The sequence below is a fragment of the Dreissena polymorpha genome, chromosome 5 (genome assembly GCF_020536995.1).
Source record: "Dreissena polymorpha isolate Duluth1 chromosome 5, UMN_Dpol_1.0, whole genome shotgun sequence".
In the NCBI taxonomy this organism is placed as follows: Eukaryota; Metazoa; Mollusca; class Bivalvia; order Myida; family Dreissenidae; genus Dreissena; species Dreissena polymorpha.
The window spans coordinates 89,272,560-89,344,648 of NC_068359.1; the positions used below are offsets into that span (position 1 = coordinate 89,272,560).

Consider the following 72,089-nt stretch of genomic DNA (forward strand, 5'->3'; position numbering starts at 1 on the left):
CAAAACAAATTCTATTTACTTTAGAATAAGCGCATCAGGATTATAGAAAAATAAAGTAATATGTCAATTTTTTTTAACTTATATGTACATGTACTTTTACGCAAGTTGATTTTCTTTATATAAGCCAAATATTCCTTAGCCATTGTTGGATAATTTAGAACAGTAAAACACCTTATTATAGGAGTCACAAGATAACATACATAAGACTGAATGTCTCAAAGCAGCGACGGAATCAGTTCAAAATTATGCATTATGCAGAAAATCGTGTTCGAGTATTTCATCAATACCATTAACTCGATTTAATTACATTCTAAAGGATGACGTTTTCCGCAATAGAGGACGCGAAAGCGTTATCGTCGTGGTACCTACACCTGGGTCAAACGGATCCTTACAACTGAAGAGGAATTTCTCTGAAAAGTAGAATGAAAAATTGTTTTAAACATCATTTTGTCAAAGTTTCTATTAAATCGCAGGTCAGTTTACAATTACGTTCTTTTACATGTTAGAACGTATTTTTTCAAATGCTTTTACAGTAGGTTGGTAGATTGTGTGCTCATTGTATTAACTATGCACGTGACAACGATAGGCTAATGCACCGTAAATGTTTTTACTTTATGGATAGATTAGGTTTGGGGTTAATTGAGTAGCATATGTGTAGCTATGTTCATATTCTTTTCTCGCTTGTGCGTCTTTTATCGCACAATAACAAAAGGCGCACCTTACAAAACAAGGGGATGTTAATAGCATTAATGTATTTTACTTACTTTTAAACGAGTTGCCCCTCTTTCAGATGAACAAGGGTATTTTAACAGAACAATCTTTATCTGACAACATTTGTACTTTGTATTGAGACGAGCAATCGATTTATTCCGATACAGCAAGAGTTTTACAATAATTTATTACTATTTTATAGGGATGGCAAACCAAAGCAAATCCGTCACCGGTTAACCTGTTTTGATATTGGAGCGGTTAACCGGTAAACGGACTGTCTTTGTACCACATAAATAAAAAAAAACATCCGAAAAAAAGTTTACGTTTACAAAGACCTATACAATATGTATTGTATAGGTCGTTGACATTTATAAACAACTACATGTATATGAAAATATACTCTGTCTTGTTGATTGTCTTGCAGCCTAATTACTAGTGCGTTGTGAGAAATCCAGGCATGTTCGCACAGTGTCGTCCATGATTAGCCTGTGCAGTCCGCAAAGGCTAATCAGGGACGAAATTTCAACACACACTGGCTTTTTGTTAAGCAGATACGTTTCTTTGATTTTCGTTTATTAATTGTGTCTTTGTTATTATACCGTAGCTCTGTAACCGATGTTCAAATCTAGCTATTAAAGGCTTTTAATGACACACCAGATAATGTGAACATCTGCGAACATGTCCCTTTTAAATTACACCATAGTATGATATTGGTCACAGGGGTATGATGCAATTGTGGTTATAATAATACTTAACTGCAGTGACATGCTGCTGATGTTGGTACTGCTGCTAATGATGATAATATTGATAATCATGACACTGCTGATATTGATGATAATTAGGAAAAAGAAAAGGAGAACAATCATGATGATATATAAATGCAACTTATTTTTATTATAATAGTTGACTTTCGAAGTTGCGATAACACCAAAGTGCAGTGCTATACTTAACTATGGCATTGGCTATATTCGAGTACACAAACGTACTGAGTATTATTTGATCCGCGTCATGCGAAAATGGGTCTTATTCGACATATGTAGCTCAAGACCAATTAACGCATTCGTTTGGTCTTGCCAGAAACTACACTGTACGCCAATGAGACCACGAGACCTTGCGTGACTGCACAGGCTGCTCTGAAGCAACGCTGGCCGCATATAGCATAGGGCCCATTTTCATTTGACGACGTTTAATTAGGATTGTTAGGGGAACGAATACTTTTGAATGCACGTATTGCCTTACATGAAAAGAGAATGAGTCACGTTATGACAAGTCACATTACATTAAATATACGCAATATTTATTATAAAATCACTGGCCCGAACATTTAAGTTTTCCCAACATGGTTTCGTGTTTTCGAAACGCGTAAACATTCTTAAAAGCGTGATATTTGGAATTCAGCGTTAGTCCGTTTGCTAATGGCATAGTACATGAAACGTGACTTTGATCAAGGGATAATAAATAATGAAGCGTGTTTATCTTAATGGGATAATATATTATGCTAGTTAAAAACATCTTATTTTATTCTTTTCGCTCTCTCACAATTTTTGTGCGTGTAATAATAAATGAAGCGGTTTTACGCTTCGGGAATAATAAAACAAAGCGTGGTAATGTTAATGGGATACTAAGTGAATTTGTTTACTTGCGCGAGTTATTGAAATGGCTCTGCTTGACTGAGTTTTAAATATGTGGGTTATGATTTAGACTCCACCGAGCGCATTGAAGGATGTCATTATTTTGTTGTACGGGGGTTTGGTTAGCTGCGTCAAGTTAATTTTCTTAGCAACGCCGTGTTTAATATATTATCCGTACTACATATACAAAAGTATATAACCAGACATAACAAAACGTTTAAATAGTTTCTGATGAACTTCAATAGTTTCTATCAAGAGTTCCAGTGCTCACATTTACATAAACAAACGGTGGGACGAACATATCCGCCAATAACTATTCAAGATTACTATCACCTTTAGGTCAATCACTACATTAATTCTGTTGTAGTCTATCTTTGTTTCTCATACACATGAAAACAATCACTGGTGTGTGCTGATTAAAAAGGAAAAGGTGCTAACGATTTGAGCATTTATTGCGTTCAACAAAAGAATGCGTTTTCTGCAAGAGTAACCGAATATTATTTTGTAATCGGTTAACCTCCTTAAGAAACGGATAACCGGTTAACTAGCCATCTATATAACATATATGAATGCTCTTCATTCCTACACTTGATGTATAAACAGTAAACCATAAATTAGCCCCAAAGTCTAAATAGTATATTAATGATATCGGTATTTCATTTAATGTTGCATTATGCGTAGTAATATTATTTAAAACAGATTAACTCAATAGTGAAGCCTTTAGTTATGTTTGAATCTTACATTTGTGATTTTGAATGGCCCAAACGATGAACGCGTTATAAAAACATGTAAGTGTCAATATCGCTGTTTATGAATGTCATGTAGGGTGCTAAGTAAGTTAGGGATAGATACTTGTTCATTTACTATATAAAGAATATAATGCAACAATAAATTTAGATAATGGTGGGTTGCACCATAGATCTTTACATGAACTGATACTCTAATACAGTATTACTCATTTTCCTTTACTTATATGCATTAAATACAATCATATTTTTTCATGTTTTCCAATATTGCTCTCTGTTCTCCTACTGCTGTGTTACCATATAGTGTATATATTCGTTTTTCGTGTTTACTATGTATACATCCAGTCAGTGTAGAAAATACAGCCTTTGAGTATCGAATATATATACAGCTCATTCCCTTTAACGTAAAATGCTGGTCCTGACATGTTTATCATTTGTGCATGTTTTATTTCAAAATTTGTTCAAGCCTAGCCTTTAGGTCTGTTTTAACCTCGATGCGCTGCACTAACCGCACCAACTGGTTTATCCAAACATTAGATATGTTGATGTCTTATGCTGTAAAATACGCATAATTGATTGTAATAATATTGTATCCACAGACACCTTTTTTAAGTTTCCTTCCTATATGAATTAACCCAAATTTGCACAGTATTTGACGTTTTATTCTTTCAAACAACAAATGTATCTTGTAATAAAGTGGACTTTATTAAAATTATTATTCAACCAAACTTGTATTGTATAATATCTTCAAAAAATCCGAAATATAGACTTTTTTTACATGCGATTGTATATTTGGTTTGGACGGTTCATTCTGTTGTTCAGCCAGAGTAACATCAATAGTACAACAACAAATGCATAAGACATATAATAATGACTTGCTTACTTGTTACAGATGCTCCTCATGATACTGTTCCTAAGCATCTTCCTTAATACCTTTGAAAGATTTGATTCTACCTAACCTGGTTAAAGTTGAACCTATTTGTAATCATGTATGCATGTTGTTTTGTATGCTATAGGTATTTCCCACGTTTTTGTTAAGATAAATTATCATCATGTTTATCTGCAGATTTCAACTTTTTGTATACAAATATATTGTTAGTTCTCATTTGAATTTAGCTTTTGAGATTTATAAAAAAAAATACAACATAATGTTAGGGTGCGAGCTTAACGGCAATATGTACAAAGTCCGCGTCAGTTTCATGGATGCCAATGGCTGCACGTTAATGCTCTATCATTCCAAATCAACGGAACAAAAACACGTTTCAAACGAATTTAAACATTCAAATTCGTTACAAAATGCGTAACACAATATTGTGTTTTCAGACGGTGCCCCGCATGCACGTTACTAAGCCTCTGAAAAATATCCAAAGCAAGTGACACCTTGAAATAAATATGCAATGCTTCAAATTAAGGACAAGATATAACCATAAATTACCTTAATTATTAAAAGAAGCGTAGACGATGTTAATAATATTGGCATTTACGACATGATATTATCATAAGATTTCCACTTTATACCTGGGCTAATTGCTGTTTATGACTGGCACTAATAAGAATCTAGCTTGTGACGCTTTTGCCCTGTTCATAGCGGAAATGTCTAAAATAAATAATAATACACGTTCATTCACACCTATCTGCGTCAATGACGAGTTTAATATTTGTTTTAAATCTCATCTAAAATAAAATTAGAGTTAATATGTATTTAGGTAATCAAAGATGTACAATTTTCTTAATAAATTATTGTTAGTCGCGTTTATTGTATTAAGCAGTTAACAATCGTGAATAAAGCTGAAGTCGCTTCAGAAATTTCATGAAATGACTGACGTCATATTTCAGTCAAATTATTGCACAGATTTACAGTAACAAATATATATTGAAAGGTACAACCTATTTTCATATTACACATATACCTACAATTTCTATTGCTTCTCGAGTAACACTCGTAAAGTGACATGTTCATTGTGTTCAACTATTTACCACATGTAAATAGACTTGGTGTTGCACCCATTCGTATTTAAACTAGACGTTATGAAAGGCTTATAGAAGAAAATAGAACATACCCATTTTGTTCATGTGAAAATGTAGAAAATGAACTTCATGTTATACTTGAATGTCAAATATTTAATGACTTAAGAGATAGTTTACTTTCGATGGATATTGTATGCAATTCTGAGTTTCCAAACTTATCATGAATAGATCAATTTGTTATGCTGTTCTCAAATAGAGACTTGATTAGACAATGTGCCAAAACCTGTCATGCAATTTTAAAAAGACGACAATTTTTACTTGTAGATAATGTCATTATGTTTTAGTGTAATATAAAATGTTATTTTATGTTAATGTAGAAATTAAGTGCTAATCAATTCAACACTGATCTGATCAGGAACGATATTTGATATTTTTATGTATTTTATTTGCGCGCTAGTGCTACAATTTACTGCAATCAGTGTCTTAACCTTGATTATTTTATGGCAGTTTTTTAAAGAAAGAAAGGCACTTATTTTCTATCTCTTAGTATTGTAAATAGTGATAATAGAATGATTTTATATATAATTATATACAAACGTTTGCAATATCTCATAGAGCTCAACACCATGAGCGGTTATATACATAGTGTTTGAATGTGAATATTTATCACTGTTATAAATATGTAATGCATGTATATAAATGAGAATAAAGAATGAAACTGTATTTTTGTCACATTTTTGTAAGTTCGAAGAGATTCATTGGTTGTGAAGAAGACTTTCCGGTTGTGTTCTCGAAATTTGCGTTTTTCATCTTAACACATTACAATGATCGCTGTGATTAATATCATATAAGCATATGCACCCACGTTAATCGCGTGCGACAGAAGCAAAACGAATTTGGACTGAAACTGTTATAATAAAATAGTTAAGTTCAGGTTACATTTACCAACAGTTACTAAGATATTTTGATATAAACGTGTGTAAAATTTCACACGTGTTATCTTTCCTTCAAAGGTTAACGCAGACTAGGTGATAATTTTAATCCGTTTAGAACTTGACCTGCACAAAAATATGTAGTTTCCACATAACCGATTTAGTTTTTACCCTATCAAGACCAATGACTTAATCAAGAGTTTATGCCAATGATTTTCACAAAATATTACGAGGTATAAACTACGAAAACAAAATATATGAGAGAAACAGAAATGTCTGGTTTTATTGCTCGCACAAATGCTTGCAATATAATGTTTCGTATTTTTTGTTTTCAAATGTGTATTTACTGAAAATGTGTACGAAGTTCTTCTGTATTGTAGTATCTTATGGTTTGCATTATTATTTTGAACGTCTGGTCTGAATATATACAATAAACTGTTATTAAATGTCAAATGCATGCAATGATTGACGCTTATGTTATTATTATGTGTATATTTATTTTTTCAGTCGACGATATAAAATATTCATAATGAAATCAATTTTTGTAAATCTCATTATAATGTCGTTTGACAAATTGGTAATGGCGGAAGAGAGTTCGTTGTTCACCATAAATATAGATAAAAATGCATTTAAAACAGGTTATAATATAGATGCTAGTTGGTACATATACCTAGGTAATTCGAATATAATTGTGAATATTGCAGAAAGTATTTTGATTATTTTTTATTAGGATGTACAATTATGCTTTGTGCACCACCGCCAACTGATGGTGAAGTTTATCGTGAAATAAAAACATGGTAATGGGTATATGTTCCCATTCCTTTAAACTTCGAGATTCGTTTATGAATGCATCATAAAAAATGTTGCGCTTGTATACGATACAATATGCGTTACAAGGCTTCTAAAATACTCATAATAGCACATGTAATGAGATAATTTTTCAATTTTCCAAGATGTCAACAAAAGGTTGACTTTTCATTATTGAAATATGTTAAAGATTTAAATTTATATACTTATATATATGTGTTTATAAAATGATTATTTTTATGTTTTAAATATATAAAACAATGTTTATGTAAAGAATTAATACGTTAATTATTATACATATCCTGTTGTTGTTTTATATAAATCATCACATCTCAATCGATATAAACTAGGTTCATCTGAATGTAATGCTATGCACACAGCTGCTCGCTGAAAGAACTGATAGTTGATAGGAATACGTATGAGTTATAAGTATGAGATACAAACCAGGCATATCTACGGTCCATTATCATTAATAAATGCCACATATCCGCACTATTAATCAGGTGCACAGATCGCTGTGAATGAATACAGAAAATATAGTTCAACATTAAACTATATTTTGGCATGCGTGTCAATGCCCTGTACCCTCGAGATGACTGATTAACATTATTACAAAAACGCAAGTTTGGAGTAATAAGGGCCTATATAATTGTAACCCTTTGAGTATGACGTATGACTTCAGAATGTGCAATGTCGATATGATACGTAAAATATATGACTGTTATAACCTTTTTTAAATTCTTATATTGGTAAGTTTAACTTAATTTTAATAGCTATAATGCAAATAATGTCATCGTAAACAACGTCGTAAACGCAATAAAATTTAAGTGAACATTAACAATAAAAGTCAAGGGTCGAAACAGTCAATTTATTTCTTAAGTGTTCTTTGTTTATATATATATATATATATATATATATATATATATATATATATATATATATATATATATATAGAGAGAGAGAGAGAGAGAGAGAGAGATATATAAGCGAAGCAAGATATAGAAAAAAACTCTTTCCCGACGAATATAGCAAACGATAATTCGATATTTACCAATTATTTCGATTTCTGGTATGTTCAAATATAACGATTAAGCAATAAATCAATGTACGGTACTGATTTATACTGATTCGCCGCTAAAAGTGTATTTGGAAAGGTACATAGAAAGAATGATGTTCACATATACATTTGTAAAACAAACTGCTGATTAAAAAATATTCATCATGGTAAAGCAGTCCTAGGGTATACGAATATGAATATGACCACTAATTTACCAACGTTTTACCAACAATTTTGTATTTGGACCCTTTAAACAATATGTATATTCCTATATTAAGTAAGTATTAAATCGCTAAGTCGTTCGACCAGGATTACCAAAGTAGCTGCATCTTTGGAACCAATGTCTTTCATACTCTTTAGAAATTTGTGTAGGTACATATCTTCTAGGCTTATTCAATCATAGATTCCGTCATACCTAATCATAAAATGGCAATATTTTCCTCCTCAGTATATATAACGTAAACAACAACCTCTTGGAGTTAAAGTCAACGCCATGACTGTAGTTAGTTCATGTTTTATCAATAATTGACATGCTGAGAACGTGAATTGGTCATTGCAAATATATGTCGGTAAGTACTAAATTACAATTAACCAATATAACATTTAACCGTTAATATATAAGAATAAATTCGAAACAGGACATATTTTCTTAACAAAAAAAAAAACAACAACAACAACTTATAGTATTAAATATTTTGTATACAGATTGCAGTTGAGGTACATTTTATGACTGTGTCAATTCATCTTACGGATAATCTGGTAGATGAAACAAATAATTCCAAAGTAATCAAATATTACCTATTGTTAGGGTTGAAATGTTTAATTTTTTTTGCATTGTATCGAGAAATGATTTTTGCACATTTTTGCTAAATATACCTAGTTATGCAATAATTACTACTTCGGTTTGTTATTACAATGGGTGTTCCTAGTGAATCTGTTGAATACAAATCATCATGTCGCTCGTTATAAATAAATATACCGTGTATATGTAAAATGCCATTTACCATGATTGATGCATGTTATGCTTGTATTATGCGTGTGTCAATCAGAGCCAGCTGTGTATGTTAGAATTGCAATAAATGCGTTTGTCAATATGTTTTGTAATGTTAAGTCAAGTTTCAGTTTCCCCATTTAGAGTCGACTCTTTATTGTCCAGTGAATCACTAGGGAATAGTACATGCCTGAAGTGTTCGCCAACATTACGGTGCCCATTGGTTGTTATTTGAACAGCTATACTAATAAAACCTGAAACTCCTTATCCCGAGAAGAGTGCAGAACACTGAAGCTATTTGTTTTTTCTTTGTAGTGCGTCCGCCGACAGCATTCTCAATAATGAACTGAAAACATGTTAAATTTAGCAAAACACAATTATAATACAGGTTATATGATTCTTGCAAGTTCTATATCATCCTGCCCTATTTCGTGTTGTAGGTCAACATATCTTTATTCAATAAGTCGTATAACTTACTGTTCATTGACTATAGACCGTTCCATAATTTAGTAATTACCCAATTATCTCCCCTGAATACTCTCCGCGTCCGCCATTACACTACTGCCAAACAACCGGTAACATATATAAGAGAGCACCGATTATTCAACGGGTGAATTTCTTTCTTTTTGTAAAACTTGTTTGTTTGTCATGCAAATTGTATGAAATAAAGTTTTTCTGCTAGAGGAGATGTTAAGTTAGTGTTATAACAGAAAAATGTTTGAAAAACGTGCATTTTTTAGGTATTTGTCTAGGAAAATAAACACGTTAACACATTAAAAAAACATTTAATTAAATTAAATGCAATATTTATCATTTGATTATATGCATCAATCTTAAAATCGCGTAATCCTTTGCATTCCAGTGTTGAATTGCCCGTTTGTTCTGCATAATCCGATTATCTCGTTTTGATCAGATATTATCCAGACTTAACTAACAACATGGCGTCATCCCGGGGTGTCATAAACCACACTGGGTGGCAGATGACAGTCTGGTCATTTAACACAATTGATGATGCCACCATGTCTTCTCTTTCTGGTAGTATTAAGCAGTCATTTGGTTTAATATTTTACCTCCGACATACTTAACAGTTGCGTTCATTAGATATGTTACATATTGTACAAATTAAAAGTTATGTCCAATATAGAATATCAGAAATTGTACACCGTAAAGATACTAGCCCGTTTAATCCCTGGTTTAATTTATGAAAAAAAGTATTTGATAATTATAAAATTTACCTAAAAACATAACATTTAACGTATTTAGCGGGTATCGGTTAATTAAAACTACGTCATTTCGTATGAAGATTTAATGTTACGGCAATGCACGAACGACATCATAAAACAAGAAATTACATTTGACACGAACGGGGGTAAATATTGTTTACAAAAAATATTAATATAGATATATGTGTGTTAAAATGTTAGATATTTGCCACTCATACTCACTAGTAACGAGTTTTCAATATACATGAATACACAGTTCAAATTGCGTCATGTAAAGTTGTGTTTTTCAGTTGTATGTTTATATTCCTCAATAGCGTCATTCTCTGTACAAAACCCATCAAATTAAAATTACATGTTAATACTGTCATGCACTTCGCTTTTAATAGGGCTTTGTAGTACGTTTATTTTCAATGCACCCCTTATACTTTCTATTACTCCTGTGTTTATCACACTAACGTACTCATGTCATTCATAATTATATTTTTATAATTTGATGTATTACTATTGTAATTTATTGAAGCTTTTCTGCAAAAAATATTACGGCTTATGCATAGAACTCTTTGTTGTGTCAAATTGTCGGCCTTTCAGTCTTCAGATAATCTTTAATTTGATGCTTATGCCGCGTTTTTAAAGTTGCAAATAAATGTATTAATAAATTCGTTTGGCGCTTAATAATATATTTTTGAAATATTATTTAGGTGTTTTTTTCGGAGTTTTTTTGTGTGGATTAATTGGCTAAACGTTTGTGGTCGTTATCCATATGTTTTGCGTTACTTCAAAGACCTATAAAATACTTTTTTTTGTATTTTTTAGCTTTATAGCTGTTAAATGATTCACAGATAAAAATATAGATATATCACATAGATCACATTCTCTTCATCTTCCGAATAATCACATAAAAGATCGTCAAGATCAATATCACTCTCTCATAATAAAAAGCTCGTTTTTTAACGTGACAAAATTCCATAATTAAATATAAATCCAAACCACATTTTTTTATCTTTGATATCAGTTAGAACAAGAAAAATAAAGGAAGGCGTATCAAAAATATCATACTTAATATAATATGTTATGATTTTGGAATGTAGATTTTTACCACATGAGACCAATTACAAACAATTAGCGGTAATTAATTGCGCGAGAATCTTTAATAAGTATTAATTAAAATATAAATTGCTTGATGTTGCGGCTATTAAAATAAACACAACAATACATGCGTGAATTGTTTGTGAAACGTTAAAAGTAACAAGTCTAATCAAAGACATAGTATGAGCGACTGAACCGGCAAATTTTCGCCGATGATTACCACTTGATTACAGATATAAAAAAAACAAATACACGAAAGCATTTTAAACATTTTATTTGTAACAATCAATCTCAACTTCAAACAATCATTTAAACAACAAAAATGTGATAATCGCCTCACATTAAATCATTAAGTAATTTATTTATCTGACAACGGTTAAGCGGGTATTCTCTACGTTTTTGGCTTTTGGAATCGCAGTCTCGCACCAGTTAGCAGCAGTGTAATGGCGGACAGTCACGTGACTGACAATATGGCGGCGGTCAATTTATCGATTATGGAACGGTCTATATGTAACCAAACAGACTCATTATGTACACAACTTTGAGAATATTCGTAAAAAAAACACGTTCTAAAAATCTGCAAGAGTGATTGCATTTTATTAACCATCCCGCATTTGAGTTATTTGTACAATATGGCACAAAATGTATCTCGTTTATATGACATATACTGATTAGTTATGTAAGACTGCTCTCGGGCTTGATAACAAAAATCCTACTTATATTAATGTTTCACTTGAGGCACAAATAGGCATCGGAGACATGTGAGCGTTTCCTATAAATACTGTCGAAACAGTCAAATATTACTGCTTTTAACACATACTGATAGAAGTGATAGTAGTGACAGAGGTAAGTGGTAATGTTACTTGTGTAAATTACATATACTATTAGCATACCAATACATGTATTGAAGTGGCTGTTAGTTTAAATTATAACCCAGGTTATAAAAACAAACAACATTTACATCTTATCCGTTTCTAAAGGACAATATACATTTTTTACCGTTACATAAATGTTATAATATAATTAATAATGAACTATATTGAAATGTACAAAACTTATTGCGAAAACACTTGCTATTTAGTTGTATTGTTTATAGCATTAATGAATTTATCCATGCATACGTTTGCCAATAGTTTCATAATATAATATAATCTTTTAATACTCTCGGAAGTGAGCTACCAGTTTCTATGTGTTATTGCAGTTAGTTTTTTTATTTAAGGATAAGACATCCACTTTTCATCATGAAAGCAACACTCTTATGGATCGTGATTGTTTCTGCCGTCGTTTCTCTGACGATAGCTGAAAAGAGTAAGTGTGACATTATGTAGAATCTTCCTTAATAACGCATGAATATCACATGAGCATCACTCGATTTATAATGAATAACTGAGCCATTTAAATACATAGTATGACATGTTTCAAGCTGCTATATCGCAGCCTTACATTTTCCTATTCCGTGATTGTTACTTGTACTGTTGTTTTACAAGTTCAGATACAGTTAAGGGATAAAGCAATAAAACACTATACCGTTATTATTATTAATATTACGTTATTCCACCAAAGTTGAGACCGGCTTAGCTAATTATCTATTTAATTTTGCATATTAATTTAAAAACAAATTAAACGTATTATAAAACATCTTCCAAATGCCTTGTTTGTTCCAATCAATTATACGATTTGATGAATAGATTGAAATGTGCACAATAAAATCAAATATATTAATATATCAACAAGAGGAAATGTAAAAAAATATTGTTACTTCATACACTTGATTATAATGATATTGCGTCTGTATATCACAGTTGATAATGTGCAGGGCTTAGTATGAACAACTGGCAAATATACACTAAAAATGCGTCGTACAGTTAAGCCGACATTAACAGGTGCACCTGTAGCTATGCTTTGATTAGTTGCACGTTAATGGGTGGATGTGAGGGAGTTCAGTTGATAAGAAATTAAAAAGATTTAAAAGATACGTTGTTCAAAGGCGATTTGTAAGATTATACATTTGACATACAAATACATATACAAATGACGACATTTGTAAAAAAAAGAATGATAGTCATTTTCAAATAAATCATATGTTTGGAAAAAAGGTACGTTGAAACGCTTTGAATCGAAACAGTAGTGTTGTAGAAAGAATCAGGCAATTCATAAATGAACGCGGTTCGAAAGCAAAAGTTAACGGGAACGTCCAGATTTAAGCATCATGTCAAGAAAATTGTTTATTTATCAACTATAATAAATTCACGTATACTAGTGATGAACAATTGTCAACATTTTATTTCTTAGTGTATATTTAAGAACGTTAACAATGTATATATGACACACAAGAACAGAAGCAATACAACCCATCAGCCAAAGATAACCTGCATACTGACAACAAGATTGTTTCGCAATTGCAAGTTTTCATGTGTGTAAGCTAAACATATAAGTAGCAACTTAAGTTCCACTATCACCGTTATTTATTTTTTCCAACATTTTTACAATCTATACCGTAATTCATCATGTCAATTACTTAAAAAGAGTAATACTGAATTTTTGTTGAAGAGGAACCGAGCCTAGACGTTTGTATTTGTTTGGTTAGATTGACACGTGTATGCAATTAACTACCTTTTTTAACACAGGTTCTGAGCATAATCGGTGCAGGTTATCACTGCAAATATACGATTTCGTTATTGATGACAAGTATGCAGCTACGAAATAAGTATCCTAATTGTTTCATGGACATGAGTTTTTGTGAAAACAAATTAACTACGAATACAGAATTGTGGAACTTAAACTAAAAGAACATACTTAAATAAGTAAATTGTTTTTAGTATTGTCCGTTTTCATTTCTTGTTTAAGTCGGATACTTTTCCTGTACAATTCGTTTTAGTTCAGCTCCTTGGTATATGGAGACTTCATTCAATGGAATCATTTTATCAATCGCATATAACGATAATCAATTATAACTAATCTTTAGTTTCTACATAATAATGTTGGTTTGTAGTTATTGTATTTAAGCCAGAGTATATACAAGAAGCTTGTCATTATCTGTTCGAAGTCGCTGAGTTTTGATGCGCGAATGTTCTTAGTTTTTAAACTATCACTAGTATGAAGCGACTAAAATGATGCGAAAGAAAATCATTATCATGGAGACGCACTTGAGTTAAATTATTCGCATGTTGGTAATAATGGTTGCCACTCTTTTACTCCTATTCATATTTTGTGTTTTACGTACAAATTTGTACTGTATAGTTCATTTGGTCACTAATTTGCGATATACGACCTTAGATTTTTATACTCTTCGCTTTCAACGTTATGGTTCAGGAATTGCTTTCTTTTCAATTTTGAATTAAAAGTTTGTATTCTTCGCATGTTTTGCGTTTTGAATTGTGCAATGAGCGTCATAAGTAATTGTTCTTAAAAAAAGGAGTTGTGGATTGGTTCATTCGTTCGATGTCTCTGGTTTACATGATACATGCAGCTTTATGCATAAGTAATTTAGACGTGTATGCATTTAATAGAATTGGAGGTGATGTCATATGATTGTATTAAAACAACTAGCTAATTTGAAACATTACAAATATGAATATGGACACTTTTCAGTTTATAACATTTGTTAAGAAATAAATGTTTCTGCCCGTCGAAGTTTATGTTAAGGCAAGTAACACAAATCAGTATAAACATAAACACTTCGAGTATTCGTATGCCTGAATGTCATTGAGGGATTAAAACTTATTAAACGCAATTCAAACTATTTAACCAAACCCAGAATTAACGAATGTCTGCATGTTTTCAGAATGCGAGGCCAATGGCAAGTTATACGCCCCCGGCGAAGTTTTCATAGATTGGTTAGATGACGTCTGCCAGGAATGTGCATGCGACCGATTCGGCCTAGCATCGCCTTGCATCAAAGTGCCAGAAAGCGTCATACGGTCATACTGCCCATCACTCTAAACTGATCGTTGAGTGTATTACAGTAAAATATACCGTCTTTAATAAACAAAAGAAGCAAGATACAGTTTTTTAGTGTACTTGATAACTGAAATGCGTGACGACGTATAGTTGTTTACTATAATGACATTCATGGCGAATATAACATCGAATTTAATTTAAAAACTCGAGTTAAGTGGTTAATTTAAAATGCATTGGACTAAAACAATATAGTAAAAATAACTTCAAAATATTATTATAATGGAAAATAACCTTTACTGAGAGTGAACAATATAGATAACATACAATCAGTATGTGAAAATTACTCAAATAATGCGTGAGGTTGGAAGGTTATAGATAAAGTAAACATTATCAGAGTCGAAAACGCTGTACTTAACTTTAATTTCTCTAGATAAAGTACCCTTCCAGAATAAAATGATTCTGAAAACGACTGACCAGTGACTGAAATTTTTGTTTTAATTTTACATTTTTGTCAAATTTGTTTAAGGGTTTACTTAACATACAACAAACGTACGTTTATGATCGCATATATAAAAACAACTCGGTGTACTAAAAACGGAACAATATGAGCATTACGCTTGGTAATTGTTTCAAGAGTGACTATCAGCCGAGTTCCTCCTGTTTGGTCGTATCCCTTGAAAGGTGGTGTGGACAAATGCAATGCTCATATCATCTTTTAACTTATTAAAGCAAATATCCTCCGTATACTTAAATTTGAACACTCTTACTTACTCTTACTTTGCTTTGTCCCAAACTAATGATCAAACGGGAAAGAGAAATGGAAACATTTTGCTTCGCATTGAATCCGAATAAAAATAACACAAATATAACAATGTAAGCGCTTCTTAAATAACAGATTAATATCACTAAAACGGGAGCATGTCGTCAATTTTTTAATACAATATTAACACAAAATTAGCATGCATTATAGTGTTAACATATATAAACAAGAAAGTCGATATGAACAAAGATTGTTTACCAGTATAATGTTGGGAGAATAGCGTTCGAAGTTGATTTGCGTACAAACACATCATTAACCGTGTGCCTCGATAAAATATTTTAACCGAAATGGTACGACTTTTACAAAATGTATAAACCAAAGCAAGAGCTTTGGAACTTAGAGAATCACAGAAAAAATATTAACAAATATATATTCCCCTCCCAGATGCGTAATATAAACTAATTATGAAGAGTACCGATAATAAATTTGATACTTTTAAGTACCGCAGAAAGGTTTACAGTTTATCCGGTTATTAAAGAGAATATCAAAGATTTAACACATATGGTGTTGTCCAATCTGTTTTAAGGGTGATCGTTTGAATAAGAATATTGCTTGATACATTTGATTACAAATAATATATGTAGGTTATCAGATTTACAGTTAATTGAAGATATAAAACAATCACATTACAGGGAAAGGGTAACCACGAGGTGGGGGCGATTGTCAACCTAGGTTCATGCATTGAAACAACATAGTAAACGACCAATATATGATATTATATAATTATATAATCATCTGGGTCTTGCGAACCGAGAAAAAAAAATTCAGTCATGTTGCTACTTTTTCATATAAACAATATGCAAACAATGATATTTCTCAGTTATACACTTGAGGCATGCTTTGAAGCAATTTGGTACAGGTAAACTACACGATCCAGAGAAGCAAATACATACGCTCTCTACATTGTAAATTGGGCAAAAGAGAGGTATTATTCATTTTCAACACTAACACACAAAAACGTACCGCCAGGGCGGGGACAATATTACGGACATTATTTGAACAAGCCTAAAAGTTGATCATTTTACGGTGTTGAAAACCAAATACCTAACATCAGTGCCTTGGAATGTCAACAAATACAATTTTTTAACCAACCAAACAACAATTTGGGCGAATTAACCAGCGTTGAACCCAGATACATAATTTGGGAATACTCTGTTAAGGAAAAACTACATTATGATTTATTCCAACATATAAATCTCTCAATATTTTGTGGAACATACTACTTTGTTGTAGAGTCCACTATATATAAATAATGGAAACATGGTACCCTTATAGCGGAGCAAATTTTATCACTAGGACATTTTTTGAACCAACATATTACAGGGCCACATTTCGATTTTACACATTAAAAACCTAACATCTAACAATGCAGTTTAAATTATGATTTATTTATTTGTTAGGCTAATGAAGTATTTCAAAACCATACAACTGCTATGTCGATTTCGTCTTTTTTGTAACTGTGTCGTAATTTGGGAATCACATCTAGGCTCTCAGAATTGAAGCGTTTTGTTTATTGCCACAAACAATGGAAAAAAGATACATCAAATCGATGCCAATTTTGAACCAATGGCATTTCTTGACCACACTGGTTCAGGTCCACTATTTGATGTAGCATACAAAATTAGAAAGCTTTCGGTTTATAAAACGATGATGTTTAAAAGTTATTTTTTATGAAAGTGCGTATTAATCACGTGTCAAAATAATACAATCAGTTCTGATTGAGGGAACATGTATTAAAACAAAGTTATAAAGGGCCACAATTCGATAAACCACACCAAATATTAAACATCTGTTGTATGGTATCATAGAATAATATTTATGAAAATCTCTTATATCTATTTTAGCTCCGACGACATACACAAACATCGTAACGAAATAACAGGAACAGCTTAAAATAAGTTCATTTAAGGTTCTTTCATGTAATGTTTAATAACATTTTATCAACAGTTTAGGAGATGTCATTTAAAAGTTCACCAGAACGCATATTGCACGACTCACGACGCAAGACGATTGAAAAGCGATTCGAAAAGCTCATGTGCGATGTGCATGCAAGACCTCAATAATTGCAATTATTGCCATCTTATGGATTTAAATATGTAACCATGTATTTAAACATGTTGTTTTAATCTTACATATAGTCTATGTACGTTACCCAAGACCACATATTGTTAAATCACCTGAGCAAAATTATAATATTGTGCAGTTTCAACCAATAGCGGATTCGTAAAATGAAATTGCGCCGTTAATGGGTAAATTTTAAGCACGCCAGAATACAATTTGCTTCGCGGTAACGGAGCGTTAGGTTACATTGGTTAAATATTGCATTAAACAAAATCGGCAATTCGTTTTTTCATTTTAATCGGGATAACATTATAAGGCGCTTTAAACCACCAAGCCATTTTACTATCAAGAACATTTGTTTTAGCTGCTCATATATAAGCAATACCTTCATACAAAATTGTTAAAGGTATTCCCAATCCAAGTCTTTGTTTAACCAGTTCCTACCATCGCCGGACCAGTTGTGATTCTAGAGGCATATTTTGAACAAAATGTTATAGAGAAACACAAATCGATGCTTCACGAGAACCATGGGACTTGCGGTTTTATGCAAGAATGCGTTTAAAGGTTAACCAATGTGGGGGGGGGGGGGAGGGCATAATTCTAACAATCTTGGTTGATGACCACTCGTCGATGTTACGAACATATACCAAACCTATTGGTTGTGAGGATTCAGTGGCGGGACGAATTTTTATCCCCAGCGGCATGATTCCATCATACTAGTTTCACAACGGCATGTTACATAATCTTTGAGCCTTGCTGTTGCAGAGAACGACAGTTTAACTATGTGCATATAAATGAAACAAATACCTCTAAGTCGGGGCTAGATATTAGCCCAATTGACATTATTTCAAGACATGCAGTGGACAAGGCTAGATACAAAATAGGAAATCTCTACGCATTAACGTTTCAGAGTAGACGATTTTAAAAATGTGTACTGTAGACACATAAGACCAAAAAGAAATATCCTGGCCGGGTCCACTTTTGACACCATAGGTCATGCATTTAACAATATTGGTAGGTGACTATTATGGGGTTTTAAATGCCAAATGTTTAACCTTTGGAGAATATGTCTTATGTGCTATTTAACTTTAACGATCAGACCAGAAGCCGAGGACAAATGTCCGTACAGTGAAGGTGAAGGAGGCAGTGCAAAGTATGAAAGCAGGAAAAATTGCCGGATTGGACAACGTTCCTTAGGAAATAATTTCTCAATGATGAAAGGCAATTACTGCAATAATGACGGCACTATGCAATAAGAACTGGGAGGAGAAGCGGTCGCCCCGTCTCTGCTCACCCTCTACCGAAACAAGGAAGCTTTGCGAGAATTACCGCGCCATCAGTCTTACCTTTTCCTTGAAATGATAATGCAAGACCCACCCTCAGACCACCCCACCTTGATATCTATCGGTAGAAGACTCATCTCTGCCTTGAGATTCGCTGATGACATAGACTTCAAGGGTGACTTCATAAGTGAACTCCAAGACCTCACTAAAATACTCAATGCACGGCCGTTAATCATGGGCGCCACCTCTATTTTGCGATGCATTAATAAATGAACCAATGCTACTTCCAAGAAGGCGCTAAGGACTAAGATCAGAACTGTTTGACATTTAACGGACAGTTCTTCAGTGGGAATAAGTTTTATATCGTTTTACAACTTATTTCGTATTGTTTAAAAAAATTAATTCATCCACATATGTACATACACATACAATCACAAACCAATTGGGAACATGAGGACATTTATGAGTTGTGGCATGGTGGAGTTTTATAAAGCAAATCGACATCTGTTGCCTGTGTGACGAGTACATTTCCACCCGATTAATTCGCGTTAGACATCAACGATTGCGATTCACATATACAAATTGCAAAATTTTATGGGGGCTAACTTTCGTTAAGTTGCAATTTGTAACAAATCTTTTGAAAACGGCTATAAAACTTTTTCTGAAAATTTAAATGTTTATGAACTAGAACGTTATCTACACGTTTACATATGTTAAATATCTGTGAACAATTTATATTTTTGTGTTGCGGTGTTAATTATTTTTTCTGGGTAACAGCTCACCACAATCTTGTTAGATAGAACAAATAACCCAGTTACGCTTTAACTCAATAAATAAAGACAATATTATTGCGTTTAAATCTCATATTACATATCTATACTGTAAAAAGTAATACATTTGATTTGAGGGCGGGTCGTTTTCGTATCTGACGGGTAATTATGAATGCATCGGTGTTACGGTCGATTGTTCATACCTGGAGAGTATAGGATCATAAGACTTCACTTGAACAAATAGGCGAACACTTTCAGTCTAAATCTACGGTAATGTTTTAAAATACAGCCACACATAACACAATAATTGATAATAAATATAATTTAATGTAAACCTCCATTTAAATAATATGATACATTATTACTATTTACTATTTGCATTCCTTGTATGTGTTTTTGAATTTACATTTATCGTGCAAGGACTTGTTTATAATATAAAGGGCTTGACCCGAATGACTCAAACACTGAAATAACATATTCTTTTCACCTGAGCACATTATGTTGAAGGTGAACAATTATATCATATCGAATTAACAAACCGATCCCAGGCATAAAGTCAGTATTTGGAAACCGATATACTTTGATTTTGCGTTCAGTCGGAACAGAAAAAGGAATTATGTTATTATTACGTTTAAACCTATTTATTTAAGTTCGATGTTATAGAAAGCCTAAGGCTTATTTGAAACGCTTTCAAATCCGTTTCTTCGGACTAGAACAAGTATTTGGTATCTATGGGAAAGGTCTTAAAAGCGCTCCCACAATGGGGATCGAACCCGTGACCTCCCGGTCGTACCATATCCATTATGCCACGACGAACCTTATGCAAGCACGACTCTGGTCATAGATGTTGTCTTTTTAAGAACGTATCCCAACATACGAGCGGGATTAATTGTTGTTAATTAACGTAATGTATGTACTGCTTTATTATTGTTTATACGGAATATACATTATTTAAATGTACCGTTTCAAACAAAAACATTTGGTCTTTAACAGTATAAGGTTAGTTGTTTGCTCTTTTGTCCGTGTAACCAAATACATAACGTAAATTAAGTGATACGTCAACGATGCATGGAATGAAATATTGTAAATATAACGGTATTATTTTGACGTCATGACATTTTTATTTTTGTCAACGTTTAGTCATTGTTTTACGTCTAGTTTTTACACAGACAGACAGACAGACAGACAGACAGACAGACAGACAGACAGACAGACAGACAGACAGACAGACAGACAGACAGACAGACAGACAGACAGACAGACAGACAGACAGACAGACAGACAGACAGACAGACAGACAGACAGACAGACAGACAGACAGACAGACAGACAGACAGACAGACAGACAGACAGACAGACAGACAGACAGACAGACAGACAGACAGACATACAGACAGACAGACAGACAGACAGGCAGGCAGGCAGGCAGGCAGGCAGGCAGGCAGACAGACAGACAGACAGACAGACAGACAGACAGACAGACAGACAAACGGACAGACGGACGGACGGACGGGCGGGCGGGCGGTTGGGAAGGCAGACAGACAGACAGACAGACAGACAGACAGACAGACAGACAGACAGACAGACAGACAGACAGACAGACAGACAGACAGACAGACAGACAGGCAGACAAGCCTTGTTGCTACCCCTATCTGATGTTTTCCTCTTTATACACATTTCAATATTTACACAATTTATAATGATTTATACCGTCAAATAAATAAATTAATAGTTAATTTCCTTATCACCTTCCCCAAATTAAGACTTCATTGATTTTTATTCAAATTGTTGTTGTGTGAACTATTTTTGTTAACTATATTGCCATAATATATGTTTCAGGTTTCATGTTTCATGTGACATTTGCACCAAAATAACGATATGTTCTGTTCTGTTCATCACATAATGCAGTTATATTAAAAAATACAAATACAAATAAGCACAATATGTGGCAAGAACACGGTTGCTCTATTGAGGGATGATGAATTCTATTAAACAGTATTATCTAGGATCGTTTTTGTTATAACAAAAGCTTCTTAAATATATCTACATACGTTTAAAATTGTTTTATATATCACATGAAAAAAACAACCTGTGGACTTTATGCACATATGGATTAATATAAAATATACGGCTAATATAATTTTTCTTAAATCAATGTAACAGCGGCGTGTGCATATAATATGGTATTCGTCTTCTAAAACAACGGAATTACAACATAAACAATAGCGCTTATTTCGTGGACTTTGGTACTGAGTATATATATGCCAGTTTGGATTCTCAACTGGTGTCTGCAGAGACTCTTAATCAACAAAACTAGACGCAAACGTCTTGGAGGTAAATCTGAATATTTTGTGTATCAAAAAGAGAATTTATCAACTGTATACATGTCTTATAAAGTACTGTTATTGATATTCCCATAACACTCTTGTCTAAAATTGTCAAAATGGCTACATTTGAACCCTCAAACAAAACTATTTACGTGCACATCGTTTAAATTATCAAATACGTGCTTTACCAACCACATGTTGTTGGTTAAATTAAAACTTCCAGAATAATTCAACACCGTGGCTAAACACTTTATGTTATCAACAACGAAGATAGTATTACCATTGTATGACAAATTCTCGTTATATTTTAATTTTCATCTTTTTCGAAAAATCACTATTTCAGTGTTTGCAGTTTTAACATTCAACCCCAAGCATTGCAGTATATATATTATTTATTAATATGTGATTGGAATCCGGCATGTTACTTGTTTAAAATAGCCATTTTATCAGTGAATAGTTTATATATTTTGACACGTCACAATCCATTTCAACGCAAATCCATACACCATGATTGAAATACTTGTAATTTGGGGACAGATCATTTTTTATTTGCTAAATAGTCGGTAATTGTTGAGTCATGTTGCAACGGCTACTGCACCACCTACATTAAGATCGGCTCAATTAGCATACAGTTTTAAGAACGAGTGAAGGAGAACAAATTTCTCTTGTATATACATATGTCTAAATTCTCAAAAAGGTTTTAATTGTGCGTCTACCATGGAATGTTATATGATTTGCATACACATTTATAGTTTTGTTTTGTTTTGTTTTGCGCTCGTTGGTTTGCTTGTTGAATATAAACATCATTTCCGTCAAGTATATCATCACTATATATACCAAGTTAAAACAATATGGGCGTTCTCATTTGTGAAGTTAAGACATTGCGATGCTCTTATTATTGAGTTTGGTCTAAGCAGCAGATTCATTGACATTCCTTGTAAATTAATAATTTGATCTCAATTTTCAGAAAACATCCCATACCATTTAATTTATCATGCAGACCGTGTGAGCTACGTCGATTGTTAATGATCGATACAATTTATTTGCATTGTTTACTTCAAAAAATGCAAGTCTGATTTAATTAAACGCCGCAAAAAAGAACGAAATTGTTATTTGCTTTCTCGTTCAACATACTAGCAATAACAAAAGATTATAGTAGTTCAGTGTATTTGCATATCTCGTTAAAGTCATTACTTTCTTTGTATTATTAATACTCCATTTTGCAAATAGAGCTTTCGTTCTTCGTTTTTTTGCCTTGTTTCCGTGTCAATATTGCATGGGCTATTAATAAACGTTAACCTTACCATCGAGTATAAGTAATTAAGTGATGTAGTATACTTAATTTAAGTGATTTATTTAACGGATTCTGTGCACGTGTATTTGATTATTTTTCGGAAATAGGTTTCACCGTTTTTGTTCATAGTGCTTTTATCATGACCTCTGAAAGAAATACGTGACCGAAACAAGAAGCAAATGCTGAGGACAAGCGACGTTTATTCACAGCAAATGTATGCCGACTAAGACATGGTAAATATACATAAATGAGTGTTTTTAGCATCACTACGATGCCATAATTTATCTGGTTAATTCAAAGATTAATGTTTGCATTTGAAGAAGACAAAGTGTGGAATTGATTTAATTTTAAACAATTTATCCGGGTTTCCTCTTTACCTTTTTTCTCATATTATACAAATTTAATATTTTATATGACCTCGTTTCGAATGTCGTCTTTTCAACACGCAAACAATGAAAAATGTACTGTGTTGGCGTTTTTTCCCCCGCTGAACCATTGAAACATCTATATAAACAACACTTTTGTAAAAGAATGTACTTGAAACATAAGTATTTCGCACTTTAATCGAAACATGATAGTAGTTTAATACTATTGTCTATTGTTCGGTGTATAATGAAACTGAGCATGGTTTCGGTTGAAATAATGGCTTTAAAGTTAAAATGGGAAACTGAAGGAGCGTGTGTCTATCGACTGACTTATTTTCGCTTAATGATTCATTATGCTTGACAATATCATATTAATCATAACTGACAAACTGCTAACCAGATACTTCAAAGTAAATGGCGAACATGTTTTCGATGATGTGATTGCCACCCTCGTAACCATCATTATCATCATCATCATCATCATCATCATCATCATCATCATCATCATCATCATCATCATCATCATCATCATCATCACCATCATCATCATCATCATCATCATCATCATATTATTGTTATTATTATTATTATTCATCTTCTTCTTCTTCATCATCATAATCATCATCATTTTCATCATCAAAAAAATAATCATCATCGACAACATCACCATCTTCAGTTTTACCCGTATAAGCAGCCTAGTCATCAACACCGTAATTGCCATCACTATAATTATATAATTCTTAAAATCATCGTCGGCATCACCATTACCATCGTTAGCATCATCGCCAATATCATAACCAACGGCTATTTGTGTAGTTTTATATGCCTCTGTATAAAGTAAGAATATATCCTTTAAACTAGTAATTTCACGAAATTGCTGAACGATTCAGGTTTGTCGTGAAATAACTGTTTTAGTAAGAACTTCATGAAATGCCTTTTTTCAGGTTCTTCGTGAAATTACTGAACATTGGAACACAAGTTAATAGAGTTTGACTAGAGGCCTTAAATATGATTCAAGAATTGTGTGAAATGTCCTTGTTGTATTGTAACGAATACATATTTATATTGCTTTCTGTTCAAAAGTGAATTCAGTTGTAAACGTGATAATCACATGATGTAAACACACATTGATTATTTTTTGTTGTTTCGTTTTTTTGAAATGTGTATATGATCTTATAGTAGGGTAGAAGTTCAAATAAATCGCCTCCCAATGTTTGATGTTTATTTATTTCCAAGAGTATAAATTCTTGTATATATGTAAATAGATATAACAGAATACAGAAACCTAAAAACACACACAAAATAACACAATTAACATATGCCACAACCTTCTAAACATAAATACATGTACAATATTTCAAAGTTGTTCAATTCATGTTCATTGCAGAAAATATATAATTGCAAAATACAAACAATAAAAAACACACCAGGTTGGAAGAAAAAAACGCAGTCATATTAGATTGAAACAAGTATGTCTTTCGACAGCCTAGAAGCAAAGGAAAGCATGGCCAGTAAGTTTGCACTGAATTGTACTAGGTTTTTGGAACTGACTAATAAAAATCTTGTATTACATAACAGTACATGGCTGGACGCACGCAGGCCAAGGGGCTGAATAACTCAAGAGATGTAAATGGACACATACAAGACAAGGGACGTACGCATTTTACATGAAAAATAAACACATATAGTAACACTTACCTATTCTACATAAATATTGACATAACAGCCTCGTCATGAGAAAATGGGCTGTATGTCAAATGCGGCAGCGTAGCTCCTGACCAGGCTGCGGGGATGTGCAGGTCTGTATGGAGTTAATCTGCTCGCATATGGCATAAGACCCATTTTCGCATGACGCGGGTCATATTGTTTTGTCTGTATGTGTGACTTTATAACAATAAAGATTGATGTCTTGGGCTACAAAAATGCATTACGTGTGATCAAGAAAGACATTTTTTAAACAATTTAGAAAGTTTATATTATTTGTAGATTTTACTTTCGTTCACTTACAAAGCTGCTTGCAATACGATTTCATAACTAGTATATGATGGTAATCTTTCAGACTCATTATGGTGTGATAAACAACATGACTAATATTAATTACATTTTTTCCGCAAACCGTAATTGTGGCAAACGACATACATGTTCTTTTTTCTGAACTAAATAATCTGTGGAATTTATAAAGGTATTTAACAAACATTTATTATACAAGGTAACGGTATATAAAGGATACTTTACATGAGGCCTTTTAAGAAATTATTAGTTTTATTGCTTTTTTTCGAAATTTACTATCAAGTAAAACTATATTAAGAACATTCAAAACCATACTCTATTTCAATCTATACTTAGAATAATAAGGCAAATATATTTTAGTGATTATTTATGCAGAGATTTTTGGAATGCGTATATCTGAATATCATGGCCTATCAAAGTTTGATTTCTTTTTGAACATTTGGAATGCGTATATCTAAATATCATGGCCTATGAAAGTATTATTTCTTCTTGAACATTTAACTCAACAAAACCTTAACACAACACAACATCAAACAATATAACATAACCTAAAACAATGAGTTAATAAATGGAGCAATAGTTCCCTTCACAATCAACTGAAACTCAGTAACTACTTGCTATAAAGACAGTAAATCTTTTACCAATTCTAGGAATTAAAACTACCGAACAAAAACAAAACATGCCAAAGAGATTCATATCGAGAATGCATAATTGGTTTCGGGAGGTAAACATTTTTTTCGGTGATGTTAAGAAATTGACAATATGTCGGGGTTTAACGAGACCAACTTTTGTGTTCCGAACCGAATAAACGTTCTCCTTCCCGAAACCTACCGTGTATTATACATGTATGTATCTAGCATAAACTAAATAAATTTGTAAAGCCCTTTAGCAATATGTATGGTCAACATATATGTGTTTCTGCACGTTTTTAACCTAAATTTGCTAGCATGTATGGGTTCTTCCCGACTATAATAGTCATCTTATTTTCATCACTTCTAGCCATTTGCATCTAACAGCTATACAAAAACGATGAAGATTATTCTATTTCATTGTATCCTAGATAATTAAATTCTTGTTCTGCAGTATCGACTTTTAGAATTGGACATAGCATCAAGCCAACGTTAGAAAATTGAGTTGTTTACAAACTAGAATGCAAGTGTGTTTGTAATTAAAATTCCAAACCGGTCAGAATACAGCATACATTGACACGGCAGATCACTTTTTATTATTAATAAATCGTTGAATCTACGATATCTTCTTCAAATTGAATTACAAGCGCAACATTGTTTATTATATTCCATAAGGACGTACGTGTATTTTGTATTTAATCCCGTGGCATAATGTTATCCGGCGTGCATGCATACAATTCTAACATAATATACATTGCCACTAGCTGATGACTGGAATTCTTAAAAGTATCCGGTCAACAATATAGTTCAATTCTTCATACACAAACTAGAAATGGACGAAAGACACATACATATCACAGGCTCATAGAAAACGCAAATCAATATAATATCATTTACCGCAACAATAAAACACCTCTAATAAGAAATAACACGAATTTAAGCCTGTAAATACATAACATATCCGCATGTAATGCATATTCATTTGTACCATGCTATAATAGTACTTCATCTACGTAAGAGAAATTAAAGTGGAGTCATATATGCATTCAATTTTGTATTATCCCACTAATCGCCATTCATTGTTCTTTGACCAAGATTTACTTGACATGGTGTGCATAACGCTAGGTCGTCTACTGTATTACAAAATATCACAGTGTTCTGATTTGCAGGTGTTTTTTTTTAGTTCAGTCGCTCTCTTTCCGCGCCGGTACCTTCAAGGCACAAACATAAAGTGCATTAACCGACAACTATATAATGAACGTTTTACTAATGTGCGTGATTGTAGTTGCAGCATTTAGCAAAAACAGTCAGTGCATGTTTTCATTTGTAGGCAAAACATATGCATGACTTGTGCGTTAACCCTAAATATATCGACAAGATTTGTCCATTAAATTTTTGTAAACGTGCATATTACGGAGCTGGAGCGCTTTATACAGTGCCGAGGCTAAAATTTACGAAAACCATAATTGATAAATATAAAAATAATTCATCTGAACGTGAAATGCTTAAAAATGGAAAGTTTAATTGTACCCGTTAATGTGATAGGAAATCGTCATAGTAATGTAATTAGTGATTATAAATAAATAGATTCGCAAATCTCATGGTTTACACTACAAATTTGATATCTACCTGCTTGTGTCTGTCTGCAGAACATATTTCTACACGTAATGCCAATTTGTATCACCCTTTCTACGATCAATGTTATCACAAAAACGCCCAATGTGCCGATAAAAAATCTTAAAACGCCCGATATATCGCTGGTGAATCTGTGCATGGATGGTTTAACACTCATTTCTGAAATGGTCAACATCATGCAACACATTAACGGTCATGATACGGAATAAAGCTTCAAAAATATTACAAGACGGCACACGCGGAACATTTAAAACTTATTTAGAATTTTGATAAGTTATTATATGTGCATTTAAGCCCTATGTTAAACGAGTTTTAAAATAGCTAATCAAGTATTGATATTTTAAATGATCAAATCCATACGACAATCCCTATTGCCGACTAAAGCTGTAGCAAAGGAATAACGCTAAAACTAAAACCTTGCCGAAATATATAATTATTAAGAAAATACCTTTCTCAGTTTGGTTCTTTGGTCTTTGAAGAGGAATGGTAATAGTGTCACAATTGCTGAGATTGTGTGTTTCACAACATCTATATCTCCCAGAAGTGTCTTCGTTGAGGTCTACTACCAGCAAGTGTCCTTTGTTTCCGCCATATGTGATTGCGTACTGGTTTTCATGGGTATCGTCTTCTAGGTAACATGCCTTCTGTGTAATGTCACAAGTGGCAATACTGATTAAATCATGTGTTCCAGATGCCATGAATTGGAATGTTGTGATTGTTCTTGAGAAGCATTCAAGTAGCGCAAAACCTCCATTTGTCGTAGCGTTTAGCCTATTGAAAACGATCTGTTTCGAATTTGATTGATCTGAAAGAAAATTAGATCAAATAATAATACCGAAAAATACAAATGCACTCTAAAAAAAGCATGATTTATCTTTCCATTAGATTTGTGTTAATGTACGTGTAAATGTATGTTACGGGGACATGAATATGTGCAGAGTTATATTCGCATGCAGTGACTCGCTTGCCAACATGTATTGTTGATAACATATGACTTTTATTTGAACAATTATAATCTTATTAATTAGTTGCATGCATTTTTGCCTAAGACCCTAAGCTAAATGTCTACTTCATATCTAACAAACGGAATGTATGGACAGTTTCTCTCACAAATCTTAATTTCGCTCTCGTAATATTTCAGTGAGTTGGTCTCGGCGGGTAGAAAGAGCTAACGAAAGGCGAACTCGTTATCATCGTTCGTTACTAGCTTGCAACCGATACCATGTTTTTACAATAAAAGTTTAGGATTTAATATTTCGGCAAAAACATACACTGATTTCATCAGGATTTTGCTAGCACGGTAGACTATCGCCAATACATAATCAAAGTACTGACAGTACTGGTGTGACGATGAAAAGGATGGATATAAAAGCATCAGTTTAAGTTTATCTACATCGCCACAATTGTGTATGTGGGTACGAAAATTTTGGTACGAAAATTAAATTGGGTACGAAAATGTTGGGTACAAAAACATTATGCCATAAAAAAAAATTGGGTACGAAAAAACAATTGGGTACGAAAAAAATTGGGTACGAAACATTTTTTGGGTACGAACAAAATTGTGGGTGCGAACAATTTTTTTTTTCAAACACATGTTATTTCATGTCTGGTAACACGTACATACATAAACATATATGCGATACATCTTAAGTCGTAAGTTATCTACATAAATATAGATAGTGACATACAAAGCTATTATCATAATACAAAGGATAAAATCTCTATTGTATGTTTACCTTACAAGAAAAAAAATACTCCAATATAATATACAAATTGAAATATTTTATAAAACATAAGCATTTCCTCTTAATAGATCTATTATTCTCTTAAGAGTGTAAATAAAACTATGTAAATAACAAGATCACAGGCAGTATTTCTTTGTTGGAGATTACATATCCAATTTTACAAAACATATGCATTTCCTCTAAATATTATGCTCTGACGACATTTAAAGTTTACAAACTTAGAGCAAACTGAGGAGAGGCTGTAAAAAAAGACAGCTTCATGTAATTTTGTGTTGGAAAAACACTAAAAAAAGTTTTTATAATATAATATGTGACCAAAGCTGGGAAAATCAGTCTTGCGTTCAAAAAATCACATTTTGACTTTTTGGCAATTTTGGATTCTCTGAACATTGTAGTTCACAAAAATGATATAGATTTTTTATTTATCACATTCAAAACTAATTTTATGACCTTCCAAAGTGACCAACCCTACATTTTACCGCCACTAAAAGTTATCATTTAATACAAAAAAAACAACGAAAACATTCAAACAACAAGCACATTGTTTTATTAAAACAATCTTTCCTTTAGTCAAATACATAATTATAGTGCAATAAACTGAAAACAGCATTATGAACATTTAAAATGTACCATTTGTGTTGCTATGGTAACCGATCAACATGTTAATAATCACCAGAGCACACAATCACGCCTTTTATAAATCTATGAATTGTATTTTCAATCAAGTGTTTGTTTAAAGGCAAACACAGCATTCATTTCACTGTTTTGTAATTAGTTAAAAAATAACAATCAATATTTTGTGTGTTCCATGAACAATTTCCTTTTTTTATTCAGTTACATGTGTATTTAAATATAATGTAACCTCAAACACAACAGAATGGAAAAACACAGCATTGAAAAGTGTTGGTTGAAAGTACACCTGGATACTAAATGTTTCAGTAAATGAAATAATCGTTATTTATCATTATTTCTGATAGAGAAAAAGAGACAAAATAAACAATAGCTTCAACATTAAAATTGTTTGTTTTTGTTACTATGGAAACAATGTAGCAAACAAACAAAAATATAGGATTTTCATTGTTAAACATAAATAAATACAATATTCACACTGATTTTTTTCCAGTTTTTCGGAAAGGCAGTCTGTGTCCATAAGGTGAAAACATTTGCATGGTTACATGGAAAAAATGATTTTTGTTTTGTAAATATGAGATATAAAAAACTTGAAAACAAGCTTGTGCAATTAGAACATTAAACGTTTGCATTGAACATTTCAAAACCTGTATCAACTGACACATTTAGCAATCGTATACATGTTTTAGCTTTCCTAGGAATAGCGGATTTTTTGCATTGTTTGGGGGAAAATATATCACCCAATACCTTGGCTAAAATAAACACTGATACATGATGTATGTTATTGTTGTGGCACTATCAGAGAAGATCAGATGCGCATCTTAATGCATCTTCTTTTTGGGGAGGGGGCACATTCTGTTTTTTGTTGCTCACCAGTAGCGCGTTTCGGACATGTCAAGTTTTTGGTTCATCTATGCGACAGAATTCACGAATGTTTTCAAATAATTACCACTGATGGTCCAGATCAAGCCCTGTCGCAAACATTTTTATGGCAGGTTGTCACAGCTCACATTAACATTCACTTTCGAGACCTTCCTGAGAGTGATTCTGACTACTGGTGAGTCACTAAATTCCCTGCATTCCACAACACCGGGATGCTCCGCTGACACATGGAAATTGATGAAATTTGGTGACATTCTTTATGTGGTGAAACAATGTCGTAAGATAATCCTTCCTGTCTTAGATAACAACAGGATTGGAAGAGTCCCCCACAAGCTGGGGGATGTTGTGGCTCGTCCTTGACGATAACCCCACAGACGCAGCGACATCAGACAACATTTCTGCATTGAAGTTTCTGTATCAAGATTACCATTTAATTAAGAAACAATTGCAAAATATAGTTTTCCTATAATAAAATTATTATTATGATGTTGTTGTTGTAATAGAAAACTACATGGTTTGAAGGATGATTTTGCATGGGATTTTGTTTGCCATATCAAGAATTTCATACCAATAAAACAGCTGAAACTATTAAAATGAATATTTATTTTCCTGTTACAAGACATAAAGTACCTACACACTATTTATAATTCAGGCTTTTTCCGCTTCATTTTGGGAAAACGCCACACTGGAATTTTGGGAATTTCGCGTCGTGAAAACCCCCATTTTGGGAAAAACAAATCACAAAATTGGCTTAATTGGGAAAAATTATTGCATATAAATAGTGTTTCTTATATTTCAAAGAAGCCGTTAACTGGTAAATAACGACTATTTGGATAACTTATTATTAAAATTTTACAAAATATTATGAACATGTGTGATAAGTGCAGGTTTTTTAATCTTAATTTGGTGAAAAGGCTTGGCCTTTTATGAGGTGAAAAAAATTGCGCGAAGCGCCGGATTTTGAGGAAAATAAGGAAAGTCTTAAATAATCAATTTATTTATTTTTTTTGATTTGGGAATTTTTTTTTCAATTGGGAAAAAAACAACCAGATTTGCATTGGAAATGGGGCCGAATATCGGACCCGTGGCATAGGGCGGAAAAATTCTGTAATTGATTTATGTTTTATTATTTTTCTATTTTATTACATGGCAGAACTATACAACTGGAAAGACCTATGGAAATGCAAACAAGGTTTATCAAGAAGGATCATGCAGGTCACATACACCATACTGTGATAAGGAATTTACCTCCACTTTGACTTCCAGATGCCAATGTGCCAATCTGGTGTAAACTTTGTATGTCTTATCAACATAAAGCTTAGTGTGATGATTCTGCGTAAACATGAAATGTTAAAAAATGATTATTAAAAAAGGTCAGGCTACAATTTAGAATATGTATTTTGTAGTAATTGACTGACTTAAAAATGTTGACTCATTTTAATATATTATTTTAAGAGAATTTTCCTTTAGGGATTGATACCAGAGTAATTTTTTTTAACATATTTACTACATATCAACATGCTTTACCATTTTGCAATTGCATTACTGCAAACTAATATTATTAACAACAGGTTTAGCTAAATTAATTTCTCAACATTAAAAAAGCTATCAGAAACACAATAACTAAGGGCTTGTTATAACCTACAAGAACTCTCCACAGAAGGTACCAGATGACTATGCCGTTTTTATTTTGGCTGCAACAGTTGTCACACTGAAAGTGAGCATGCTGTTCGCCAAGACCGTATGTGTTGAGGTAGAGGTGAACCTGGCCGACCACAGCATTTGCACCTTTACCATGTGACTGGCCTTCGTCTGCGAGGTAAAATACCTGCATTCCTGTGAAACAGAAGACTAATAAATAAACCGTAATAACTTACTAGAGATACCCAAATAGTTTGTTTTTTTCCAATTAATTAATAGGTGGTTTGAAACATTTAGATAATGCATGGTTATTGTCTTATCATAAAAGATTGATATTAGACGAGAATGATATCCTCCAGACCACACAGGCACACGCACACACAACAATAAAAAGTAAATAATCAATTGGTAGTTGATTACATTTAGACTGATTCAGTTTGTGGATAGCAATGATATTAAATTAATTCAAATACCAGATCCGTCACAGCTGATTCCATACACCTCACACTTCCTCGGGGTCTTGAAAAATAACTTCCCAACCTGTAGAATATCAAATAATTGGTTATTTATCTACATAACACTTTTTTTATAATAATAATCACTAATTAAATTTGTGCTTAAACATTTTAAAAAGTCAACATTAAATTTGTTTTGTTTATCAGCTTCTGCCACATGAAGTTCAGACTTTTCGATAAACACAGTATCTGATTTTTTTTTACAGCTTCTACATCAATATCCATATCAGACTCCTCATGGTTTGACTCAAGGTCACTTCCATAATCATCTACCACATCAAACAAATCTTGAGTAGCGGGGTGAGAAGTTTCAAAATAAAGTTCATTTACATTCGACAAATCATTTAAATTTAAAAACGAAGTGTCCTGATCTTGTGAAATTTCACATGGAATAGTGTTGGTGTTAATAAATTGAGACATGATATTTTAAAGTCAAATTTAATTCTTCCACCATTTCATGTAAACAATTCAGTTGCTATCGTACAGTTTACTTCCGGGTCAAACTTGCGAGTCGCGAAAATTAATCACAAAGCAAAAATACACATATATTTTTCACTTACCTATTTTAAGCATGTGGAAATATCATTTCCGAACCTTCATCGATTGAAGACATCCATTATTACACGATGTCATTTTGATTCACAGCGTTTAATAGCCATTGAAAATGAACACTACGAGACAGGTTGCGCTACCTGTGAACTGCTCAAACGAAACAGTGTCTTTCAAGGGGAATAATTTGAATTAAATAAGCGGATTAAAAACCACCAATTGTGCCAGTGTTTAAAGGACAAGTTCATGCTATATTGTGGAAATTTTCAAAGCATGTCATAAATTATGAGCCGAGAAATTGTATGAAAAAGACGAAATATCGAGCGCATTTTCGTACAAGATTTTTATCTCGCGATTTCCCGACATAAACGTCAGCGTACACAAGACTGATTTTCGCTGACGACGTCACAGTTATAAAGAAGTGAAACTCCAGCTGCTGGAGTAGTATTGAATTATTATTATAAACAATTACTAAGTCCTTTATTTAAGGCAAGTGACCGATTGCCCAAACAGTACAAAACAGCACAATACAGCACAATACAAAACAACATAAACACAAATAAGAATAAAGCTGGGGTCACCGCCTTGGAACGGTCAATGCAAAGCATTGGGGGTTGAAACCGGTTTTGGAGCGCTCAACCTTACACTTGGCCCAGCAATATTCATTATACATTTAAGTGTAAATAAAATTTGACCTCATAGCATTGTAACTCAAATTAACAATAATAAAAGGGAATTAAACCGCATTCAATTTAATTACCATTTAATTACTCAATAGTATTGAAGATACCAGAGCAACAGAGTTTCAACTTTTTGAGGAACGATGGAATGAAACTATGAACAAGTGTCAACTACATTCCTTCTTTATAGAAGAAGATTAAAAAATATAGTATCATAAAGTTTATATTTCAGATCATCATCGTACAAATACAGGAAGAAGCAGCAATAATGGGTGTAAAAGTTCCATATCACATTGCTTAGTTGTTTATGTACTGCTAAGAAATAAATCAAACAAGAAACGCCTGTCACAGAGAAAATGAAAATAAAATTATAAACCCTATGACCTATGCTTGTAGATTACAACTGGGAAAGTTGGTCGTATGACGTCACAAAAATCGATGTACCCAGGAACAGAGAAAGAGTTATGACGTAATTGACAAGCGAAGACACAATGACGTGAACAAAATCCAGGAGCAGTACTGTAAAGTAAAAATAAAAATATTAATGGGGCGGTAATGCAAAATTTAACTACTAACAAGTTTAGGTGATTAAATATTAAGAATCAAATGTATAAAAATGGTAATTCCATTAAAGCGACATTATTGGAATCAAACAGTATATAGGTGTTTTGACAACTTACGACAGAAATGATTTGATGTAAGATGTGAGTCTAAATGTAGTTTTCATGCAGAATTGTGCAAACGACACAAAGACACAATTATGCTCAAATGTGAAAAATGCCCATAATATAATTAATGATTCCAAATTTTAAAAGAAGAAAGATATAGTGAATCAAACACCATCAAACACGTGTTTTTATGTACATCAGCATCATCTCCTTTTGATAAAAACGAGTTAATTAAATTGAAAAGTTTAATATGAAGATTTTCTTTAACATATTTTAATTTGCGGACACGCTTCAAAATATCTCCATAAAATGATGGATGGGAAATTCCATTATTAAAATGCCATTTTAAAGAAACATTATATTTTGAAATTAAATCACCATACTTTGAGTGGAATCTAGCGAATTTACTTCTTAGGTTATGATACAAAAAGCCTTGTTTTAGCAATTTCTTTGTTAATATAAGATTACGATCATTAAAATCTTTAATACATGAACATGCTCTGGCATAACGTACCATCTGCGAAATGTAAATACCATAAGCAGGACCTTTAGGGATGTTGCCATCTAGGAACGGAAAATTCACAATTTCAAAGTTAAAGTCGTCCCGTTTGTCGTATGAACTAGTTTTAATCATATTATTATTAATAGTTAGATGTAAGTCTTAATACTCAGCGTCTGTATTGGATTGAGACGATCTATTTAAGACTAGTTCGTTAGGGTAGATTTTGTGAATTTATTGTTCAAATAATGGATTATCTAAATTAAGTATGTCATCAATGTACCTACTTGTAAGGTTAAAACATTGAATCAAATCTACTTGTTTAGTTTAAGATAATTCTAACATAAATTCGCTTTCATAACAATATAAAAAAAGATCAGCTATAAGTTGCGCACAATTAGTTCCCATAGGAACGCCAATAATTTGTTTAAATATTTTACCATTAAATTAAACAAACAAGTTATCCAGAAGAAAAGTAAGTGCTGCACAAAAGTCAAGACCAGTCCAAATGATGTCATTATCTAATATCTGATTAGTAAAAAAAAAAGCTGTTTTAGTGTTTAAAGCTAGATATGAACATTCTCTCTAGCAAATGTTTTTTCAATCAAAGAAACAAGTTTGGATTTTATTAAAACGTGAGGAAGCGTTGTATATAGTGTAGAAAAATCATAAGTGCTTACTTGTGACACCTTATATTTTTTCTTTTCAATTTTATCAATAACTTATAAGGAGTTTGTTATTGACCAAAATAGGTTAATATTACTATTTTCATAAACGTTATTACAATATTAAGCTATATGATATCTAATAGCACTCAATGCAGATGTAAGATACACTGATAATTGCTTGGTGGTTCAAGACAATGAATTAGCGATAAAACGACTTTTATACGGCGTTTTATGTAATTTAGGTATCCAGTAAAGTGATGGCAATTTTTTGTCAGTAATATTGACTATTACATTTAATTTTTTGCATTCGGCAATATGGTCGGAATAATTTCATTAGGTTGCTTATTGTAATCACAATATGATGTAGTTTGTGAAAGTTCTTGTGAAATAGTTTGAACATAAAACACTCGTCATATTATTATAACATTATTAGCAGCCTTATCAGCAGGAACTATGACGAATTTAGATTTTAAGTCTTCAAGCAATTTACAGAGATTTTGTTTATTAAATTTAGGTGAATGTGGTAAAGCCATAGGATTTGTATCATAAAAATATATTTTATTCATGGCCATACCAAATATTTTTGTTTTCCAATCATTGAGTGCAGTAATTTCAGCATTTTCCTTCCTGCACCATTTAGTGCAATAATCCTGTAAGGATGTTACGATTTTCTTAATGCAGTCAGCAAAATCAACAGGAATAGAAATCTATACTAAGGGCCTCTGCGTAGTAAATTTCTAAGGTTTTTATTTTGAATGAAATTAAGGTCCCCAGTAAAAACATGTCCAACTGGACCATATATATATTTGGAACTAGAACAGTCACATGATGTAGGACAATTTCTTAAAATCCCCCATAACAGGTAAGTGACGAAACATTTTTGAAAATTGTGAGCAACATATTAAAAATGATTATTATACGTCGCTCAATATTGGCGTGAAAATAATTTACCTTGTGTTTCCAGTTGAAAGAATTCTGGTGGTACAGTGCTACTGCTAATGTCGATTGTTTTGAACTTTTTGGGGTTGTATGTTTCAAAACATTTGTAAACACCGAAAGTTTCTCTTGTAAAATTTCTAACTACAAGCAATCCTCCTGTACTTGTGTTAGCGATAATGTAATTCGATTCATATGACTGATTTCTCAAGAAGCACGATTTCTCATTTGGATGGCATTCGGCAATGATCCATGTCTCGTTGTCGATGTCTCTAGTAACCTGGAACGTAAGTTCTTGTGAGGATTGGCATTCGATAGTTTCTGCCCCACGCATCATGATGAAGCAGCAGTCCGCATAGATCACTGGTGAGATAAGTAACAAACAAGAGTTCAGTATTCGGAGACATATGCCCCCAAACAGGGCTATGAACAAGTGACCCCAATTTCAATCGGGGGCATCTACTTCCAAGCCCAATGCACATGTGAAGTGTCCAACCGATCGTTCAATTCGGTAATGAGTTATTGATCAGAAACGATTTTCCCACTTATTGTGACGGTGACCATGACATTTGACCTAGTGACCCTAATTTCAACAGGGGTTATCTACTGTCTAATGCCAATGCACATGGGATGTATCAAGCCAATTGGTCGATTTGTTGACGAGTAATTGGTAAGAAACGATTTTCACATTTATTGTTACAGTGACCTTGACCGTTGACCTAGTGACCCCAAATTTTTTAGGAGTCATCAACTGTCCAAGGCTAATGCACATATGACATATGTAGTCAATCTGTCAAATCGATGATGAGTTATTGATCGGAAACGATATTCACAATTATTGTGACAGTGACCTTGACCTTTTACCAAGTGACCCCAATTTCAAAAGGGGTCATTTACTGTCAAAGGACAATGCACATGTGATGTATCAAGCCATTCGGTCAATTCCTTGATGAGTTATTGATCGGCAACGATTTTCACACGTATTGTGACAGTGACCTTGACCTTTGACCTTGTGATCCCAATTTCAATATGAGTCATCTACTGTCCAAAGCAAATGCACATGTGAAGCATCAAGTAAATCGGTCAATTTGTTAATGAGTTATTGATCGGAAAAGATTTTCATACTTATTGTGACAGTGACTTTGTTCTTTGACCTAGTGACCCCAATTTCAATAGGGTTCATTTACTGTCCAAGGCTAATTTAAATGTGAAGTATCAAGCCAATCGGTCAATTCGTTGACGAGTTATTGATCGGATACGAAGTGGTCTATCGACAGACCGACAGACCGACATCAAGCCAAACAATATACCATCTCTTCTTCGAAGGGGGCATAATAAATTGTGGATATGTTAACAGTGCAACATGAAACAGTATTTTAGGACCGGGTCAGTCGGTCGTGCGGCGTCAACCTGAGAATGAATGCATACAGTTAAATGAAATTTTGTACATAGGTATCCCACGTAAAGTCGTAGTTTTGCATTGCAGGCGCTAAAGTTTTTTGAACGCAAAGGTAAGTCCAAGTGGTGTGTATTAAATAACGCCCCAAAACACAAAACATATTTTAAGTTTCAAAATTATACATACTTAATAAAACGCATCCTTTTAAATTGCAAAAGTCATGTTTTGGTAAAATAAGACGATTATGTTGATTGTGAAAACAAAACAACATCTGCAGACTTGTTGAAGACCAAATATGTTTTCTTTTTTCATCAAAGAATTTGCAGATAATCAGGCGGAGTATGCGATTTTTCTCCAAAGATAGCATCAATTGCTCATGAACAAATTGGTGGTGGTATTAAAATCAAGGACTCTTTGTCTTAAAAAAAGTAATGGTTTTATCTCTTTATAACGAATGCTGATTGCCAACAAGTGGCAAGGTGTAATTAAGAGACAACGGCCGTTTAATGTAATTTTGACCGTCTATGTCAGTATTGATACATAAGTCAGGGTAAAATTTATAATATTGTGGAGACAAGTTTCGATAGTTTCTAACTCTCGCATTCTGATTAAGCAGCAGTCCGCAAAGATCACTGGTAAAGCATAAGCAGATAAAATGTTTCAACAACATGACCTTCAAGGATAGCAAAAGTTTTACGCTGTGTACTACTTCTACTACTACAACTTCTAGTATTACAACAACTACCACTACTACAACTTCTACTATTACAACAACTACCACTACTACTTCTTCTACTACTACCACTACCACCACCACTACCACTACCACTACCACTACCATCACAACCACCACGACCCAACCACCACCACCACCAACCACCACCACCACCACCACCACCACCACCACCACCACCACCACCACCACCACCACCACCACCACCACCACCACCACCACCACCACCACCACCACCACCACCACCACCACCACCACCACCACCACCACCACCACCACCACCACCACCACCACCACCACCACCACCACCACCACCACCACCACCACCACCACCACCACCACCACCACCACCACCACCACCACCACCACCACCACCACCACCACCACCACCACCACCACCACCACCTGCATCTACTAGTGACACTACTACGCCTACTCTAACTCCTACTGCTTTTGCTACTACTCCTGCTGACTACTGATAATCATGTTAATAGTTGTTAAACTACATAAGGCAAACTTACCTAAGGCAAATAATAGTATTGTCCGAAGGTAATCGGCCATGACTGTGTCTTTGTTCTTATTTGTAGACCTTTGTATCGATCTGAAATCATAGATTATTCATAACCATACACAATGTGAATATACGTTTTAGTTATGTGTGTCTATTTTGTCTTTGCAACAGCGCAACGCTGTTATACTATTCCCACAAGTGTATCAGTTAGCTTAAACTTGTTAATATGTTACTATCCAATAATACAGATTATTTATTAAACGTTCAAAGTCGTCTCAACAACAATTATAAACAAACACAGAAGACAAAATACATACATCATACCTTACGGTATCGTAAGCGAAATAGAAAGTAGCTCAAAACAAACTATGTAAAATTGTGAGTTGCCAAAAAAATGAATATGTTGCCATTCAATAATACACTTTATATATTGAAATGTGTATATACAGTATTTGTATGATTCACAGACAAGTCGTTTATATTAAACATATTTTACACTACCATTATAAATAAATATAGAAGAAAAAAAACTGTGCACTTACACTGTTTGTCTTTATCTAAATCGAAAGTTGCTCCAATTAAACGATATCACATTTCCCATGGAGGTTACAGTATACCTATTTAATGATACAGCTACATAATAAGCTATTGACAGTATACCTTAAAATGGAGAAAAGGCAAAACAAAGTTGTCCTCAAAGCGGTGAACTGTTTATTATTAAACTCAATATGGTTTGAATGCTCTTTAATAAACGGTATGGTCGTGGGAACCTCTACGCCAAATTGTTGCGGTTATCTTTTTTGAAGTAATTGCATTTATATTGAATTTGTTAGGGTAATCATTTAGTATATTGTTACCTAAACGTACGTTGAGCTGAAATAAAAAAAATCTGCAAGTGCAAAATATGAGTTGGAAAGCTTTGTTTTCATTGTATACCAAAATGTTAAAAAAGAAGTGTATAAAATGCATGAATTGCGATTGTTTCATCTAACCACCAAAAATTCGGACAGTAGAGCGAGCACGGAACTGATCTGGTCTGAATATTTGGTAAAGAACATAAAAATACACTTCAAATAAATAAAAACATGTTTTGTATTAATTGTCTATTTTTTGGTTATTTTTTCCTTGTTCAGGTACAGAAACGCATGACGCTGTCAAGCGGACCACTTGATAGAAGCAGCTGATGTTAAAACAGGTAATACTATCAGACTATTGTACGGTATATTGGCAATTAAATACATGTGTGATGCTGAATTGTGAAAGACTTTCATAATCAGGCTTAAGATACTCAAGCACTTTTCGCAAAGTAATTCAACACACAATAAACACGCAATGCGAAATACGTTTTGCATTTGTTCGATGATTTAACAAATATTTTACTGTTAAAAAACAAAACGTCCAACATGTTCTTAAAATCCAGATAGTTTAACTCAAACTAGTGTGTTTCGTCAGAGGAATTACGTCATACAACATACCTCATAAATTGCGCTAAGACTTTCATGAAAAAAGTACGGTAAGCCGGTTTTGAGAAAAAAAAGCGATTTCAAAATCAGTTCAGACGCCATTTTGTTTTAACGTTCCGGTTGCGAAATAACCGGAAGTTTGAAAATAACCGATTTTGGCACAGTGTGCCAATAATCGGTTATTTGCACAGTTGCTCAATACCGAGATTTTCACGAGTTATTCGCGAAAAAACGGCCAATTGTGTTACTAAATATAGTAACATATGCAATAACACGAAATACTTTGCTTGTCTTTTTGTTTCAGCACAGACATAACTTTACATGGCACAATGTGTACCGCAGTAACAAATTAATCAGACGAAACGACAATGTTTAACTGCTTTTATGCCTCTGGTATTTGAAGTAAACTCATGCTATATCTTAAAATGGTTGGCCTATACCTGCATCTTGTACATTAATATTTTTATTCAAGCTTAAGCCTCACTTAATTAAAGCGCCTCCGTCGCCTCTATATTTATCAGTTAATTGCCTCGATTTGTTTTTCAGAGGTTTATAGAATGGAATAGGGCGGGTACATGAACCTAATTGCTAGTGAGTAAGTCATGATGGAAATTTGATCGAGCAGGACCCCGTAACAGGACTACATAGCGAATCCTGTTCTCTAGCGGACACAATGGCTTGGATGGAATTTTGGAGCCGACAATACACCGTCAAGTAAGATCGTTGTGATTGTAAGCTGACCGGCCATCAAAGGACAACATCTAACCTTACATATTTGTGTTTGAAATGTGAACTAATTTCATAATTGTGTTTGTTTCGCCTTTACCGGACTTGTCCGTTATCATGCAAAAGCAAAATATAGCAACGTAAAATGTTTCCCATTTTGACCAGATTGCCACCTTAACTTAAGTCTAAACTACTTATTATCAATCATGTTCACTCACACATCAACATGTGAACAGGTGACGCAAATTGGTTGCCTGTTTTTAAATGGGCTACGTCAAAAAAGTGTTAACGAGTTCATGATTCATTGGTATGAAACCAGTAAAGACGGGTAACTGATTAATTTCAAAACCTTTTTTATTTATCTCCAAATTTTCGATACGTTTGCGTGTGTATGCGAGTGCGTGCGTGTGTGTGTGTGTGCGTGTGTGCCTGCGCGTGTGTGTGGATAGAACACGATTTGTTAGCTGTTACATTGACTCTTTGGAACTATTAAAATAATATACACACACATTATCAAAATTACTTAAGTCACATTATCTAACAAAATAATCATGTATTCATCACACGTTAATATATAAACAAGCCAAATTTACTATTATTGTTACAATATTTCAGGGGATATTCTTTTAATCCAGGGGTCAGTGGTTCGAGCCCAGTTGAGGGTAACTTTTTCGTTTCTTTAATTTTATTCTTGTTTTTTTTCATGGAGCTTTTAAGAATGTTAACATTTATCGATATTAAATATTTAATGACAAACTGTGTAAAGGTCCCTTTTAGATGCTTACTGAAAAATGCCAGGAGGTAAACATTTAGAACTCATTGGTTGTTTATTTGATTTACAATTGATATTGTTTATTCGCCTTGTCAGCGAGATTACTTTCAAGTTATTATCACTTTTATCTTTTTTTCAAATCATTAATAAAAAAGATAATTTAAGCTTCATTTTGGGAAAACATTGCTTAATGCATATGCATTAATTGTCATCCAAGTTCCAGAGACTCTCTTCACACGAAAAACACCATAAAATCAGAAAGTGTCGTCCTTGATTAGCTTGTTCCCATTGCACATGCTAATCAGAGTGCACAGGCTAATCTTATTTGACATGCATTAAGCCCCTTTTTCCCTAAAACAGGGTTGGCATATTAACCGGTCAATTGAGTATTGACTGGGCCGGCGGTCAATACCCGGTTAAAACCGGTCAATACTGGTCATTACTGGTCAATAGTGGTTAATTGAAAATTATAGCATTTAAACATCACAAAGGAAGACTTTAAGCTATTCTATATTGAATCAATCATTATTCTGTAATTGATAAACTTTTGTTGAGTTATTTATTGTTAAAAAATCTTTAAAGCTGAAAAAAATAAATTTATTATTTATGGAAACGGCCTCAAATACATAAGGACTAAGACAATATCTTTATCTCCGTGTATCACATCTGTTACTTGTATTACTATTACTATTAAAGTTACCATAGCATTTCACTGATCTATTGATATATCTATTTGATAAGCAGATGGACAAACAGAACTCTTGTGTTTTCTAGGGTTATAAATCTAGCCCCTAAGCCTTAATTGGTAATAAAATGCATGCCGTGTTATGTCTCTGATATTGACAATGAAGAAACATCTGCCCTAAAGGCTATTTCATATCACTCAAACAAAAGGAGATAACTTGCTTTTAATTTAATAATTACTTCTAACTTGTCACCTTTCTTTTTTTGCCTTTCATATTTTAAAGTTCAATTGATTCAATTGGTCTTCAAATGAATAAGCAATTACAGTTCTTGATTTGCCAACAAATAATGTTTTCTAATTGTAGGTCTACTCTAGACTCTTCTTTTCAAATATTTGTTTCTTTTAATATTTTTTTCTGAGTAGGTTGTTTATTTTTATATTAATAGAAAATTAAATATTTTTTCACTTAAATAAAAGAATTTAAAGAAATCTAGGCAAGAATACATGACAAATAAGGGTCGTGTCAAAAAGGTGCCATTTAAGGCCCTATAATCCGTTTTTGGTGCCCCAACCTGTATAGGGGAGAAGACTGCAAGAAGACTGTGGTGACAGTGGGGCATGGGGAACAACTAATTGTTAATCTTGTTGAATCAAGCCCAGAATTATCTGAACATTCATTAGAATTGAAAAAATAGTTCAATCGACCAAAAAATTCCAATTGACCAACTTTGACTAATTTGCAAAATTTTGAGAAATTGGTCTACACATTGCATGGACAGGTATAAAATAGTGGGTATTAATAGCTTAAGACATTATTGGCAACATGTCTGTTTACTTTATATCTTCAATATTCTTTAATTAAGCATGGAATAGTAATCAAAATTGGGGAAGTTCAATAGAACAGTATTGACCAGTAATTACCACGTTGGGAGTATTGACCGGGGCGGTTTTAACCGGTAAATACCGCCGGTTAAAACGGGGGCGTTCGAAAGCAGCCAATATGTACAGATTTCAATGATAAACAGGCCAATGTCGTCGCACAAGCTGTTAAACACTAGACTGGCCAATGTCGTCGTACAAGCTGTTTAACATTTTTGATTACATACACGCTGTCTGCAGTGTCCCAGTGGTGAAGTATAAATAGGTAGATGCGGTGGTTATCGTTCCTAGCGTAGTAAAGAGCAGAATGACTTGCAATATTCCCTCTACATTAGTTGCCCGCTAGCGCGAACAACTAAAAATCAGTGTCATTCAAAACAAGTTTTGTTGCCATCTAACAATTTTTTTTCAATGTATTTTCCATATTAGAGACATGATACATATGTGATAAAGTCCTGCAAACCATGAGTGTATTTTACAAATAATTGTAGACAGTGATTTCTTATTTAGCTGAGAATTCCAATGCTGAACCTTATGATTATAGTTCGAATACTGGATAACAATGATGTTTTGCCTATAACAATACAATGTTTTGTGATTGTTTTATCATATTATCAATGGACAATGCCTTAGTCACCACAATTGTATATTGCCTTGGTATACTAACAATCTTCTTTAGAAAAAGCAATTATACGCTGTAAGAGAAGCGTGAATTGTTAAATTATAAGGAGTCAAGTTATATCCTTTGTATAAGTGACAGCGATAAAACTCTGTTTTGTATACATGAGTATGTGTTTCAGAATCAGATTCCAAATATAGACTACAACAGTCGACTAACTTTAGAAGGAAATGTTAATTGTTCTACCGCGGTATATGTGAACGTATTTGTTTCTTTCTCAAGTGCGGTAACGGGCATTTAAATCTATAATTTGATTTGCGGTTGAATATGCTTTATTAATTTAGTGTTTTTATATTGCATTATTTAATTAAAATTGCTATACTAGGAGTTTTGATTTTTTGTTGACACGTATGTGTTTAAAGATCCTAATATTTTGTATCTGTGTTGCCCTTTTCTTTTAAATTATTCTGAACACCATGTTGATTGGAAGTAAACCTAAAATGAACAAAGCACATTAAAAATACTCTTCTACACGTCGTCCTTATCGTTCTTATATAATTACGCATTCATACGACATTCTAATTACAACGCATCGTACTTCGCTATCGTTGGTAAATGTACCATTGTATAGGGCAAACATATTTAATATATCGGATACGTATTCTGCGATAACGGGTTGTAATATTTAACCATCGTGCTATCAAGTCGTATAAAAAATAATGTGAAACTGCAGTGCAAAGTCAGTAGCAGATTTAAACTCGTTTTATCAATACGTCAGTCACAGTGCTCTTGATCCATTTAGATATGTTTTTACGATTGTCAATGCAAGGTCAAGTATCAATTCTATTACAACACTCCTAACTACCATTGTCAATGTAAAATAAAATTCCTTATATTTGTTTTTTACACGGGATTGCCGTTCGTATCTGATTTGAATAATTAAGAAGATTGAAACGGATTTTATTTCTCAATTCAGCCGGTTGATATTTATTCGGAATGCTAAACAAATATATCAATTACATATTGCATAGATCAAAGGTGTTTAAGACATGTAAATAAGTAATTATAAATACATTTGTTTGAATGGTTAACTACGCGGATATATATGAAAAATAAATAAGCAATACCAACTGAAGAAATAAACCCTAAACTGACATGAATCTCTTTACCGAATGGGTGTCATTAGTTCTAATCTCAAACTGCTGTAAGTATTGTTCAGTTCATGTTAATATTTCAATTTAACATATTAAAATATATTCGATACAATAACACACTTGTGTTCATGTGCATGCAGTAATATTTTGAAATATAACTATGTGCACATGTGTATACTTTTGTTATCTGCTCATTGCGTTTATGTTTTAACAAATGAGTATAACTATGTTAAAAACGAGATATAACGAACAACTTGAACAAACATCTTTTTGCCCTGACTTTTTCCAAAAGTGTGAGTTTTTTAGTCGTGTTATGCATGGCCCAATACACATTTGCAGGTCTGTATGGCATACGAATTCATGTTCAAATGCTGAGTCTGACGACGATAGAAGCCTCGTGTCAAGGTTCGATGACGTCTGCTATATTCTATAGAAAAACGGCAACTGGTAACACTTTCGAAAACATCGTGAAAGTGGTCAATGACGACACTGAATGTGAAACTAAGACTGTATTATCAAAGACAGCAGTGCAATGTTTGTGTAAGGACAGAAACCAAGTTCGTTGCGTAATATCAGAAATTACGTTCCATTACTCCGATGAATGGTATTGTGCCATATTTACAAACGGAAGTCTTGTTAACAGCGATAGTGTGTCCATGTCAAAACAGGGTAAAGCATCTTTTGCATTATCATTTTCCTTTTAATATATTATTCGCCAGAAATATTGAAAAAGTGTCAATATTTGAGTCGAAATATTGTGTATTTCACTGCCTTTAGCTGTTGCAATCTGACTTAAAAATACATTAACTGAATACGTAGACTCAAACAAATACTAAAGTAAATGCTGTACAATAATGTAATTGGACAAAACAACAATTGACGTTTTTAAGCACACTGTGATATAATCTGCGAGGCTATACTTGATACGGATTTCACGAGTGTGTGTGTGTGTGTGGTTTTATTTTTAAGATATAATACTTGATGTACAAGAAGTTAGTAGTTCAACTGATGCAACAACAACAGTCGAGGTATCCCCGACCATCACAGATGAGATGACAAAGTTCAACAGTATAGCCGCACAAACAGCAGGTAGTCAATATAGAGAATACTAGGTTAGTGTTGATTATGGATCAGGTTTGTCATGCGAGGCTTAGAAAACAAACAAAAAACGAGCCTATGCAGAGTGCTTTTTCGTTTTCGTGCCGAGCTTGATAAACCTGTTCTATAATCAACACTAATTTTTTATTCTATTTATCCCACTTTTTATTCAGTAAACCTTTTTATTTAGACAACTTTAGTTTAACTGGATAATTTCGCTGGATTTATGACGTCATCTTGTCGAAAAAATGACGTTAATTTGTGCCGTGGTTTATAGCAGAAATAGCAGAAATTTAATCAACGGGGCTTTTATCAACCGAATTCGCTGTAAAAGTGGGATAAATTTCATTTACGAATACATTCATCCAAATCGAAGCAATAGCAAAATAATTAAATGAAAGATGCTCGCCGAGTATGTTATTTACAGGTACACATTAACGGTTGTCAAAAACGAAAATTCTGCGTGAAAGTCCGCGTCATAAAGCAAAATTTGTAACACAACAATGGAATACATTGCATTGTTACACTACGTGTAAAATCTCATTTGTCCGAGTTCCGTTAATAAGGTTAATTCGCACAAAGTATTTCACTGGGACAAGTAATTAGTATATTGCCCGCTTGCTCCGGTCATTATTTTCTGTTAGTGCCCCTTAAGCTGTATTGGTTTGTAATCTCGGTAGCAAATGCTTTAACGAAAATACATGCTAAGTCATAGCAATGGCGTCTAGTCGCTTCGCTAGTCTTTACAAACACAAAATATATATGTTTCTTACTTAAAACTGGTTGTAATTTGTTTATGTTGAAAATTATTTTATCATGAAATGCACGTGTTTAAACGTGCTGTATAAAATAGAAATTACACACTTAATAACACAGATTTATTCGCTGAAATTCTATAAAATCCGTAATATGTATCGGCATTTGTTGTTTGAAACAAACATTATCATTTAATCAATCATACACTCAATATATATATATATATATATATATATATATATATATATATATATATATATATATATATATATATATATATATATATATATATATATATATATATAGTTTAATACCATATATGTTTTCAGCTGTTACGTTTTATACCAAATTTATGAATTATGAGTATGAAACAAGTAGTTTATTACTGAACGACTCTACAACGATTTCAGGTACGGTCGAAAATGTGACGGAAACTCCAAAGTGTAAGTAGCACAAAATAAGTTTTATATGTAAATGGACGCTTTGCTTTTTGAGAGATTGTAGGATTCCCATGCAGAACATATTACTATTTCAAGATAATGCTATACCTATTTAGGTGAAACAACAGTCTAAGGCGACACAAATCTCGTACATAAATTAAATGATCGAATATATCTTTAAAGGGGCCTTTTCACAGATTTTGGCATGTATTGAAGTTTGTCATTAAATGCTTTATATTGATAAATGTAAAAATGGGATCTAAACAAAGTCCAGTAAAAAACAATAATAACATTAAAGAAAGAACAAAAGTAATCCTCAACTGGGCTTGAACCACTGACCCCAGGACACGTTTATCGCTTAGACCACTCGGTAATCCGTGCTCATACAATGACTGATGTATTTTATACTTTATATAAGCAATCCTCGTACTATCACAAAACATAACAACAACAGAACTCTCCACATTGTTCAATCGTTTCGGGTTGCAACGCTTTATAATTTTCAGGTTTTTAAATCGTAAAAAGATTAATATAATGGATATTTTAGAGCATGTTAAATGTTCAGTATTGGTGTTTCCTCACAAATATCATAACTAAAACGAACATTTGCGAATCTTAAACAATTTTTTTAAAGTTTGTCAAATAACCAAAACGTGAAAAGGCCCCTTTAACATCATAGACATTGATTCAATGTATATTCATAGAAAATGTTTGAATGGAGCAACTTTGTTTGATTTCTAAGTAAGTTGTTTCTTTCTATTATTCGACATATGTAAATGTTAATTGTGTTAAAAGATCGATGTCACATTTCAGTTGACAAGAACGCAACCGTGTTATTCGCCAGTGTGGTCGGCGTCGGATTCGTTTTTATTGCAGCTGTTATTTCCACATCAGTGTTCGTGTACCGGAAGTGTACCACGCAGTCTGGTGTGTTCATAATATATATTTCGTTTTAATAAACTTAAGTACTATAATGTGTATACGTGAACAAGCGCAGCATTAGTAATGTTGATTGAACATTAATGTTTACATGTATAGTTTTTTTGATTTGTATTGCAGCTGTCGTCAAAATTAGGCGAACTCCGATAGCGATGTATATTACATCGATAAGTGATTGTTCTCCTGAGATCCACACCAACGCTAGACAAGGTGAACCGACAACATCACTGCAAAACATGGAGGTGCTCAATTACACGGACTCTCTTGATGGCAATTCAGAACCGAGTTCTACGGAGTCAGCTACTAGCCACTACGAAATCATCCCAACGCAATTGCAATCAGGAAAGAGTGGATCTGACGATGAACCACACATAAACATCCGATCGAGTCTCGCAGATAACACGGTCAGCAAGGAATGTTCAGGCGTGGGGATTCACCAAGGAAACATTTTCCAATCAGTTCAGATTGATACTATAGCAGATATTACTCTTATCACTGGTGCGTAAATCATTTGATAATGCGTTATTGTTTATATGTTTCAATTATATCGTTATTTGAATACGTAATTTTAAGCATACCAAGGCGCACAAATAATATGTAAATAAATAATAGTTTTGTTCAATTATCGCCTAAACAATTTGTATTATGCAGTATGATATTACAGAAAGCAGTGTAATGGCATTTTTTATTTTAGACATCGCAGAAGGAACAGAAGCTATACGAAAAAGAGGGTATGTATATTACAGTCAATTATTGGATTCATTTGGTAATGCATGTATTATTCATAAATAATGGTAAATTAATCGCATGTGTATACCAACGATTGTAATCATGAATTATGCCATATTGTGTGATATTTTTATGTTTTCCAGGTCTGATGAATTCCGTTATGAGAGCCTTATGTGAAATAGAGTTGAAAAGTCTCAAGAAAATGCGTTCCATTGTAAACAAGAAGAAATTGAAGATCTTATCAAATAGTCCATAATTTTTACTTAAAATAAAATGTTTAACTTTAAAAGCTTTATTAAGCACGTTCCCCTCAACTAAAGACATAGTATATACTCACAAACTGATTGTGAGCGATATGCTATATTTGTAATTGGTTTCTATGATAATTTTTCTACTGTGATTGACTTAATCATGCGCATTGTATCAGTCATTATTAAACAATTACATCGTAAGTACATGCAGTCTTTATATTCATGGAATGGTAAAATTATTCAACAATCTTCATAAGCTGTATTTGTAGTAAATTTATTGTGCTTCTCTTGTAAATGCAAGTGACAAAACATGTTCAAACATATTACCATTTAAATGTATATGTTTGTTTAAACAAACTTGAGCCATTGCTTTTGTTGCATACTCATTTAAATATAAAAACCGATGCTACCTTTTCCACAAGCAAAAGCTAATTTGATATCCATGAATTATAATTTATAAATACATGTAAGGTTATTTTCGTGTATAAAACAGTAAAATGATGTCAAAAGAAAATTATTTTAGCCAAATAATATAATCTTAATAATTTACTGATGACACAAAAAGCTGTTTACATCCTCTATGCTAATTGATCTAATATAATAACACTGAGTGCATTTGTGAAAACTGTTTAGACTAAGGAATTTCAAGCTGGCTAGGTTGTTTTGGCGTTGTGGATATGGCGTCTTCCTATCGACTGTGATGTCTCTTTGTAAATCCCCAAAGTTGAAGTGTGATTAAGATTATGATTAGGACAAACGATACTGGTCCTTCGCACGAAACAGACTCGAGAATGATTTCTCAATAAGCCTCAGACTTTCGACTCAATCAAGCTAAAGTAAATGCATTCAACAAGCACTCGTTATTATGTCATAAACTAATTAAACATAACTAGATTGGTGTGATGTGTCGAATTAATTTTGATTACGAGGATTATCTAGGAATTATAAGCTAAATATACAACATACTTGCAATTTGAATATTTTATAAATACAGTTATCTCACGTGGGATTCATGATATTTGGCCCCAAAGTATCGCCAGCTAAAAACTATTTCGCCACTAAAAGTTATATCAACACCAAAAAACGAGCGATTTTGTAGCCATAAATGAATCACGTCTGTACTGCACACATTTAGTTTTTAGCCATTTATTCAATTTTACTCAGTTAAAAACGTAATGTCGTGTTTTCCACATTTCTTTATTTTCACAGTCAAATAAAACGTACGGCAATTATTAATATATCGGTAGTCATACGAGCTTCTGTTTTTGTCAATCGTCTGGTTTCTAGGCTTGGCCGCTGGCTAAAAAATAAGTTAATCAAGTACATAGATGACAAGAACGCGCATAGATGATTTCTTTATAGACAGAAATGTATAGAATATTCATAGTTGTTTACAATCTATGTTTATATCCCATCAGAGTAAATCATTGGACCTAATAAAGAAAATCGCCATTGTTAATTAGTTTATTTATTGCACAATTTGATCGTCCCTGAACCTTTGTTTATCTCTGGAAACCAAAACTGTCCTTTTTTCCCCAAACAATGGATCGTGTGAAGCCCAGAGCTAGGCAAAACTGCTTCTTATATCGAAAATAAAAACTAACAAAAACACAACCAAATTAGTTTAATGGCAAAAAGGTTTTGTCAATTTCTATTTTGTTGATTTATTTTTTTAAAGATTTTTGTTACAAACATTTTGGACGCAATTAATGTTCATTTTGTACATTGCTAACATGCAATCGTATACTTTGGAGAAAATCAATGTTTTGATGTCTTTGGTTATTATTAACAATACAAATTTTACAGTTTGCTTTTGATTACGTTTAAGGACGATAAATAAGCCTAAAATCGTTTAAGAATTGCTTTTCAGTTGGTAACAAATGCAATAAATCAATTATGTTAGTGTTTTACTTACCCATCAATTTGTATTCCAAAGAAATCAACAATCGAATATTATATTGATTATTGGAGATTATTATAAAATTAAGTTATTAAATTTATTGAAGCAAAAATCTTCGCAATTAAAAACTAATCTTGCTCGATACAATGAATCCGGATTTACGCACCAAAATTTGACGGTATCTCGTAACTAAGAATGTGTTTGAAAAAAAGCACAACTTGTTGTGACTGGTTAACTTCCACATTGCCCACTTGTTTCTGGAAAACAGTAGCAGGAAACATCATAAAATGGATGCAAAAAACGTTTCTTAAGCAGATTAAACATATATTGCAAACATATTAAGTTCAATTTGCTACCAAATAATGATGTAATTTGTTTTTTTCTTTCCTTTATGTTTGTTTATAAATAAGATGCACCATTTGTCAAAAGGCTTTTATTGCTTTAAATTTCAAGGATATATCAACGCGAATAAAATTGAAGCGAGACAAATTCTTTTGAGCTGCATGTTATGTCAAAATACGTGTAAGCGGTCGAATTGTATTATTAAAATTGCTTAATTAAACCATATTTTGAAAACCTATAATTTGTCAATACAATGTGTACATGTACTAAGTACAGCGTTAAAACCGATACGCACACTAACGTTCCCAACAACAACTTCTACAAAACTAATACGTCTTTGGGCTGCGATATTGCCTAGCGCTCGTGAACTCTATTAGCATTAATTATACACTTCTGCAAGTTGGTATATTTGCTTTATATTTTTTCGAGCACATTTAAAAAGCCTTATTTAAATCTCGGTTATTACTAATTTTCTTTAAGTCGACTGTTACTTATATCATCCTAAATAAAAGGATTTGAATGTTGTGGTTTTCACTTGTATATTACCGTTAGTTTGTTAAATAGTTACATGCTACTTTTCCGGCATTTTATGAAGTTGAATGTTGAAATATAAATACATGGTTACATATTTTAATCCGTAGGATAACAATTATTGCAATTATTGAGTTAATTCATGCATATCGCACATGAGCTTTTCGAATCGCTTTTCGATCGTCTTGCGTCGCGAGTCGTGAAATATGCGTTCTGGTGAACTTTTTTTAATGACATCTCCTCCTAAACTGTTGATAAAATAGTATTTAACATGACATGAAAGAACCTTAAATGAACTTGTTTTAAGTTGTTCACGTTATTTCGTTACGATGCTTTGTATGTCTTTTGAGGTAAAATGGATATCAGAAAAGAGATTTTCATAAATATTATTCTATGATACCATACAACAGATGTTTTATATTTGGTGTGTTTTATCGAATTGTGGCCCTCTATAACTATTGTATAATACATGTTTCCTTAATAAAAACTGAGTGTATCAATTTGACACCTGATTAATACGCACTTACATAAAAATAACTGACATCATTGTTCTATTAACCGAAAGCTCCAGAGCTTTCTAATTGTGTATGCTACATCAAATAGTGGGCCTGAACCACCGTGGTCAAGAAATTCCATTGGTTCAAAATTGGCATCGCTTTGATCTATCTTTTTTCTTTTGTTTGTGGAAATAAACAAAACGCTCCAAAGGCATAATTCTGAGAACGGATGGAGTCTGGGCAGGTACGCCTGATCAGCGCACAGGAAGACGAGAGTATTTGCATGATCTGCGTGAACTTTATATTTACCATGCATAATCATAGACTCAAAGTCAATGATATACTAGGCCTAAGATTCACTTTTTATTAAGGCGGATGTAACGAACAATTATCATCCAGATATACTCAAATTTCCAGTATACTTTTCAAATCTGTATGGACAAAATATCGCAAAGGACACAATACATGAACAATCAAGAAATAGATCGTTCACCAAGAGGGAAAATGGGCAATTAATACATATGAATGATTTTCTATTCGACTTTGTTTTCACAAGATTGCAGCTTTTTAATCTTGGTCGTTTTAGCAAGATGTTTTGTCTAATATTCGAAACCACACTCCGGTACAACAGAAGATTATTCGGATCAATCAACGCGTGTCTACAAACGCAAATACTTCTTTGAATATTTGTGTATTAGCATGTTTAAATATTCACATTTGATCTGAGACGCAATGTTATGCGAACCATGGTTCTGATCAGATTCTACTTTTAAGTGGGGATTCGTTTAATTTACAGTAATATAATAATGTAGGCATATACGAGAAAGTATCTTACTATGTTCGATGAAACGTATCCCGAATACGTTGACGAACAGCAACAGTAATGATCTTAACATTTAGATAATCCAATACGTCAACAAGTTCTTTTTTTTTTCAAAACAATGGGTTACTTGTCTTAAATCAGGAACACTCATTATATTTCTTGTGTAAGGAAATAACTTACTATGCACAATATATGTTTGAAAGTAATCGTTCCTTACATTAAACCGACAATAAATGTGTCAGATGATTTACACTGATGAATAATTAAGTTTTTATTGTGTTAAACTCTGCTTTAAATCGGCGTTTCGACATAACTGCTAGTGCAGTTTCGCTTTACTTAAAATATACATCTGTACATAATTTTGTTTAATGAAGTTTTAATACGTGCAACAAAGCACATGATATCAACTTATTTTAAAGTATGTTTATCGTAATTTAAGAAAGGTTTATTTCAATAAAGGAAGTACGTATATTTTCATTGTGAACGCTCAGTGATCGGAAAAGTAAGCAGATACATGTTTTGATAATTTACTTGATCACATCCTATACCCTGTTTTCCATGTAATACAACCAACATTACTTTTTTTATATTACACATGTGTAATACAATATTTTCATTGGCTTAGTTTTCGTTTTTTGACCAATCGCATTTTGTTATTTTGCTGAAATGATGTTGGGACGTCAAATGACGTCACGAAATGTAAACAACATCCGGGATTTATCATAATGTTTGCGTAAATATTTATTAAATTTGCTCATTTTAAAGCATGTGATAAAAAGATCTGACAGTCGTTGTCATATCATACCATAGTTTATCAAACTCGTCCAGGAAATTTGTTAGTAAGCTCGCAAAGGCTCGCTTATTAACAAAATTCCTGAACTCGTTTAATAAAATATGGTATGATATGACAACTCGTGCCAGAACCTATATTTATCGTGGTTATAATATTCAGTTTTTGATATTCTAAAAAGTCTGATTGTGTATGGATGCATGGATGCATACTTGAGTAAATAACTTATTTTTAATTACAGTATACTTGAACTCGGCGTTTCGACATGAGAACGAATGAAGTACCGCCTTCGTAAAAAATAAATATCTGTACGTGGCTTCCTTTAATGAAGTTTTTCCGACCATATACCACTTTGTAATACGTGTATATGTGCAAAAATGCTTATGATATTATTTTATGTTAAAGTCAGTTTTTTCGTAATTTATGTAGGGTTTCATTCAGGTAAGGAATAACGTTTATTCATTTTGAAAGTCAGTTATGATTAAAAAAGCTTTAAATCAGGAAATAATGTTTGAAGTGTAGGAAGATTCAATATTGATAAAATATGAATTCGGAAATACAAAGAATACCCAAAGATTTTTTTTTGTATGAAGAAATTGCCCATTATGAGAATGGAATATTTCATGTCAGTTGCTAGAGAGTTATACCTGAGAACAATCGTGTGAAAGTAATAAGCGAGACATATAAGATGTTTATTTAAATCAACAGATCACAGTTTCAAATGTGTCATGTGAACTATTATGTTTTAATTAAAATTAATATAAATGTTTCATGCTCTTTGTCTATTTTTGTTGTGGAAAACTCTCTTTTCAAGTTTGTATGATGTGGTGTTTGAGCTTTCGTGCGGAATTCAATTATATTATTTACCATGCAAATATTAAATAACTTCCTATGTAAGCATGCGATTTTTTATCGCGTTTGAAACTGTACCTCAAGGGCTAAAGTCACAATGTCATGTCTTGCGTTGTTAATAAATTCATTTCGTCAGCAGGCTTCTTTTCATGTCAAAAGTTATTATGGATTTTTGTTGCATGAAGCTCTGCCATTTATATAGCTGTTAAAAGAATAACATTCCATGCGCATGTATATGGAGGACAATATTGTCAGAAAACTATTTCCCAATTTAAAAATAATTTGTACACATGTTTTTTGCCGATACTCTTCCAAGGTTGTTTATTGTTTGTTTATCCGTCAAAAAAGGCTGATTATGGGAGGGGCTAGTTCAACTGTATGCCATGTATGCAGAAAACAATCAAAACAGTATCCGAAACTTCAAGGCCCATAGTTGTAGTATTTGGTATGCTAAAGAGTTTAGTGGTCCTCTTACTACAAGTTTGTTCGAATAAAAAAAGCTCTGTGTTCGAATTGACCACGCCCTATTGACCAAACAACGTCATACCTTGTTCCGAAAGAGACAAAAAAAGCAACTGAAAACCATACACGTTTTACACGTTTATTGGAAACACATGAATATATTACACTGTAAACAAGATTATCAAATGACGAAGTAAAGATATAGCATATGACGCAATCATTGATAATAGACTAGCGTGCGAATATTGTATATGTTTTGCAGTATTAAATATTAAAGCTGTCACATCTTATAATTGTTTAGTTTTATGTTTCTTTTATATGTAAAAATAAGACTACGGTCTCACACCGTACATTCTTTAAGGATGTAGCAACGCTTCAAGTTAACAATATGCAGTTTCGTTTGTTCAAATATGCATTTTCAAGAAATAGATTTCCGTTTGATCAATGGAGACATTACAAGCGAAATATTTTGTCATACAACGTGGATTGGTAAAAATTTATATAGGTAAACTTAAATAAAGCTTAGACAATAATAATAATAATAATAATAATAATAATAATAATAATAATAATAATATTAATAATAAATATAAAAAATAATAATAAGTATACCAATAATGATAATAATTAAAGTTTCACTACTACTATTATTACTAATAATACTACAATGATGAAGAAGAAGAAGATTATATATTATCATATTTACAAATCAAAATCATTATAATCATAGATCTACTATTAATCACAACAACAACAACACCACAATAGAAAAATTATTGCGTATATTCGCTGCATGTTACATTGATGTATACTATCCACATGTATTATGTAGTATATTTTGTTCAAACTTATTAGTATTTTATCACCATTTGTATTTTATTGACTTAGTTATTATTATGCAATAATATATTCCTCTTTCAATGAACAATGTATATTTTTTTCTGAATTAACCTTTTCAACTGGTTTACAAATAAATACAAAGAGTATATCATATGTGATACAGGTACTGACCATCGAAGTCGTTCCAATCAAAACATTCCAGCACAACTTGACGCAAAATACTTGAACAATACTAACTAAATAACATAGTTTGTTTTAGAGTCATTATACAGTCGAGAAGAAATGAATAATTTATTTAACGATTAAAAGTAGTATATCGAAGCATTTATTTTCAATTTACATAGAATACATGAAATACACAATGATATGTATATGAGTACATGCTTTTACAACAACAACAAAGCAAATAATATCAAAAACATAAAAATACAACAAAAGCTGTGATCTCACGTTTTCAGAGCAATACAAATAAATAGCAGCAGACAAACACTTCAAATAACCAACATTTTTTATTGGTAAGGAATCGGGTATTGACGGTTGTTTAACTTATTTTTCATTATTCTTACTTCCACAAAATCGTAAAAATAAAAATGTCCAAGCCAAAGACAATCATGTTCGAAAATGATTCTTTTCTTACATACGATGAAAATTGGCAACATAAACGTGAAAATATGTTAAAATTAATATTTTCATCTTTGACCCACACTATTGATACACAAAACAAGTGTAAATACGTTATGTTTTCCTGCTTACATATGTGCTAGCAATTAAGGTAAAAATAAATAGCGCATTAATTTATTGTGCTGTCGTTGGGATATTTTTTCTTTTTAGTTTAGTCGAAAATGGACTCAGCGTACTTAAAAACGATCGTGAAGTTCCCATTCATTGTGTCCTTTTCATGTTCATATCCATCAAACAGTGCGCAGCTTTGTTTGCCTTGGTCGTATTGTGCAGTCCTGCACGGTGGCGCCACCTGGTGTAGACATTCTTGCGCGCACATGATTTTGGACGTTACCCTAGTGACGGTTGCCATGCGTTGACTCGACATACGGATTCCAGTCAAAACACGGAAAGCTAAACATATTTGACATTAATATTAATTGTGTTATTTTATTTAGGTCGCAGACACGCCTTTACATATTGGATATCCTCCTTTAGACTCGCTAAAATGAAAACATATGTAATTAGAAAACAAACTTAATAAGTAACTTTCAGCTTCAACATTGGCGATGTGGTTTTTGATCTAGATGACACTTAGACCAGTTTCCCAACAAACAACTAACTTTAACTTTGGCGTTGTCGGCTCAGGTACTACATACAGATATACAATGCACTTGAATGTACCCCTGGAACATCACAAAGGAACCCGGCCATACTCCAGAGTACGTTTTAGTATATTTTCCGTATAACAGGTAATTGGTAGAATGCTTGAGTACCAGGGTATCTTTTAAGAAGTACCTCGGCTGACAATCGTAAAGAGCTCTGTGATATAAGTCTGAACAATAAGGATATTTATAACAATTATTGGTTGTCTACGAAATAAGAATATACGACGTATCAACTGTGATAATGGTAAATAAGAGCAGGCTTACAGTTTAACGCATGCTATGAGCATTTCTGGATACTTACGGCACAAAACACTGTTTACTTACTGAAATACCTTACGTACATATTAAATACTTTAATAACATGTTCATTCATATACCTCGATACAAACATGTCATTAAAGTTATCTTAATGCTTTAATGAGACAGGTTTGGTCATCTAAATGGGGCTAATATGAGCGACTCTAATGTGATCATCTGGGGCACAGTGTCATCAAACTGTTCGATACAATACTAATAGGGTGTATGTTATAACATTTATAAAAAAAAACATGCTTTCATGAAAATACTTAACAAACTGTTCTACATTACGATTGATCAATTGCTTCACGTATTATTTTAAGCAGAGAAACTCTACACTTACTTTGGTTCGTTTCGTAACAGTGATATACAATCTCAAATTGGTATCGTGCACCAACGAAGTCTTATAATGCTAATCGGATTAAGCAAAATAATTATAATTATCTAATAAAGGGATAATGTAGAATATGTATCTTCTGTCAACGACCAAATTACCAACTTAGAATATTAATACTATTAATGTAATGGAACCATAAAAGATAGATTATGTACGTGGGAGTCTGGGTTGTTGGTTTCCTCTGACATTGACCTCGCAGATTTTCATGGGTGCGAGTTTTGGGTGCTTCTGTATTTTGACATGTCTGAACACGCTTTTGTCCATAAGGCTCCATTTGCACGTCTCGTTTGTGGACACAATCAGCATTTCCTCAACCTGGTACAACCTCTGAATGTTTGGGCTTCTGAAACTATTTCAAACCGTACTTGCATGACATTCGAAAAGTCCTCATCCGAAATATTCACACTCGCACGCTTAACATATCTATGCATATTGAACACCACCTTATATACAATGCGATCACTTAACTCTATAGTTACAGCAAAAATATAGACAATAAATAAGAACATAGTAAGCCCCATTGATCAAACTATAATTGTTTTGTACTCACTGGCGTGCCCATGCAATTGAATCGCGTCTATTGCCACTGCATAACCAATACATTTGAACTCCACTCGGATGTAATTGGAAAAGCAAGAACTAGTCTGAAATCAAACCACGATTTCCGATATGCATTTAAAGCAGCATTCATCCATATATTTAGTGAAACATGTATCTAGACCACCATCGACCAATCTAGTCATCCCCAAAACAATCCTCAAACTGTTTACTGAAACGAAATGCATCAAAAAATAAATCCATGTACCCCGAAACACCATCTATCTGTCCGTCCGTTCGTCCGCTCGTCTGGTGGTCCACCCTCCCTTCGTAGCTCCCTCTCTCCATTTTAGAGGCCCATCTATTCACCCATCTAATCATCCATCCGTCCGTCCGGCCGTCCATCCGTTTGCCCGTCAATCCATCCATCAATCCATTCATCCATCCATCCGTTCATTCAGCCACCCACCCATTCATCCATCCACCCATCCATCTACCCGTCACTCCAATCACCCATGCATCCATTGATCAATCCATTCATCAATCTGTCTATTCATCTTTCTTCCCCTTCTTTAATTAAGCCTGTCAGACATCAGAAAAATGAAGAAAAAAAATCATTCACAATGCACTTGACAATTTGTTTTGCTCTAGAAATTAAACGAAGAAATAAATACCAGCACGGGGGAAAATATGCGTCCATAGGATAGCGAGCTTAATGGCTGTGTGCTCCATAAAGATAACCAGCTTCCGTCAGCTTTGCACTTGATGGCCTTAACGCTGCCTGAGCGTTCAAGTTCATGTATGTCTAACCTCGAAACCAGCACATTTTGGTTAAATGCAACCTGTAATAAAATACACACCATTAGGGGTTAGGTAATATAGTAATCAAAGTATTATAAATGTGGATTTTGAACCACAATATACGTTATGCGTACACTAAGCACATGCAAAGTCTATTATAATACCAAGTTTACATTATATAATTATTAGATGTTGACAGGGGGACAGTATATTTGTCAACTTGAGGAAATACTGTCAACCGAGGCGAAATTTCGTCCCTGACTAGCCTTTACGCACTTTACAGGATAATCTGGGACGACACTGTACGAACATGCCTGGATTTCTCACAACACACAAATAATTAGGCTGCAAGACAATCAACACGACAGAGTATATTTGCATATGCATGTAATTGTTTATAAACGTCAAAGACCTATACAAAACATATACGTTTTTCGAATGTTATTTTTTTATGTGGTACAAAGACAGTCGGTTAACCGGTTAACCGCTCCAATATCGAAACAGGTTAACCGGTGACGGATTTGCTTTGGTTTGCCATCCCTAATATATATATATATATATATATATATATATATATATATAACATATGTTTGTATCTCGATCATTATGGTTATTTTTACAAAGTCACCAGGTTAAATGTTGGAAACCATTTATATTTTACTATTATTTTGTTACTCAATCTTGATGAAACTTGACCAGAATGTTTATCTAGACAATATCTGGGTCAAGTTCTAATCCGTATAAAGTGTTTGTAAAATCTAGGTTACCAAGTCAAATAGAAGAAAACCCATATAGCCACCCTAAACAAAACTGTATAAGACCTTGATGCAACAAGTTCAGACCATTTATAGTGCCAAAATTAATGCCATGTTTCAATCTAGCTCAAGTGGGGTTAAATATTTGGTCACCAAGTCAAGTCTTCGACAATTAGTGATTTTTGAATAATTTGGTAGGCGCTTTAGAGCAATGGTGACCCGCTTGTTTTATGTGCGTATGGAAGTAGAAGTAAAACCTAAAGGGGTTCGACGGCTGGTTGATCAATGCAATAAATTTAAACACTTAAGGTGGAAAATTGTTCGCATTTGTCTATACGAATACGATACCCAATAGTTTCGGAGGAAAATGCCGCAACGGATGACTCCCATTGAGATTTGTCTTCTGGAAAGAAAAACACATCATATGCAATAAACTATGGAACAAAACGGATAAAAATGTTTTCAAGTATTTAATGGACTGTATAAATAGTAGTTTTGAGATAACGAGTACAATCTAAATGATGAAGAAATCACGGAACTAAACATTTTATTGCTTATACTTGATTGTTCGCACGAATGCAGATAATAATACATCAGGACCATTCATATATATTCAACTATATGCTTATTACATCTTCTATGAAGGCACGGTTTAATAAATGTGTTGTGTTTAAATGTGTTTAAAAAACGTGCTGTTTAATACGCATTTATTTAAAGTTTCATATGTAATGGGTGCAATTCAAAATGCATGTTGTGGAGAATCATTGTTTACACAACTTTCGCTTCTTAAATAACTTTTGGGACTTTGGATTAAGCGAAAGCATAAAGATAAAAGCAACCGAACCGGGATGCATTGTTCCGTTAAGTAATTGTACAATAAACATATACCATTAAACATCGATTAGCATGAGTACGAGTTAAATCAAACACATTATAAATACTTTTTTTAAATTAAAAAGAGTATGCACGATTTTTATATGTGTTAAATTGTTATATATTGATAAAGATATCTTACAATAACGAAAAATAGGCAAGACAAATTATAAATTGAAATAATCCGTTAAACGAAATTTAGATTCACATCATACATGCATGATATACATGCTGGCTAATTCGAATACCTGGCTTATTTCGCATTTTTCAACACATGTCCTTTTTAACTTTTATTTTAATTAATATTGATATATATGTGTAATAAGTCTTTTACACGTTTTATATAAATTCGTAAATATTTGACAAAATCGTGCATACTCTCGTTAATATACGAATTATTGACAAATTGGAAATACTTATAGTGTTTCCTCGTACTGTTTTTCAAAGCATGCATATTAAGCCAAAAACGGCGTTTGATCTGCTGGATGTGCCAATATCAGACTAAAGCAGTGACGCCATATCTCTTTAAGTACAATGCTAAATACCTATACCGGGAAGGATCGTCACTTCCTGTAGAACGTAATAATCCAACAGGTCGAGTATCCATTGCGATGCAACCGTTGCTGTTTGTGAACAGGTAGATGCTGATCCATCAACAGCTAGGATTGCCGATGCCTCGCCCGACGTGTCAGTTTGTATCGCGGGTTTATGGAGAGCAATATTTGTACCTACAAACAAAGCCGGCCCAATATCTACCGGCGCTGTTAGCACATCACGAATAAATTCAATTTAACCAAACAGTTTAACAAAAGTACGATATAGTTTATAAATGCAAATAGTATACAATGTTGAAATGTGCAATACTTTTAAAAAACATTAAATAGGCCTATTAAATTTAATGTTTATAGGCTTTGCCTCCGATACTTTAGGAATGTATCCGTGAATTTACAAATAAGCAGCACAGTTGTTTTTCTGATCTTTATAGTCTTTAGATCCAGAAATGTACGACAAAGCTGTCTAACGCAGGCTTTGACCTATGTTGACTTGTGTTAATATCCAATCAAATATTGAGCAAATGTCCTGCCAAAAGACCAAAATGAATTAATCGACTTTTCGCATTTGTTAAAAATTTGTAAGCTGAACAGAATAGAAAACGTTCCGTATTTGCATCGACGGGTATCTAGTTATCAAGTGAAACACTGCTTGACGATCTAATTTATTTAGTATAACTTAAAGAATTTTCACTTTTGTGAAATTCCATACTTTGTGCAGACACGTGAGCAACATTTTTGGTAATGAGATATACACGACTAAACGTGTCGGTATAGGCATTCTGCTTATACTATCTTTGTCGTTATGAATATTATTCATGTATTTGTGTTTTTCCCTTTAAAACCTTACCGTGATACACAAAGAAAATCAACATTCTCGTATTTGAGGTACACATTTAACCGTTCAACATGAATAATTAATAATGAAATTGCAATGCGGTGATGTGATATATATGAAACTGTAAATGCAACATGTAAGGGTCACAGCTCAGTCAGTATGTTTTGCTAGTAAATCCGCCATTGGGATCTAGAACTGTTTATTAATAAACGCAAGCGCATACTTATAGAACGTCCAGGCTTCCCAAATATACAGTAAATCGACGAAAGAAGCGTTATCAAAACATGCAATGAGATTATGTGAATTCCTTCTAGAAAAATTATTATGTTTAATGTCATATACTTGCATTTCTTAAATTCCGATCGGAATAGAATAGTGTGTCATGTAACGAGGGAAATATTGGAATAATCTTAGCACATACGTCTGTCATTTATATTCACATGACTACATATGAAATATATATCCTTTATTTCTTTCACAATTGTGTCTTTTGTATACAACATATAGGACTTTCATTAATAATAAATTGTAATACCACTGAAATAATGTGACATGGATAGTATTTAACCGTCATATTAACTGTATTTATATGTGTATGGAACTAATTAAAAGATGATTTATTCATAATTATTTATGAGGCTGAACAATATAAGCAAGCGGAACAAATTAGGCCTGTTAAAATAAAATTAAAGTGTGTATAATGTTTGTTTTCCATTCTTTATTAAACAGATACTTGTTAAATATACTTATATTCGTATATTTATTATATATATGTATAGTCGTAATGAGAGCACAACAATCGCTTTATTCAATGCTTATAGACTGTGTTTCACTAAACACATGTAAAAAGTAAAAAAAATAAATATTGTCAAGCTCATCAAAACAACAGTTTTGATTCTTCCAGCGTAACTTATACATTTTGATTGTTATATCTGTACACATATAATGTTATTATTATAAACTAATGAACAATTTATAGAAATCAAATGTTTTACCTGTCGTTGTCATGGTTATACTTTTCACAGAACTGTATACAAGTAATATCCAGACGGTAAATTCCTACGAGTATTTCGATCTATGTATAGACAACTGAAATCGCGTATTAAAATCGGAAACTATCTAACCGATGCATTTTGTTGTGAAAAGGGAACTAAACAAGGCTGTGTTAGTTCAACAATAGTTTTCTCCCTTTATATAAACGACATTATAGATTACTTGAAATCTGCAAGTGATTGCGGGGTAAAAATAACCGGTTACGATGAAAAGATTCCTGGTTTCTTTTTTGCTGATGATGTCGCATGCGTAGCAGATACTGTCATCAATCTTCAGCGATCGATTAATCATGTGGCCTCCTTTTGTGATTCAACAGGAATGCAAATAAACATTGACAAATCGAAAATCATGGTGTTTCGAAACGGAGGACCACTACGGGCATACAAATCTTGGACGTATAAAGGAGTGGAATTAGAAACAGTCCCTTTTTATAAATATCTCGGGTCTTACTTTACGCCAAAACTACTATGGACTAAAACAAAAGAGATCCTTAGCCTCCAGGCGCTTAAGGCTGTCAACTCCATACTGAACCAACAGAAACACTTCGGTTATTTTCACCACCATGAAGCATTTAAATTGTTCGATTCAGTAGTGAAACCTATACTTACGTACTCGGCAGAGGTGTGATGATACCAGTATTGTGAGAAAATTGAAAACGTGCAAATAAGGTTTTGTAAACGTATAGCTTGTCTTAATAGAAATGTGGCCGACTTTTTCGCGCTGGGTGAATGTGGGAGATATCCACTATTCGTAACATATATGAACAGATGTGTGAAATACTGGTGTAAACTCACGCAGATGCCAGTAAATCGATACCCGAAACGGTGTTACAATATGCTACGACAATTAGACGAGGCTGGACGCACTTCATGGGCTACGCAAGTGAAGAGGTTACTATTCCAATACGGATTTGGGTATGCGCGGATACACGGAGACGTTGGAAACACTGTGGCGTTCTTGAAACTTTTCCAAGACAGACTAAAAGACTGTGCTAAGCAGAAAATATTGGCTAGTATAAACTCCTCACCAAAAGCGATTAGTTATAAACTTTACAAAAGCAACTTACACCCAGAAAGATACCTCTCTATACCTTTAACCTACATTTTGAAGAAATCAAACTTTCGTTGTTCTAGCCACAACCTAATGATCGAGAAAGGGCGTCACATGAAAATTGACCGCCAGTTCAGATTTTGTCAATACTGTCAAACCAAAAATATTTATGTTATAGACGATGAATTGCATTTCCTATTAGTATGTGAAAAAGTTAAACAGCTTAGACATAAATACTTTCTGGAAGAGTGGCTTCATTCTGATCCATCAGAAACATTATTTATTCGTATAATGTCAGACTCTTCTCAGAGAGGCATTTATGCACTTAGTCGTTTTCTGAAAAGCGCGTTTGAACTATCATAGAAGCTTTAAACATAATTGTATAATATTTCTATATAAACTGTTTGTATCTTTATAGTTTAATTTCGTAAACGAAAACATTGTGTGAACGTAAAACATAGCTTGTATTTTGGGCCGGAGGCCTTGTATTACTAAATAAAACTTATGTTATGTTATGTTATGTTATCCACAAAATACAAGTCCAGCCTAGGCTGAGCTGCACGTCTAATATGTTGACAGCCTCCTACTCGTGGATGTCACGAACTACCTCTGAGTTGGAATATCAAACGGACCCTGAACACCTTCCTGAACATATCGATTTTACGTGGAAACATTTAAATTATTCATATTAATCATTTGAACATAGGATGGACGTTAAGATCGTTAAAATAAATATGTTGTCGGTTTATTGTCTTATAAAATATTCATTGTTTCCATTCGATTTTCTATATATATTTCCCTCATACATTGATCGCCCGTTTTGTCGTACTTTCGTCGTAACCACACACGTACAGCGAGACATCTGCCTCGGTTTAAACTTGCAAATCCATAATGATCTGATATTACAGAAAGAGCAGTATAAGATTTAGAAAATATTATACACATACACATATGTCAGTTCTGAATATTTATACAATACGAGGAACTATATACTAAAAATTACCGACATACCGTTCCAACTACCAATTACCGACAAACCGTTTCACCTACCGATTACCAACACCGTTCCAACTACCAATAATCGACATACCGTTTCAACTACCGATTACCGACACACCGTTTAAACTACCAATTACGGACATACCGTTTAAAGTACCAACTTTCGACACACCGTTTCAACTATCAATTACCGACATACCGTTTCATCTACCGATTAGCGACATACCGTTTAAGCTTCAAATTACCGGCATAACGTTTTAACTACCGATTAGCGACATACCGTTTAAACTTCCCATTACCGACATACCGTTTAAACTACCGATTACCGATATACTTATGCGAAATGACACTAATGTGTCGCACTAATAATGGCAATACAGGTTCAACGATGAAAAATGATTTTTTTGAAATTTATAAAACTGTAACGAGTTACAAAAGCGAAATGATTGAATCGTTTGGAATATTTCTGTTTAATTGTGTAACAACGCATGGATCGCTTATATAAAGTATAAAATGCATGCTTTTCCATAACAGTTTGGTAACGATGATAACCTTTCAACCAAAATAACACTAGTACGAGTCCAGATAGGGAAACACTTTTAATTTAATATTTATTTTTGTGTCATTATAATGGAGTTCAGAGTTGCAGTTTCTAATAGAATTCACTAGTACACATGCATGTATATATTATATTCGAACACGCAAAATATTACTTCTGTTTGACCAATAAATACATGTCAAAACTAAATAATCATCAATCGATAGTGTTTACATATTAACGAGTGTGGACGCATGTCATATATAGTTCAGCTAAAACGTAACTACTTTAAAGGCTTATGGCATGTTATGGTAGCGCTTTAGTTTTTGTTTCTGAAGGGTTCGGGTCCGACTCCAAGACGGGAACAATGTATTATATCCTTTTCGTTGTTAGCATAAGTATTAAAACTATTTCACATATGGCCGCTTTGTAAATCAACTCATGTAATAACAATTTTAAAAATTACTTAAATCAGTGGCAGTAAATTGCATTTAAAAAATGTCTCAATCTGTGAACACCTACTTTTTTATGCCCAGTCAAGTTTGAGACAAATTAGTTAGAAAGTACAACTAGGGTATGCATTATATTTATAAGCACAAACATTCAAAACTTAAACAACCTTTAAATATATTATTACTCATATCAGTTATTATCAAAGATGCGATCCAGATGTTGCGTCATCCAATATAGCGACCACAGTTTGACGCTATGCTGTCCTATCGGATCTGACCACATCACAAACAGCTGCCCGAAAGTCGTCCAAAATGTTATAGATATCAGGATCGTACGTCATAAAAGACGGCCATTATCATGTGACGTAAACCAAGATTGCCTTCCGGATGAGACGTGACCAAAGACGGTCGATCATGTGACGTCATTCAAGATAGCAATCCATATGTCACGGCATCAAACAGCTTAGGGGTTTTCCACCCCGGTAAAAGTGTTTGAATTACGTTTGGAAAACTGTTCTCTGAGGTCCAAAGTTAAAATCACCTCAATCTTCACTGCAGTCGAATATTTACTTTATCCGACGACTCAACGGTTCATTGCGATCAAATGTTCAAATCATCATACAGACAGACTGTCAACGTAATTAATTCTCTGGCAATCTTTGACTGCGATAAAATGTTGCTTGCAATCATAAGATTTTCCACTTTTGTTAAATCTTCAATTCATCTGACTGCTTTATTGTTCACTATCGTGAACTGTTCTAATTATCTAACGGACATACTGTTCACGGCGGTAAAATGTTCAAATCATCCGTCTTCCAAACTGTCATCTTTAGAAAAAAAGTTTAAATCACCCAACTGCCTAACTGTCCCTTACAGTCAAATGTTCTAATAATATGAATGATCAACTGTCCACTGTTATCAAACTTTCACATCATCAGACTGACCAACTCTTCACTATTGTCAGCTGACTGATCAACTATACATTTTTCTCGAAAGTGCAAATCATATAACAGACCAACTGTCCACTTGCACAATATGGTCAAATGTTCAATATTCCTATTTTCCAACAGAAAAAAGTGTAAACATATTTACATCATACGACTGCCAAACTCTAAAATGATGCAACAATTCCATTTTATCCTACTGAACACTGTGGTCATTTGTTTAATTAATGCGACTGTTAAACTGTAAATGAAACAAAATGTAAGTAAAACTTTGAAATAAAAATAAATTGTATAGCAATTGTTTGACCACCGTTTAATTTCTAAATATTAGATGATATTGGATGACGACCAAAAGCAAAGTTCTTATTGGTTTACATGTACGTAACATTTATATTTGTCCTTTTCTGGGAAATGATACTTAGTGATCTATTTTCGCAAATTTACAACGATGATAAAAACAATAGTCGATTGCACAATTATTTTATTTCAAAAGTAACAAGGTATTTAAATGTGACTAAAATACAAATTGTTTATTGTGCGTGCCTGTTCTAGAATTATGATTTGATTTGTTCTATTTCCTTTTTATTACTAAAGGGTTTAACCGGGAGCACTTGCACAAGCTTACTCTGCATTTGTATCAAACTATAAACCTGCTGAAAAAATTCCGGGATATATCGACAACGGAGTATAAAATTTCAAACACTCGTATACGTTTTTCAGTCTTAGGTATGGCAAGTCTCGCCGATTTGAAGCTTCACCGGATAAATAATGTAACGATAGTACACTTACATATTCTCTATATGAATGGTATGTTAAAACAAAACACGTTATAGACGAGTTTCACATTCCCAAGGTGACCGATTATCACAACGATAAATCAAAAACGAGTTCTATGGAGACTTAAAAACCGTCGAAGTAACGCCACCAAACCGTGTTTTATTATTTATGAGATCTTTATCTAGTTTGATCATACGACCATTTCGTGAACTGAGAGTGTATACGCGCGAGTTCAGGTCCCTCTGAGCAATCCTAAAGGCTTTGTATTTGATGGTATCAACCACCTAAAGGCTCTTTGACGATGCACATGGATAGATAAGTGCTCCAGACTATACCGTGAAAATAAAAAGGACCTGCAGAGAAGAAGGAGACTATTTTTAGCTGATCCAAAACGGGTGGATTTCAAAATGAAAATATTTTGTGATATTGATTAATGTGTAACCGGTCGTCAATGTTTGAATAAAAAAGACTATACGAACGAACGAAATGGAGTCGTTGTGTTGGTAACATTCGTCTGTATAAATCTTTCCAGCAATTGTTTTCCATGAACACAGGTGAACGCTTAAGGGACATCAATGTCATCTTGTAGCAATTAAACATTTGTGTCATGCCTCAGTGTAGTTGTCGAAGATGTTGTAATTGGTATATTTGCCTTGTTTTGATATAATGTGCATACAGATTTTCTTTTGAATAATATGTCTTGTTGTTGATGCTGTTCAGTTTGTTTAAAGAATTGAAGTTGCAATAACTGGATGTAATAGTTTTGTACTGGATATATCGTTGTTGTACTATGAACTGTAAATTTTTATTATTTTGCAATACCTAGCTGGCTTGTTTAGAATATGATTTCGTTTGTAAATGATAACATATTTCTAATCGAAATGATAGAGAATGTCGAAGCAATTTTAAGGCGTGTAGCAATTATATATTCTTCTTGCATATGTAGAGTCCTCGAATGTTTGTTAATCGAACACGGCGAAGCTAACGCGTACTTTGCTCTGGTGTTATTAAGTTGATAAACTCATAAACAAGTACAATAACGAAACTATGTATAAATAAAATAAAATAACATAACTAAGGCGTGTTCTCTATGCTAAATTGAAGAACATGCTTAATGTTGTCGATCGTTATCAATGATTTCAATTTTTAACATGAATTGACACAGCGAATGTTATGAACTTAAACTTCGATATAGACTTAAAGGCGCTTTGAAGTATAGTATTGTGTATTTACATAATATAACATGATCCCAATTGAAAACTGAAAGGTTTCTGTAAATTATGTCGTTTGAGTCCTAATGAGATGCTGTACATATTTTCAACCTACTAGGCACGCTCGGAGGTTATTTATTTCTACTAGTGTTATCATTTTGTAATTAAATGACTCTAAACATGACAAAATGGGTTGACTAAAACGTTACAACAATCGCAATTCGCATGTACGTTACCTAGAATGAATGTGTTCTGTCAATTATGTTCTTATATAAAATCTGGTAAAACAGAACTGGTAGAACTGAACATCAATATCGCGATACAGATATCAGTCGGCACAGAGCACTTGTTTCACTTACGTAATGTACAGTGTTTTTTAAAACACCTCTATATTACTGACACTCCAGAATTTAAGACTAACTCCAATACAGGTCGTTGGTAATTGTTCAAGGCTATGTAATAATTAACAAGTGATTTTGTTTATACGTATATTAAAAATTGTATTTATATCTTTGCAAAAGTATTTCGGTAACTGATACCAATTTTTCTCTCTCGCTGTTGCATAAAGAGAAGTGATAGTTGTTCTGGTACAGGTTGTCATTAAAATACATGGGAGCTTTGCTCAGGAGTGTGCTTATTGTTTAAAAATGTTGTTAACTCTCTCTACTTAGCAAAGACTGTAATTTCCGTTGTATGTTTGTCTCTTACATGTATACGATATCTACGCTGCTTTGATTTGTTGTGTCTATTGTAACACGTTTAAAATACTAGACATACGAACTGTTTTACAAGGTGCCCATGCACAAATATATGTAGTTGTTTGAACATATACCATAGT

General features: G+C 33.1%; 2 protein-coding genes across 3 annotated transcripts; one reads left to right on the top strand and one right to left on the bottom strand.

Moving 5' to 3' along the window:
• Positions 1–25,180: 25,180 nt before the first annotated feature.
• Positions 25,181–40,906, bottom strand: LOC127832114 (uncharacterized). 2 transcript variants are annotated; one of them, XM_052357351.1, is made up of 6 exons: positions 40,845–40,906; positions 40,313–40,392; positions 37,675–38,022; positions 28,695–29,051; positions 28,241–28,405; positions 25,181–27,822 (listed from the first exon to the last, which is right to left on the bottom strand). In XM_052357351.1, the coding sequence occupies exons 2-6, from the start codon at positions 40,350–40,352 to the stop codon at positions 27,791–27,793; spliced, it is 942 nt and encodes a 313-aa protein (XP_052213311.1). In that variant the 5' UTR covers positions 40,353–40,392; positions 40,845–40,906; the 3' UTR covers positions 25,181–27,790. The 2 variants fall into 2 exon arrangements, with proteins under 2 accessions (XP_052213311.1, XP_052213310.1); XM_052357350.1 differs by lacking the exon at positions 40,845–40,906 and adding an exon at positions 40,620–40,742.
• Positions 40,907–46,371: 5,465 nt separating this feature from the next.
• On the top strand, positions 46,372–52,623 carry LOC127882281 (uncharacterized). Its single transcript, XM_052430836.1, has 8 exons — positions 46,372–46,650; positions 46,940–47,269; positions 47,570–47,689; positions 48,865–48,897; positions 49,708–49,821; positions 49,954–50,331; positions 50,528–50,564; positions 50,706–52,623. The coding sequence occupies exons 1-8, from the start codon at positions 46,602–46,604 to the stop codon at positions 50,737–50,739; spliced, it is 1,095 nt and encodes a 364-aa protein (XP_052286796.1). The 5' UTR covers positions 46,372–46,601; the 3' UTR covers positions 50,740–52,623.
• Positions 52,624–72,089: the final 19,466 nt, after the last annotated feature.

Excerpts from the sequence above, each read along its gene's own strand:
- LOC127832114 (XM_052357350.1), bottom strand. Across the intron at positions 38,023-40,312 it reads AATACTATTATTTGCCTTAG|TGATCTATGCGGACTGCTGC; the intron begins GTAAGTTTGCCT and ends TTATCTCACCAG. Across the intron at positions 28,406-28,694 it reads AAAGAACCAAACTGAGAAAG|AAATGAGTGTTAAACCATCC; the intron begins GTATTTTCTTAA and ends TGACCATTTCAG.
- LOC127882281 (XM_052430836.1), top strand. The coding sequence starts at position 46,602 with ATGAATCTCTTTACCGAATGGGTGTCATTAGTTCTAATCTCAAACTGC. Across the intron at positions 48,898-49,707 it reads TGTGACGGAAACTCCAAAGT|TTGACAAGAACGCAACCGTG; the intron begins GTAAGTAGCACA and ends GTCACATTTCAG. Across the intron at positions 50,332-50,527 it reads AGATATTACTCTTATCACTG|ACATCGCAGAAGGAACAGAA; the intron begins GTGCGTAAATCA and ends TTTTTATTTTAG.